Genomic DNA, 72089 nt, shown 5'->3' with positions numbered 1-72089 from the left:
AAAAATTTGATCTCTAAAATTAAATATGAAAAAATGTATAAACTGATTATTCAAAATGAACAAAACAGTACAACAAAATTAGCATATAATAAACTGAATTATAGAGTAAATATTTGTCCAAACATTTCTCTAGGACAGGAGTTGGCAAACTCTGACCCACTGGAAAAATCCAGTTCAATGCTTGGTTTTGATTTGTTCATCTCACTAGCTATGCATAGTTTGCACATTTCAAATGGTTAAAAGTTAAAAGAAGAACAATATATTGTGATGTAAAATTTTTATGAACTTTAAATTTCAGTGTCCATAAGTAAGGTTTTATTGTATTGTCCGTGACTGCATAGACTAGGTGGTCTCAGAGCCTACAATATTTTCTATCTAGATCTTTGCAGAAAAAAAAGTCATTCCCTACTCTAAGAAAAGGAGAACTTTTTAAGTGTCAATTATTAGCTATTATTGATGGGAAATAAACACTATCCATTCATAACATTCTTAATAATATCATCCCAACTTCCAGGCAAATAACTTACCAAAGGTTACAATGTAAGTAAACATACAAATACTTCTGCATGCACATGCATTCACAAAAGTATTAAGAAGAAAAATGCAGTAATCAAATTGTTTGTTTTTGTTGTGTTGATATTCAAATATGCACTGGATACACCTTAAGTTTGTTGGGGGTACTATCTCCCACAATTTCATTATTTTTAATAAAGAAACAATTGGTTCTATAGGAAGAAAAGCATATCCTGCTACAGCTGTATCAACTAGTCTTTTCTTTTGGCATGCAGCTGACATTGCATGTCAAGTTTGACATACTTGGCCAATGATGCAAAATATGACCACCATTGCCCTTGAACATAAGTTTGGAAGACTTTCCTTGAAAAAACTGTTTTGGGGGAGAAAGGGAGCTGGAAGATACAATTATGGTTCTTAATTTTATGATTCTGTAATATATTTAGTCTATTTAATTTAAAATTCTATCAGTTATTTGATTAAACACAAGTGTTCAATTTTCTAAAAGATATTTTATATAGAATTATGTAAATGCTTTAGATTTGTAATTTAAATTAAGTACTAATTACTACCCATGGTCAGTGTGAGGAAAATGCCTGAGATTTATATTCTGCTGAACTAAGAACAGTCCTTTTTCTAATCACTAATTCAAATAAATAATGCATCATATTTTAACATTTATAAATTATCTTAGTGAACAATGAATAATAATAATAATATTCCTATAATTCAAATGTGTTCTTAAGTAATTCTACCTAAATCTCCTACACCCTCAGGTCTAGAAATTCTTACCAGCAATAAAATAACTTTCAGCTGGTTAATTTAATGTTCTTGGTCTTAACTATCAGAACTTTTAAATTATCAATTTAATTTGTTACAATAAGAACATAATAAATTGTGAAACCTTCTTTGTTTTACTCTAAATGTTACAGTTAGCTTATACTACATGGACAAGCAGACAAATTACATGGTCTGACTTCTAGAAAAATTAAACAAAATGTATCTGCATATACAACCAGAGGCTGATATGCATCTGTCTAAATAAAAAGTCATAGCTTGATTAACATTCATTATGAAGAGTTACTAAGACTGAAGCATTCAGAAAGTCACATTCTCTATGCAAACATTAACAACCTGAAGAGCAAATTTAACTTTATCTGTAGTTCTTGGAAAGAACCACAACATACTTATTACATAGGTATTAAATAAAGCATTTCTCTGGTAGATCTAAATCACAGAACAGCGGATGAGACATGTTTTAAACAGTCTTTTACTTCTTTGACTGACTGAAAATGTCCATGTTGCTTAGGCTTACGGTGGAAGTTATATGACCATTGTGAAATATTAAATAAATTCTTTCCCTCTTGAAATGATACCATTTTACATGACAAACATACTTTAACATAAAAAGATGAGTAATGTTTATTCAAGTGACATTGAACTTACCACTAAATTCTGCTAATCACAGAGGGACCCTAAATATATGATTTCTCCTTAGACCTCCTCTTCCTCTCCACAGGAGACATCTCTGAAATGCACCAAGTCCTACTTGCCATTTATTTCTTCTTATTTTTGCCACAGATAGATTATCAAAAATAGATTGTTCACTAGAAAGAACACCTGCTAGTTGTTGCCAACTTGCATAGACATCTAAAAACATTACTTGTGGTTTTCTCTAAAAAGAAAAAAAGTTAAAGAATAAAAGCCCAAAAGCTCTGAAATAGTCTTCACAACATTCAGTTCTTTCAGATACTCTTGAATGAAATGCCATTGGAAATATAAGTTCCATTGACTCATTACCTTAAATTACTGTTCCGAAAGAGCAGTTCAAAGAATATTAGAAGTGTTTCCAACTCATTGCATTAAAGACAAAAAAAAAAGAAGTGCCCATATTTTTCTGTTAAAAAGAATCGCATCTATGGGACACTGGAAGCAGTTATTTAGATGCATGTTGCGAATCTCCCATCTCCCAAGTTTATGATGAATGTCAGTGAAGTTTGAGACTGGATAACACTAGTCCTACATCAAGGAGATTTATGGGGAGGATGCATTTAGTATTATTCATGAGCCACTTAACAAGCTTCAGCCAAGGATACAATATGGCCTTTGTTTATAGTCCCAGGAGGTCTTTAAAGGGCTTCAGAAAATTGAAGAGATTTTTTGATAAATGGTAAAGGATCTTGAGGTGGGCCTGAAAAGCTGTAAGTGTATTTTCCTGTTAACTTGAAGAGTCCTACATTTCATCCTAACTTCCCTGTTTTCTCAATAAAAACATTATCAGATATTCTGCTGGTATTTTATTTTGCTATTGTTCTGCTACATTAAATAACCAAGAGGGACACATTTTATAGAAAAATGTTCATTTCACTCTCTATTACAGGAAGTTGAAGCATCTTAACAGGCTATCCAGACTATTTGAACAGAAATGAAGCAACATATGTTTGAAACTGTCTTTTATATTATATTCTTTATGTTTATGATCCACATTCTTCTCAAAGAATCATTATTTATGGCAACTTATGTGTATAATAGTTTTAACTTAACCAATAACTTCTGTTCTGCAGCTAACTGAAAGACTTGGGAATAAGACAATTGCATTAGTGTTGCTTGGTTGAATTACATTAGGAAAAAAATTTCACCAGTCTTAGTGTGAGAGGGAGTAGTGAGATAACTAATAGAATGGTTCACTAAGGTCAATAGTTGATATATTTAAAAATAACGTTTTTAACATTTGGAATATCACTGGTTATCTGAGCAATTTACAACAACAACAACAAAAAAAGAATGCCTTCAGAATGTGACCCTGTCAATAAGCAAGAAATGAAGATACTTTTATTTCTATGATCGCATGAGACTTGACAATGATTTCATCTTACCTAATCCTTAAAAATGATTCCAGAAGTTAGTTTATTTAATCCATTTTATGGCCACCTTTGCATGAGGTCTTGGAGTGCTTGAGTTTACAGGCTTCAGTTCACAAAATGAACATACTATTGGAGATGGTAACCTCATCAAAACTGTGTGGTTTATAGACTTTGTTTTATATTTGATGCTCTTTATGCAGAGTGCTGTATGTCATATAAATTCATTCTCAAACCCATTGTCCCCTCAAATTTCAATTAAGGAGCTCTAGTCCCACTGTAAGTGGTAGGGCCTCAGGTTTCTTGTCCATTACTGTGCCTTATGTGACTCCAAGGTGGAAGTAACTAGCAGAATCATTTGGGTCAAGTCCATTATTTATTAGATGCAGACATGGACAAGTTATCTGTAAAAATCACACTGTTTGGGAGGTGACAGAAAACTTTTTTATAAGAGTTTGCTAATCTATCTCTTATCAACTACCAGAGATGCCTGAAATTGGTTTAATTCCCCTCTGACATAGTCAGAAAACGACTAAATTTGTGTTTCTGGAGAAAACACATTTTAAAGAAGGCATATCATCTCCTTTTTACTTGGAATTTAAACCATAGCAATATTATAGAAATTTAAATATGGTATGGCTGTTGGAAAAAATGTGAAGACATCCTCAACAGTCTACTAGCTAGACACTAAAAAGTGCACCATTTTTAATAATTTAACCTACACACACACAACATGTTAAGAAAATTTGTAGGTTAACACATAAAAGCTGGAACAGAGAGAGGGGGGAGAAAAAGGCTTACTCAAAAATTCTATTAATCCTCACTAACGTTCTGTTTGCCTCCCCTAGGCACTAATTCGTCAGGGGAATGCCAAAACACTAGATGTTATTACCTTGGGTTTCCTGAGTGGGGAGCTCCATTTTACTGTATGATATAGCAATGTTTATGTCATAAAGGCGAACAAATAAACAGAAGCTAATGTTTGCAAAGCCGTGTTCATGAAAAGTATCTTGTTTAGACCTCAAATCAGTCAGTGGTTGATCAAATAATTATCATGGTCTTCCTTAATTGTTGACATCACTTGCCACTAATACATGAAATAGAAATTTTGCTGGGGACTGCATTTTAAAATAAAAGATGATCTCCAGAAATGTACTCATTTATGAACTCATGTGACCAACCAGTGGCTGCCAGCCCTAGCTGATGCAGTGAAATGATGCTTTTCTTCAGTTTTTTTACTGGCATTTACCTCCCCATCCTCACATTTTTAACAACTGATTAATTCAAATCCTCACATAAATAACCTATGTTGTACAAAGCAAGAGTACTTAAAAGCAAAGGTGCTCACAGTTTGTTGATAAAGGAAACAAATTTCTTTTAAAAATCTCTTCAGACACTTACCTAATTCTGTCAAGACAGTGATTATAACACACAAATAAGACAGGGTTCACTGATAAGGGTAATGTGAATGGCTGCCAACAGAGGCACCAATAATAGGAATATATCCACCTGACATTGTGTCTTCATTCAAATTTAAACACACCCATATAATCACTTCCCTGACAGAATTAGAGGTCGTCTCCAAAGGTGAAAATTGTTTGGCCCTCTTTCTGTGCAAAACTTTAGCTCTTTCTTCATAAGAAACAAGTAATTTAGTTTCCAAGTTTAAAGTTTATGATTTTAAAGCAAAATTCTTTTTACTTATTTAAGTATCACATACACTCAGTTCCAAGATCTTGAAAACATTGTAGCTTTTCATATTGAAATTCATATAGAAACATACTAGGACATACTAGATTGTTAATGTGAATTGCCATTTATCCCTCTCCTGTCTCCAGAAGGTCCAGCTACTTCAAAAGTCATGCTCCAGCTTTAGGTTCAGGCTGCAAATAGGCTGCTGAGTGAGAGCCCTGGGAAAATGGATGGAGAAAAAAAGTGGAGCAATTATTCTGTCCACCTAAGAGAATGAAATGCCAGAACTTCTAACCATAGCAGTGTGTACACTCGTTCTTTCCTTCATTTGATATTTATTTAAGAGCAAAGCCTCCTGGACACGAAACAAGGCAAGAAAAAGAAAAACAAATCTTGGCTCCTGCCTTATATAAGAAACACCTGCATGCAAATGCCTCTGGTAATAATATAGTGCTTAGTATTTCCATACTTTACATAAATGAACATTTAACCTGTTCCTCACACCAGTAGTGTAGGTCTCATGATCTTCACTTCACATAGCAGAAATGGAGCATAGAGAGGATAAGTACTTTGAGCTCACATAGCCGATAAACAAGAGAGCCAATTGTCAGACCCAGACACAGGCTGATTCCAACATTCAGGTTCTTGCCCCTCAAACCACACTGCCACTCATTTAACCTACAACAGAAAGACAAGGGAGAAAGAGATACAGGGGAGGGATGGAGAGGCAGGTAAAGTAGTGGGGAAGAATTGGGTGGCAGATAAGGCAGGAAAAGCATTTAATTGGACGTAACCAAAGGAATATTTCAGAAGAAAAGAAGGCCATGAGCTGAGACTTTAAATTTGATTAATGCCCCATGTAAATAAGCAGAGTTCTCAACAATTTTTTAAAAAACTATTTTTATCATTTATTTTTCTCTATGTATTATATCAGCCCTTCTCTTTGTATCAGTTTTTCAGCACCTAGATATTATATTTCTCAGAAACAAAGACTCTTAATTATCTAAATTTAAATTTAATGAAATTTAATTAAAGGAGGTGTTTTACTCTTTTTTGTTATTTCTTTTCAGTTTGGTCAGAATTGCCTCACAGTCTCATGTTGTGATCTGCACTTCAATGGTCACAAAATCTGAACTTTTGCTTTGGAAATCTGGTAAGCACAGAAAATGGAAGGAAAAGATGCGTTTGATAAAGTATATTTCTATGAAATTCGATGTAGACCGAGTGAAGGGATGGTATTTGATAGAAAGCACTATTTTAAATTACAAATTGGGGCTGGAGGAATTTTACACTCATAGACATAAACAAACATGACTTCTCCTTCATTCTTTTACAAGAAATTTCTGTGATAACCAGAAGCCAACTATGTGGAGAGATGCTATATTGAATTGTAGGATAGTAAGAAAAGTCATGTGGCTAATATACTGTGAGGGGAGCAACTTCACAGCAGCTTTAACTGATAATTCCAATTTCTGTAGGCTCATTAGTGCACACAGTGCAGAATTGGTGAAACACTGTCCTAATCAGTACAGTTGTAGATTAGGCAATAGGCGTTAGGGTTTCCAGAAATTGGACCCCTGATAGCTCTTAGAACTAGAACCTATGTCTTATTTCACTGTCTTAAACCATTACAAAAAAGTAATAGCCACAGCATGTTTAATTTCACTTTTATTTAAGTATTTAAATTAAATACTTAAAATCACTTTTGGATTTTTATTAATATGTTTGATAACCTCTTGAGAAATTTCTAGCAAGGCAGCCAATAAGAACTTGATAATTACAAGGTTTGAAATTTGATGAAGTATTTTTGTGTGCTTTTAATTCAGGTGTTGCACAAGAAAAATATTAATAATTTATGTTCTAACTTGTCAGATTTGAATTAAAATAGTCTTATACATCCAAATTTTATGTGCTAGAACATGATTATGATTTTCTACTATTTATGGACTAAGTGAAATTTCAAGATTCAACCCAACAGTCACCTACTTTGAAATAATGAAAATAACATAAAAATCAACCAATTACATGACATGTGAAAGTTTAAGTATTCTGGTGACAGCCTGAAACAAGAATGGAAAGTGGCATACCATTAATCAGGTTATTTGATACGTTGTAAAAGGTTGAATTGGTAGAAAACAGATATTTCCACTATTTTCTTAAGACGGCAATGTCTACAGGTATTCTTCTGAAGCCTTCGTGCTGAAGACTCCTTTGTCTAAAGCATTTTTAAGAAAGTCTCCTGTGAGCCCTTTCCATTAATCATCAGCATAGTCTACATGGTAGTTTCCCAAAAGGGGTGAGGGAGAATCTTGTGTTAAGAAATCTTCAGAAATATATGACAAGAGCACCCCCAGCCCAGAGACGGGGTCATGTAGAGTGGAAATACGAGCTCCTAACCCTTGACCCCTTTGCCTCTTTATTTTGAGTCCTTGAACAATGCAAGGTTGGCAGGCACAAGCAGTGACAAGTCCTTCCCTCCTTTGTTAGGCTTGGGAAAAACTCAGGGCAACTCACTGTGACTCCTACCTAAGGGCTTGCCTGGTTTTTAATTAGAAAGAATTACAACTCACACCATATTTTTTCACATCATGGTTTTTAAAATATCCCAAGTAATAACACATTTTTCAAATTTCCACAGTCAAGTGAACTTGTTACAAAGCACTATTATTTTATGAACAGAATTTTTGCTTTGGTGGATCTGCTTGGATATTTAAAACTAGCTGTTTTGTTTCCTACAGTTAATGTCTTTCTGAAGTGATTTCACAAATGTTAGCAGCTCCAGATCCCTCAGGAAAGGCAAGAATAATATTATCCATAGATGTTTTTACAATCATGGGAAAATAACAACAAAAATATGATAACAATTTATCATAGAACTCCCCATTCAAATATGACCCACAGTAAAAAATTTAAAAAGAACTTTTTCTTAAAAACATATGTTATTCTAAATTAATACTAGAATAATCTTGCTCCTTTACATTTCATAGATTCTGAGAGTCTAAAAGCTTATGTTATTTGTTGCCCCAGTCAAATTAGTTGCCATGGGCTTTTACCCAAAGAAAATAAAAAATTTAACAAACAAAGAAGCTGTGGAGTAAATGTCACATTACTTTGGTTCCAACAATTCAAAGAAGAATAAGCAGAGTTAAGAGTCAACTTATATTCTGGTACATAACACCAGGGAAAAAAATCCAGATTTTAACTATTTCCAGAGAAATTCTTGTTCGTATGCCACAATCTCTTTTTTTAATTTTTCCCTACCACTTATCCTGTTCCCACACAAACAGAAATATTGAACTCAGTTTTACCATTTTCACATAGAGTTGTTTTACTGGTTAGTATATACATCCCATAATCTATCTAAAGTTTTTAAAATGTTACTTGAGTTTCTTCCAGAACTAATGCTAGTCAATCTATTGTCAAGGGCAATGAAAGTAGTTGCATATGTTTAATTTTAGGTCAGGTTCAAAGTGGAATATTTTAATTATGAATTTGATATTTTAACTATTACCTTAGCATTTAATGAGACTTTAAAGGACTTTACAGTAGCATTATTTGTCTGTTTGTTTAGCTACTCCCAAAATACTAAATCACTACTTCCTCAATTAGGAATATAGCAAAAAAATTAATTAAATATGATACTTTTCTTCTTTGGGGTGCTGGACTCCTGCCCCAGCCTTCTGGAAGAATGAAGAATGCATTATGAAGTTCCTCATTCATGAAAGACAAACCATGTCCATTGAAATATTTTTAAATGTTCTGTGTTAATTTTCATCTTGATTAGATATTAAACATTTTTTAAAATATATTTTTCAAAACCAGGTTGTGGAGTTTAAGCTGAAAACATCCAAATGTAGCACTCCCAAAGGCAGTTATAAATGTGGGCCTGAAACTAAAACAAAACTTAGAAGAGTAGACATGTTCACAAGCAAGATATTGTAAAGAAAATATAAGATGCTAAGAAATATGATTGTGACTAACATACTCATATTTTAGATATAATAATATTAAGGACAAGTCATTGTGTTTTCCAGATTTGAAAACATACAATAGCTCCTTTAATTTTAAAACATGTTCTCTATATTAATATGCTGTTTCCCTTATTATAATAAAAGTTTTTACAAATTAAAATACTTTCCTTAAGAAAACCTAAAAGATGTCAGTAATACTGTTTCAATTTTTAAAAGATCCATTCTCCAGTCGAATAATTTGAAATCAAAATTGCCTCCTATATTATTTGTGCTTTTTACCCCATCTCCTACTTTCCATTAGTGTCTTTTCTCCCTTTCCCAATTATTACTTCCTTTCCATTTGTCTTCAACTCTTCCACCCCCTCACTGGCCAAAGATAGATCCCCATCACCATTTATAAATCCTCTCACCTCTGATTTGAAGTCAAACAAACAAACAAAAACACAATTTATTTTCTCATTTCAGCTTCTACTTTTCTTTATAGCTAAAATGCTAGAATTTGCTGCCTGTGTTTCCACACACCAGTTCATTGCCACTCACAACAGGAAGGCTTCTGTCCCCACAAAGCCGTGCAAACTGGCATCACTAGCAATCCCCTGCTTCCAAATCAAATCTAAATCCAAAATTTTACTTCCCTGTGTAGCATTTGACACTGCCAATGACTTCCTCTTCTCTGAACTCCTCTGAGAACACACCCTCCTGAGCTGCTTCCTCCTCATTTTTTTATACTTTATATTTTGAAATCATTCTAAACAAACAGAAGTGTCAAAAATAGTACAAATAATTTTTTTACCCAGATTGAGTTATTTTTCATATTTTGCTACTTTTGTGTGTTCTCTCCTTTTCCCAATACATTATGAGAGGGAAGGAGGGAGGAAGAGAGAGAGATGCTGTTTTTTCCTGAAACTTTTGAGCATATAAATTGCATATTTCCTCTTTCAGCATCTCACTCTTACATGTATTTCTTAAGAACAAGAATATCCTCTTATCTATCCACAGTACACTTACCAAATTCAAGAAACTTTAATTTTGATATAAAATGGTATCTAATACAGTCCATTTTCCTAATGCCTGTTATAGCTTCTTTTCTGGTACATAATTTTTAGAAGAATTGCACAGTGCATTTATATGCCCCTCTTAGTCTACTTAATCTGGGCAAGTTCCTCAATCTTTCCTTGACTTGAAAGGCATGGAAATTTTTGAAGAACATAAGCCAATTATTTTATGGAGTGCTTTTCTCCTTGAGCTTTCTGATGTTTCCTCAACATTAAATTCAACTTGCTAACACTTTGGGCTGGTATACTGCATAGGAACTGTTATATACATTACAGACTATCAAAACTGGTGGACCGTGTTGTCATTTGCCTCTTATTAATTATATGAACTTGGATTACTTGGTTAAAGCTTTGCCTAGTGTTTCCAATGTGTATTTATTGTTTCTCCTTTGGAAATTATAGTTGAGTGTCATTATTCACAGTTGTTATATTCTATAAAGTTGCTGCAAATTGTGAGTGTTGTTCCCAGAGGAAATACTGGGTTAGATTCCTGTAAGCCTCTAGACATATAATTTTTATCAGTCAATTAATACATAACCCTGTAGTATCTAGTTTTTGTTGTTTACAGACACCTTATTTAATATATACTTTTAATTCATTAGCACAAAAAATTAAGAGCATGTAACTCATGACTAACAAAGCATATCTAACATGAGTTTTCTCTGTAAGGCACATCACGATGTTCTCACACTTCACACAGGAAATGGCATCATCACTATGATTTGGAGTCATTTTAAACAGCAAAATAACCAATAAATATCAAAATAACTAACAAAAAGCTCAAAAATGCAGAAAGCTCACCTCAAAAAAGATACTTGTTTACAGTATGAGAATTGAAATAAGAAGGCAGAGTTCTGCCTTGTTCAACCTCAGCTGAGAGCGTGCACATTGGGAGACTCAGGTTCTATACCCCTATATGCATTTCCGTGAACAACCAAGAAAGTGCTGTGAGGGTCAATTGTAATAAGTAGTTCGTGAAAAAATACTTAATATTATGTAAATATTCTTAACCTTATTTAATTTCCCTCAACCCAAAGTTTACCATCTGTTTACTTTTTCTTCAATTGATTTTTACATTGATGTTTATAAAATGGTGATTCCATCATTCTTTTTAGATTTATTAGTTTGTATATCTGTTATTATCAGTAGAGATTCACAGAATGAAATTTTATTTAATTAGTTCCAATACAGTACTACTGTTTGGGCCTATGAGAATTCCCTCATGTGGACTCCTAGATCCTTGTGATATTTCCACATTATTCATTTTATACTTATTTCTGGTATGACAGATATTTCAGGCTTATCTTAAATCTTCCCTTACCTCCACTGTCTTGGAATTAGCCATCTTTCCAAGAGACTCTGGCTTATTTCAGTGAGCAATGTTCAGTGGGAAATGAATCCTACTCTCTTCCTCCCCTTGATGCCCTTTCTCAGTCTCTTTCTAAACTAGTTTTCTGCTAGTTCTTATACTTAGGGGTCTTTAACTTTCTGCTCTAGACATCTCTATTTTCATCTAAATAATTTTATCACTCCCATGGCTATATCTCTCTTTTGAGTGTCAGATCTTCCCACTCAACTTCAAAGTGACTTTTGCTGCCCTGGTTACATTGGAATTAGTATAGTTACTTCCTGAAATATCATAGGTACTCAATTAAGTCATCCCAAATTCTGTTTTACTTTGAGCATATTCTACTTTTCACAGATGTTCTCCACACTTCAGTATATCTGACTATATGTAATATTTCATCATGTCAGAATGGGTTCCTATTGTGGTGCCTTTCATATTTCTAGAATTAGTTTTACTAGAAGAATTTAATATAGATTCTTTATCATAATCAACAAATGAGATTACTGTTTTCAGTGCAATGTAAAAAATAAATTCTTTGAGCCTCTTGATGAAATTATGTTAGGTTATGAGACATTGCACTTAATTTTTAAATTTTTATTGAATTTAAAAATTCAATAATTACAAGATAAAATACAAAATGTTGAGTTAAATTCAAATTTCTGACAAACAATAAGTAGTTCTTTAGAAAACTATGTACCAAATAAGCTGTAAAACTCCACTATTTATCTGAAATTCAAATTTAACTAGGTGTCTTATGTTTTTTATAGTTACATCTGGAAACCCTCATATTATCTGGAAATAAAGGTAAAACTGTGTTGAAAACTAATCAAATATTATTATAGAAAAAAAAAAGGAAAAATGATCCTATTTTTCTGACTGGTATACTTTAGATATTTCATGGGTGTGCCCCAAATGATAATTTAATGGGACTTAAACTTAAACGGTTTTTAAATATGTGTACAAATAAGTGTAAACACTACTGTAGCAATGTCCAACATTCTCAGTGGTGAGTTGCATGGTATGTGCCACAGGATGTAAAGCAGGTTATTATTTGTGGAGGAAGCAAGGTAATGGGTACAGTATGTCTTCAAGTCAACACCAATGCCACAAATCAGCACACTTACAGGGGAGGAGTTTCTTCCCAAGCATATAAGAAGGTCTAGAGAGAACAGAAAACACTTCTAGGTAAATGGTAAAACTATGCTGAAAGACAAAAGAGTGGAAAGTACAAACAATGAATGTAATTTAATTCCTTCAATACATAGCCCTAAATACTAATAATTGAAATTTTGCAATAAACATGTAAATAGTTGAGCTAGAAGTATAATCACTATTGTGGATTAATACTGTGATTTCAACATTAGTTCATTTGTTTTACTATTAGCATGGAGAGAAATAGTTAATTCAAGTGTGATTCAGATTTTAATGCTCATACTAGATTTGGACATTTCAGTACTATCTCATCAAATTCTATTTTTTACTGGATGTGTTTAAATTAAATTAAAAAGAATAGATTCCATCTTTAAAGGTGTCTAAGTGTTCAGTTTAAATGAGAAATATTCTGTTTCTAGTTCATTGAGCATGAAATATTTTCATTTTCTCTTGATAAATTGGTGAAACCCTATAACTTTATGCAGCTTGTACCAAAATAATAGGTAGAATATTTAAGGGTCATAATATTATATGATATTCAATTCCAGTTTATGAAAAATTACAAAGAATAAAAAAAATAAAAAATAAAATAAGACTACAGATGTTATTCTGTCCACATATATATCAAGTGAAAGTCATTATAGATAACAATTTGTTTAGATAGGGTTTCTCTATTGTCCTAATAGAAATTAATTTGTACCTTTGTAAAAAGTTTATTAATCATTTAGTTAACACCTGCTGCATGCATCATTAAAAACTGTATTCCCATTGTGAACACAAAGGCTAATAAGAGGCCAGGTCTGTTGAAGGGAAGCCATAGTCTTGTTTGGGTAAGTACTTCTACTCAATAAATTCAAATTCTGTATAATGGTGTTTAAAAAGATGTGCTTAGATTTCTTGTTTCAAGATATTCCTTGGTCTGGACAAACCTACAGCAAACAGAAGGTGGTGGGTAGAATTTGTCTCTTGGTTTCTTTATTAAAATGTAAGTGAAGAATTGAGCTTTTGTAAGCAGAGGAGACATGCTTGGCAATTTCAAAAGAGATTAATGGAAATCTGGATTCCATAAATCTTTTAAATGTTTTTCCAGTTTGAGGGATTGTGACACATGGCAACAATGTAAAAGATTGGTAGTGAGAAACCTTTCACATCTTTTTCTAGAATTTGAGTATTTAACTCACACTTTCCATAATAAAGTTCTTGATGGGAAATTACTAATCAATGAGCACAAAGTTTCAGTTAAGCAGATCTAGAGATCTGCTATATAGAATGTTACCTGTAGTTGATAGTAATGTATTGTACACTAAAAATTTTAGTAAGAGGGTTAATCTCACATTGTGTTCTTTCTACAATAAAATGAAATTAAAAGAAAAAAAAGAACAGAACTGTAAGATTAATCCATCACAGCTTTTTGTTGTTTGATGACACTGGAACATAAAGATATAAAAGGACACCCAAATGAATATCCTGAAAAAAATTTTTTAAGATACTAGAATAGAAAGAAATTTCTTTTTTTATATAAATTATGCCAAATATAGAATAGTCTAATTACCAATGTATTCATGCCACGTGGGGCCTCCAAGACTATTTTCCCTTCATCCCATCTCAGTAAACACTGGGGCATATCGTAGGATTACAGAAGTATGTCTGCTGTTATCACATATACCATTAGATCTTTTCCACAAAAATGCTGATGTGTCTCTTAGGTGATATGATTTTCATCTGCACAACTTGCCAGGTGTGGCTTAGTTTGTTTGGTCATCATGCCACAAAGCAAAAGGTTGCCAGTTCGATTCCCAGTCAGGGCAATGCCTGGATTGCAGACCAGTCCCAGTTGGGGCATATGTGAGAGGCAACCAGTATATGTTTTTCTCACACATCAATGTTCCTCTTCCTCTCTTCTCCTCTCTGTAAAATAAGTAAATAATTAGTCTTAAGGAAATCTTGTCAGGATCCAATAAATAACAATACTTGGCATATCTCTTCTAAATGTGTTCTAAAACATAGGATAAAAAGTAAACACAGCTGCAAGTAAAATAATTTGTTTTTAATTAATAAAAAAATGAACTTCATTTTTATCTTAATTCTCAAATCACAGAAGTTTAAATTTCAACATCTAGTGAGAAAATAACTGGAACTGTGATTCAAGTAACATTCTCAAGAAAATAAAATTTAATCTCCTGAGTTTAAAATATGCTCTAGCATTTTCAGCTAAAAAGAGCCAAAAAGAGAATGTCTCCCAGTAGGTAAGGAAGTGACAGGTGTGGTGTACAGATCTGGAACTGAATTTTGGCTGCATTCTTTCCTAGCCATGGGAGATGGATTATTTTCCATAGTGGAAATATACCCAATGAGAGTGGTTTGTTGTGAGAATTAGAGGAATAACAATCTGGTTTCTCACTGTGTAAGCATAAATTTCAGTTGAAGAACTTCTCAAACTTGGTTTCAGAAGGTCAACAGTGGCAGGAAGTACGCCCAAAGTTTTCCCTTTTTTAGTCATTGTCAGTATTAGAGAGGGGTTTTCATTGTAGCCATGTGGTTCATGTTGAATTTGACAAGTCATGTAGCAATTAAAAATTGGAATGCTTTGACAGCAGGGTGAGTGAGCATGAGGATCAGTTGCTGTGTTACTCCCTATGATAGGGAGAGCCTGGCAAATGACTAGGCTCCGGTCAGGGGGAATCTTCAGCATCAGTGCACAAGGCAGAGAAGACTGACAGGTCTCATCAAGACAGCACCTGGGGACAACAGATGCACTGACCAGTTCCACCACTTGCTGGTCTTTCCCTTGTGTCGTTTTCCTGTAACAACAAGATGGAAACTGAGTTTCTGCAATCTTGGAATGTAGATATCAGGATTGGTTCAGATTAAATGGGAGCTTGAATGGTGCCTTATGTAAAAAATATATGGTTGACATATACATATACTTTTTTGTGAAAAGATATCACATTGTTAAATCTATTGTATCAATGAGAAAAATTTAAGTGTTAGAAAATTACATAGTGTTCTAATTCCTGTTCATTTTTACTCAACTTTAAGCAATCATTAAGATCATTGTTTTATCAGTTTTTCTACTTCCAGTATAAATTAAATTTTATTTTTGCTTTCATCTAATGTGTGTTTTTGTCAATGATACCATAATATTTTGCTGGTGCTGAATGATTTTTCAGGGCCTTTGGAAAGCATAAGTCTAAAAACTTCAGGTTTAATATCACTGCTATTTATAAAAGAACTATTCCACAATTTGTATATATCCATGTACACGCGAATAAATTTGTTTCCAGTTAGCATTCAAAAAAATTTTAGGAGTAGTATGTTCTGAGTGTGTTTGAACCCATGGAATACAAAGCAAAGAAACCAACGTGGAAAGTTCAGAGAAAGAAAATAATAAACTCATGGGAAAAATGTAAATATTATTTACAATATTAAAATCTAGGTCATATATAAGACAAACTTTGATGACTTGAGGTTGAGTTGTATGCACTGTGAGAAACACTCAAATTTTTAACCTACATCTTTTTAACATTTTAGGCTTAATACAAAATATCTTTAAATTGCATTTCACTGAAATAGAATTTTAAATAAATATTGCATAGGCTAAATTGGTAATGTAATATTCTATTCTATTCTATTGTTTTGTTTCATTAATTTTTAAAATAGTAAGATGATGCCTAAGCAATCACCAATGATAACGAATGATGTGTGTTTGTGCATATGTTTTAGATAGCATCATGAGCAAATAGATATCTTTTCTTTCAAGCATACATCATTTCTTTTTATTGCTGAATAACATTTCATTGTATGGATATTCCACATTTTATTTAGCCATTCACATGTTGATAGTTGTTAGGCTATTATGAATAATGCTTCTATGAAAATCCGTATACAAGTTACTGTATATACTAATACTTTTATTTTTATTGGGTACATACTAGTTGTGAAATTCCTGATTGTATGATAACCCTATGTTTAACCTCTTGAAGAACTACCAAATTGTTTTCCAAAGTGACTGTACATTTTACATTTCTAATAGCAATGGACTAGGTTTCCAGTTTTCCAATTTCTTCACATTCTTGCCAAGACTTTTTAATGTCTGCCATTTTAATTAAAGCTACTTTCTTTGTAAATGATATATCTGGTTTTGATTTGACTCTAAAAATGATAAATGAAGCTAAGTGTATTTTTCGTGCTTACAACCAATTCACATATCTTCTTTGCAAAAATGTATATTGAAATGTTTGACCTACTTTTTTAATTGGGTTATCTTCTTATAATTGAGTTGTAAGAGTTCTTTATATATCCTTTATAAAATTCCTTTATCACCTGTATGACTTTCAAATATTTTTTTCCAGTCTGCGGGTTGTTTTTTTACTTTCTTGATGATATCATTTGAAGCATAAAATTATTTTATTTTGATGAAGTCCAGTTTATTACTAAAAATTATTACTTTACCCAAGATAATGAAGACTAACTTCTGAATTTTCTTCTAAAAGTTTTATAGTTTTAGCTCTTACATTTAAGTATGAAGTCAATCATTTCTTCAAGGAACCCTGGACCTTGGTTTCCTTCAATGATGAAAGATATTTAGAGACCACGCACTGGGTGCCAGGGGTACAGATTGTTACAGAGTTTTTATAAGTTGTTTTCCAGTAGACAAAGCCATAAAGTAAGTATGTAAGTAAATAAATAAATGTGAATTTGAATTAATAATGATATTTCAAATTTAAGATTATATAAATTTTCTTAGTTTCTATTATTTTAACTTTATCTGCTTTCTATACCTCAAAACTATTGGTACCCCTGATATTAAAATAATTATTTATTTTATTTTTAAATATACCTATAATATTTTCAAAATTAAAATATGTATATTATGACTATTGAATAAAGTTGAAGTTTTTTTTATATCTTTGTAACATAATACACTTGAAGCAATTTACTTTTCTCTCTGCAGTTATTCCTCCAACTGATATAAAGTTAAGTTTACTTGTTTCAGTTGCTTTCCAATTTTTAGGAAATTTTTACATTGAAATTTGTGTTTCAATCATGTTAAACAGTTACACAGCACTATAACAAAGTGCACAACAGAGATCATGTTTCCATCCCTGTCCTAGTCATTTTTGTTTGTGTGCTAATTGTCATTGAGTCAGTTCCAACTCATGTCGATCCTATTAATGAGTGATACTCATAATGTCCTGTCCTCAAGAGCCATGCTCAGCCCCTATGGACTAATGACTATGACTTCTTTTATGAAGTCAATTCATCTCACATTGGATCATCCTCTTTTCATGCCACCTTCTGTTTTTCCAAGCATTCTTGTCTTTTCCAAAGTACATTGTCTTCTCATGATGTGCCTGAATCAGGACAGCTTCAATTTTGTCATTTTGTTTCCAGTCATGTTTCAGGCTGAATTTACTCTAGGACCCACTTGTTTATCTTTCCGGCAGCCCAGGGTATCTGGAGAGCTCTCCTTCAACGTAGTACTTCAAATGAGTCGTTTTTTTTCTAGCAGCCTTCTTCATTGTCTAACATTCACATAATGATTAGAAATATGAGGGTGTGGATGATTTTAGCCTCGGTATCTGATGACTCATCTTTGTTCTTGGTGCTCTTTCCTGATGCTTTCACAACTACCAAGTATTAGTTAGCCTTCACTTGATTTCTTGGCTACAGTTTCTATTTGAATCGATGACTGAACCAAGGTAAGCAGAATCTTTAACAATTGCAGTGTCTTCATTGTCAGTGTTAGAGCTGTGTATTTCTTCTGTAGTTATGGTTTTTAATCTTCTTGGTGTTCAAATGCAGTCCTGTTTTGGCACTTTCTTCTTGCATTTTCATCATAAATTCTAGAAATCATTGCTGCTTTCTGTCAGTGAAAGAGTGTTATCTGCATATTTTAAGTTATTTCTTCAACCATTTTTCACTTCTCCTTCCTCTGAGTCTATCCCCCCAGTTTTTCATATGATATGTTCTACATACAGATTAAACAAATAGGAAAATAAAATGCAGCCTTGCCTGGCACATTTGCTGATAGGAAACCATTTTGTCTCTCCATAATCTGTCCTGGCAGTGGCTGCCTGTTCCCATACAGTATTAGGACAATCAAGTGCTGAGGTATGCCTACTTCATATAGCTTTTCATGATCCACACAATCTAAGACTTCACTGTAGTCTCTACAACTTAGACTAACCTCCTTCTAAAATTCTTTGGAGCACTACATTTTCCAATGTATGTATGCAATTAGATCTTGAGTGCCTCTTCCTTTTGTGAATTCAGTTTAAACAGCCAACATTTCTTGCTCATATACAGTAGAAGCATTCATTGCATGACTTCAATTATTAATTTACTTGTGTACTTTTATAAATACTAGATTCCTTGGATTTCTCTTTCTTAAATATTTGAATGTATACTGAATATTTTCAGTATAAGCCATGTTCTGTTTTCAATATTTGTTGACATATCTGTTGCTTAGCTCCCCCTAAAAGTAACAATTGATATAAGTTTTGTGATTATTTTTTTATTATATACTTGTGAAAATATGAGCAAGTAATACATATAAACATTCATATTTCTACTACTTTCTTAGATAAAAGTTCATTTTTTGCTTATTTTACCCAACAATAGACTTTTCATAAAACCCTCTATCAGCAGAGAGATACTCTTCCTTCACTGTAATTGTAGTGTTCTCCAGTATTAATTGATATCTGGGTTATCATTCCTTGGTAAAATAAATAGTATCAATATAAGTAGCTTTTTACAATAATCATTTTGCATTTTTTCCAGTATATCTTCTAAAAATATATTTAGAAATGAACTTGCTGACTATAACACATATGGTGGCCCCACCCTGCTGAGCTCTGTATCCTCCATGAAGAATCTGGGAAAAACTGAGTTGCATGGCTCTAGAACAGTGGTCAGTTTTCCCTGGTATGTCAAACCAGAGCAGAACCCTCCTTTCACATGGCCAAATATTGGTCTGTTTGGGATTGATAAACTGTGCTGGCCTCACCCTGGTGACTCCTCAAAACTTCACTCAAACAAAAGTATGTGAACACCCAGTGGGTGTATATCACTAGACTTCGTATACCCAGGGGCATTTGTTGAGTGGTCTCAGACCCAGCACTGGCACCAACTTTTAACTAGTATGAATCTGGAAAATACCACTTGCTCATACATGGTGACTCATTGAGAACATACCTCATGCAACTTGAGTACCACCAGAGACTCTTTTGGTGATTGAACCTAACAAGCAACTGAAAGGTGGGAACAGACAGAGGAGGATCTTGGGGTGCATTGGCACTATTGCTGACATGCCCCCAGGCCCAGTGCAGATAAAAGCTGGGTTTGGTGTGCAGCTTGTTCCTTCTATATGCACCCAGAACCAGCAGAGGCAGCCACAAAGTATATCACTTGTAGCTCCAAAAAGTGTCTGACACAACACACTCAGTGGTCAGCTTCAGACAACATCAAAACAGGATCCAATAAGCATATCCAAAAGATTTTTGGAAGGCACCAAACCCTACTGAGGCAAATTTGGCTTCATGTGCTCAGCTCCTGAATAGCAACTCACACACCATTATCGAGATTAATTCTCACAGCCAGCCAGCCTGAGGGGCAATCCGGTTTATGAACAGGTCAATAGCAATCAAGACTCAATTATGACAGGAGAGCCCACATCACCCACAAAAGGGACATTCCTGGAGCACTTAACTCAGGTAACCAAGAAGACTATACTACTGGACCCTACAGGTTTCTTACTATATAAAGCCACCCCATGAGAACTGGGAGTCATAACAGATCTATCAAATATATAGAAACAAACACAAAAATGCAGCAAAAATGTAAAGGCAAGGAAACATATCCCAAATAAAAGAATAAGAGAAAGCTCCAGAAAAAAAACCCAAAAAACTAAATGAAATGGAGGCAAGTAATTTATTAAATACAGAGTTCAAATCAATGGTTATAAAGATGCTCAAAAACATGAAAAGAAAACTTAGAAACCATAAAAAAGAACCAGTCATAAATAAAGACTACAATAACTGAAATGAAGAATACATTGTAAAGAAAAACAGTAGGTTGGATGAAGCAAAGGATCAAATCAGCAAATTGGAAGACAAAATAAACAATGAGTGCCCATTCAGAGCAGCAAAAAGAAAAAGAATTATTAAAAATGAGGACAGTTTAAGGGAAATTTGAGACAACATGAAGCATAACAATACCCACATCATAGGAGTACCAGAAGGAGGAGAGAGACAGCAAAGGACTGAGAACCTATTTGTAGAAATAATGACTGAAAACTTCTCTAATTTGGTGAAGAAAAAAAAGCCACACAAGTGCAGGGAGTCTCAATCAAGATGAACCCAAAGAGGCCCCCACCAAGAAACATCATAATTAAAATGGCAAAAGTTAAAGACAAAGAGATTCTTAATACTAGTGAAAGAAAAACAGTTAGTTATCTACAAAGAAACTCCCATAAGACTACCAGCTGATTTCTTAACAGAAACCTTTAAGGCTAAAACAATTGGCAGAAAATATTGAAAGTGACAAAAAGTAAAGACCTACAATCAAGACTACTGTACCCAGCCAAGGTATCATTTAAAATTGAAGGAGAAATAAAGAGCTTCCCAGACAAGAAAAAGCTAAAGGAGTTAGCTCTTTGGGACTTCCTGGAGAAAAAGAAGAGGAGAAAGAGAAGGAGGAGGAGGAGGAGGAGGAGGAGGAGGAGGAGGAGAAGAAGAAGAAGAAGAAGAAGAAGAAGAAGAGGAGGAGGAGGAGGAAGAGGGAGAAGAAGAAGAAGAAGAGGAAGAGGAAGAAGAAGAAAAAGAAGCCAAAGGAGGGGGCAGGAGAGGAAGAGAAAAGAAGAAGGAGGAGGAATAGGGGGACAGGGAGAGACAGGGAAAGGGAAAGAGGAAGAGGAAGGAGAAGAAAAAGAAGATAATGAAGAGGAAGAGGAGGAAGAGGAGGAAAAAACAAATGAACAAAAAATGGCAATAAATACATGCCCATTAATAACCACTTTAAAGGATTAAACAGTCCAATCAAGGGACATAGGATAGCCAAATAAATAATAAAACAAGGTCCATATATATGCTGTATACAAGAGACCCACCTAGAATGAAAGACACACAGACTAAAAATAAAAAGATGAAAAAATTTTTATCTACATGGAAAGGAAAAAGAGCTGCTTTAGCAATACTTATAGCTGACAAATTATAATTTAAAACAAGGTTATACTAAGAGATAAAAAAGGACACTACATAATGTTAAAGGGAGCAATCAAACATGAGGATATAACCCTTAGAAACATATAGGAACACAACATAAGAACACCTAAATAGATAAAGCAAATCTTGATGGACATCAAGGAAGAGATTGACAGTAATAAAGTCACAGTAAAGGATTTTAACACCCCATTGACATCAATTGATACATCTTCCAGAGAGAAAATCAACAAGAAAATGGCAGACTTAAATGACACACTAAATCAGATACATTTAATTGATATCTTAGGAGCTTTTCACCCAAAAGCAACATGATATACATTGTTTTGAAGTGCATATGGAACATTTTCTAAGATAAACCACATATTAGGCAACAAAACAGGTCTCAATAAATTTGAGAAAATTGAAATCATAACAAGCATCTTCTCTGACCATAATGGTATGAAACTAGAAATCAATCACAAGGGTTAAACTGAAACAGACAAAAAGACATGGAGACTAAATCTATATGTTACTAAACAATGAAAAGGTTTAAAATAAGATCAAAGAAAAAATCAAAAGATAACTTGAAATAAATGAAAATGAGACTACAACAACCCATAATATATATGGGACACAGTGAAAGCAATCAAAAAGGAAAAATTCATAGCATTACAGGCCTACCTCAATAAACAAGAAAAATCTCAAATAACAATCTAACTTTACACTTAAGTGAGCTAGACAGTGAACAGCAAACAAAGCCCAAAGTGAGTAGAAGAAAAAGAAATAATAAATATCAGAGCAGAAATAACGGGAAAAAAAAATCAATAAAACCAAAAGTTGGTTCTTTGAAAAGGTAAACAAGATTGAAAGAACTTTAACCAAACTCATCAAGAAAAATGGAGAGAGGACCCAAGTAAATAAGATCAGAAATGAAAGAGGAGAAGTAACAACTGACACCACAGAAATACATAAGATTATAGGAAAATATTACTAAAAACTATATGAAACTATATGCCAAAATATTAGACAATCTGGACAAAATGAATAAATTTCTAGAAACATACAATCTTCCAAAAATGAATCGGGAAGAATTAGAGAATCTGGACAGAAAAATTACAATGCATGAAATTAAAGAAGTAATTTTAAAATTCCTAAAAAAACAGAAGTCCTGTACCAGACACTCAGAGAAGAACTAAGACCTATCTGTCTCAAGCTATTCAAAAAATTTTTGAGAGGAGGGAAGACTCCTAAATTCATTTAACAAGGCCAACCTTGTCCTAATTCCAAAATCAGATAAAGACACATCAAAAAATAAAAATTACAGGCCATGTCCATAGTCCTTTCTCCTTTTTGCTCAATCCCTCCACCCCTTACTCACCCACCACTAGCTGTCATCTTAATTGCTGAGGGGAGGGGGTATAAGGGAACTAATAGGTAATGGAAAAAAATACAATAAAGGTTTACAATAGCCAAGTACTGGAAACAGCCTAAGTGCCCATCTGTAGATGAGTGAATTAAAATACTGTGGTACATTTACACAATGGAATGTTTTGCAGCAGAAAGAAAGAAGGAACTCCTGCCATTTGCAACAACATGGATGGAACTAGAGAGAATTATGCTTAGTGAAATAAGCCAGGCAATGAAAGAAAAATACCATATGCTATCACCTGATACAGGAGACTAATGAACAACACAAACAAATAAACAAAATTGAACAAGGAACAGAATAACTGTTATCAGAGGGGAAAGGGGGAGTGAGCGAAGGGGGGTAAGAAGGGGAAGGGTTTAGTAAAGGAACTAGTATAAATAACCCATGGACATAGACAACAGGGTGGGGAGTGACTGTGGGAGAAGGGGTGGGCTGGGTGGGGTGGGAGCAATGGGGGAAAAATGGGACAACTGTAATAAAAAAACAATAAAATTAAAATTACAAAAAGATTAAATTTAAAAAATAAACAGAAGCAATGAAAAAAAGAATAGTATAGACCAATATCATTGATAAACAAAGATGTTAAAATCCTCAACCAAATATTAACAAACAAGACTCGGCAATATATTAAAAAGATCATGCACCATAATCAAGTGGGATATATTTAACATTTTGGGGATGCAATTTGTTACAATATCCATAAATCAATATATGTGATCTACTACATAAACAAATAGAAAGATAAAAAAGATCATATCAATAGATGTAGAGAAGGCTTTAGGTAAAATCCAGCATCCATTTATGATAAAAACTCTCAGTGAAGTGGGAGTTGTAGGAACATACCTCAACATAATAAAGGCCATATATGACAAATCCACAACCAACATCATACTTAATGTGTAACTGGAAGTCCTAACCACAGTAAACAAACAAGCAAAAATAAAATAAAAGGCATCCAAATTGAAAAGGTGAAAATAAAACTGTCATTATTTGCAGATGATACAATACTGTAATAAGAGAACCCTAAATATTTCACCAAATAAACTACTAGAACTAATAAATGAATTCAGCAACATAGCAGGATACAAAAAGAATATCCAGAAATCAGTTGTATTTTTATATATCATTAAAAACTATCAAAAAGGAAAACTAAGAACACAATCCCATTTACAATGACATCAAACATAAAATAAAGTACAATACCTAAAAAAAAAAAATTAACCAAAGATATAAAATACCTGCACTTGGAAAATTATAAGACACTGAAAAAAGAAATTGGAGAAGATATAAATAATTTGGAAGCATATACCATGTCCATGGATAGGATGAATTAACATCATTAAAATAACCATTGTACTCAAAGCAATCTACAGATTCTATGCAATTCCTATCAAGATACCAATGGTGTATTTCACAAAATTTGAATAAATATTCCAAAAAATTTTATGTTACCACAAAAGACTCTGAATAACCACAGCACTCTTGAGAAGAACAAAGTTGGAGGAATCACACTACCCGATATCAGACTATACTACAAGGCCACAGTAATCAAAATGAAATGATACTGGCATAAAAACAGACATATAGATCAATGGAACAATACAGAAAGCCCAAAAACAAACCCACATCTTTATGGTCAAATAATATTATAAAAAGCAGGCAAGAACATAAAATGGGATAAAGGTGGTCTGTTCAATAAATGGGATTGGGAAAACAGTTTTATAGATAGAAAACAGACTGACAGCTGTTAGAGGGGAGAGATGTTGTGGGGCTGGGTAAAAAAAGTGAAGGGTTTAAGAAAAAAACTCATTGACACAGACAATAGTATGGTGATTACCAGAGGAAAAGTGAGGTGAAGGGAAGGGGAAGAGGGTATAGGGGAAATAAATAGTTATGGAAGGAAACTTGACTTGGGATGCTGAACAAACAATACAATATACAGATAATGTATTATAGAATTGTACACCTGAAACCAGTATAGTTTTATTAACCAATGTCACCCCAATAAATTCAATGAAAAATTTTATAAATATACTAAGTGAATTAATTAGCACTGATAGAAAAACAAACATTAAATTTAATCAATTAATTCAGAGCACTTATGCAACACCTATCAAATATTAAATCTTAAAGAATAATAACCATCAATACATTTTTAAAGTTAGAGTATAGTTGTTAAAGTATACTTTGGAATAAAGAGGTTAAATACATTTTAAAACACTTAAGGTTTTTTGTTTTATATCTTGAACAATTGAGAAATTTTGATTTGTAAATGAGAGATTGTTCAATAGCTTTTACTGCAGGATTATTTACAAATAAGACATAAAGGTGAAAATATAAAGAATGGAAATGCAAGTTCAGTGAAAAAGAAAAAAAAAGACATAAAGGCAACAACTCTCATTAAACAAACCAACCCAAACATTTATAGAGTTCAGAGCTCTCTGAGTTTACAGCCATAAATCAAGATAGCACACCAACTGGTAAAACTAGTAAAACAAATATATTAACACTTGGTTAATTCTATATCATCATGTTACTGGCCAATACAGACAGCAGTAGGACCATGGTAGTGCTTTAGAATTAAAACTATATTATATCTTTCAAAATAAAAGGTGAATCTGAATATTAAGAATACATTATAACATAACATAATACAAAGTAGTCACTCTTAAAAACCCAAATAATTTTTACTCAAACCACAATCTAGTATAAATGTTAACTCTTCTTTTATTTAACAAATACTTATTTGAATATTACCATATACCAGACATTAATTTAGGTGCTCAGAATATGAACAACACACAAAAGAGAGATTCTAGAAAGAAAGGCAATAAACTATAGCTATATAATAACAAATCAGTCAACTATATATTATGTTAGAAATTAATAAGTGCTAAAAATATAATAGTGGCAAGTGGGATTTGGATTGCAGTTTTGAAGCTTACTATTTTAAATATGGTTGTCATGCTAGGCCTCATTGAGAATGAGACATTTGAGCATCCTTGAAAGAGGAACAAGTGTTAACCATGTGGCTGTCTGTGTCAGGAGCTTCACAGGCAAAGGGAACAGCTGGTGCTTAGGCCTGAAGGCAGCAGCATTAGTGGTGTACTTGAGGAATAGCTGGAAGGCCAATGTGAATGTAATGGAATAAGAGGAAAGGGAGATGAGATCATAGAAATAAGAGAAGGTAGATTCTTTAAGGACCTGTAAGCCATGGTTGAGTACTTAGCCATTTGTGATGAGTGAAATAGAGAGACATTAGAAAGTTTTAAACAGAGGGATGACAGGATCTGAGGTAAGTTTTAACAATCACTCTGGAATGTGTTAATACAATGTGGAATTGGGTAAGGAAAAAGACCAAAGCTAGAACAACTAAGAAACTATATAATATCCAAGAGAAAGATGGTGGTAATTGGCACCAATGAAGGAGTTCTGAAGGAGGTAAAACTCTTTGGTTCTAGATAAAGTTTAATATAGAGGCAATAGTATACCCTATTGAACTGGGGGTAACAAGAATTAAAGATGATCACACAGCAAAAGAAACCATAAATAACATGAAAGGGGAGTCCATAGAATGGGAGGACATATTTGCCAATGATACATCTGATAAGGGGTTAATTTCTAAAATATATAAAAACTTATATTATGCAACACCAAGAAGAAAACCAGTCCAATTAAAAAATGGGCAAAAGACCTAAATAAACACTTCTCCAAAGAGGACATACTGCTCCTGGCTAATGTGGCTCTTTGGTTGGAGTGTTGTCCCATAAACCAAAAAGTTGTGGGTTTAACTCCCAGTCAGGGCGCATGCCTTAGTTTCAAGTTCGGTCTCTGGTCAGGGCACATATGAGAGATGACCTATGGACATGCAGATTGCCAATAGACATGACATATGAAAAATGCTCAGTGTTACTAATCATCAGAGAAATGCAAATTAAAACCACAATGAGATACCACCTCACACCTGTCAGAATGGTATCACCAATAAGTCCACAAACAAGGGCTGGCAAGGATGTGGAGAAAAGGAAACTCTCATGCAATGTTGGTGGGAATGCAGACTGGTGCAGCCACTGTGGAAAACAGTATAGAATTACCTCAAAAAATTAAAAATAGAACTGCCTTTTCACTCAGTGGGTCCACTTCTTGGGACACATTGTATATCTGAAGAATCCTGAACAATTTGAAAGGATATTTGCACCTCTATGTTCATTGCAGCATTATTAACAATAACGAAGATCTGGAAACAGCCCAAGTGTCCATCAGTAGATGAGTGGATAAAAAAAGTTGTTAAACATTTACTCAGTGGAATACTACTCAGCTGAAAACAGAAGATGGAAATCTTACCCTTTGTGGTAGCATGGGTGGACCCAGAGGATATTATATTAAGTGAAATAAGCTAGCCAGAGAAAGACGAGCACCATGTGATTTAACTTATATGTGGAATCTAATGAACAAAATAAACTGATGAACAAAATAGAAACAGACACATGGATACATGGAACAGACTGACAGCTGTCAGAGGAGAGGAGGAGGGGGACTGAATGAAAGAAGGTGAAGGGATTAAGGGGATAAAAACATATATACATATATATATATAGTTAAAGATGTGTCTATATTATAGATATAACACAGTGTTATATATCTATAACTGTTATATATCTATAACATAGACAGATAACAATGTGGTGATAGGGAGAGAGAAATGAGAACAAGGGATAGGGGGAGGTTGGCAAAGTTGGGGAGTGGGGACAGAAAGCAACTTTGCTTTGGGTGATGGGCACACAATGCAGTGTGCAGATGGTGTTTTGTTGATTTGTACACTTGGAATCTGTATGGTTTTGTGAACCAAGTCACCCCAATAAATTCAATTTTTAAAAAGTTAAAAAAAAAAAAGATTCCCTGAAAAGTTGTTGTTAGATCAACTCGAAAGAATGAATTTGCCACAAATGAGATGAGAATGGCTACATATAGGTAGAGAAATGTACACCTAACTTTCATGTTAAAATAATGCATAGGTACTGAGATTAAATTTTAAATTAAAATTTCTTTTAAATCAGAGGCTATGTCTCTCAGCTTTTGAACCTATAAAAAGCTTTGTATAGGACGTTGCACACAGAAGAGGTAGTATGAATATTTGTTGAATGAATTAAATGTACTTAGCCCTTCCAAATTTTTCACCATAGTGGTGTGTGAAATATATAAACATAGCTTCTCTCAAATTCATTGTTTAACACCTTGTTTATCCTCCTTTATAAGCAAAGAAACAATTTTAATGGGTAAAATAGCCAAATTGATAATATTTATAACAAGTAATCTTTTTAATATGTTTTAAAGTATAGAATGTGTGTATGAATGTATACAATAAGTTTCAACATTTCCATCAATAGTTTTATCATTGGCAGATATAATTTATTTAAGCATATATTTTTTTAGTGCATTTAAGCAAAACCTAAGTAGGCTTGAAATGTATCTTTAGGTTTCATAGACATCAATCGTACACAAAATTTCCATATTGTTTTCTTTCTGAATCAAAATGTACATGCCAATTTAGTAACTACAAATATATGTAAAATAACAGAAAGAGAGCCACATACATCTTATTCCATGTCTCTTAATAAAATCTTATATTCACACAGTACTTCTTAGATTTCTTTCTCATGTCATTCTACATTACCATTTTAATAAGTGACCATTAAATTTATAAAGAATTTGGATTTCCCAGTGAGAATAATATCAGAGCACAATTTGTAGATAATGTTGTAGTACAAATAATTAATGTTCAGATATTTATACATTTATATTTTCTATATTATAGTACCTAAAGCTAACATTCCTTGAAAAAGAAATGCAGGATTTGGTCTCTGGAAAGTTTATTATAGTATTGACTGATAAAGAAAGAGTTAAATCAAACTTTGAATATATGTTCATCATAAAATAATCTCTTGATATATTAGTGGGTCAATAGTTCAGCCAAGAAAGGGACTCTAACTTGAGCAGACACTAATTAAAAGAATCAATTCTTATCCTACTACATATGTCCAATCATATTAACACATTTCTAGATTTCTTACTCAGTGGACTAGTCAAGATTAAAGGATTTGCTAATATGAAGGAACAGAGTATGCTTCCAAACTGACTGAACAGATTTGTGAACAAATTAGTTCACTTAAAATTGACAGTGAAAGATTGATTTTGCACAGAATGAGTTACCTAAGGTATTCATCATTTCCTCTGCCTCTGCACACAAGACAGAGATCCGTTTCCTTCACTTTCTGATTATAATAGGGCTGCTTACTGAGCACCTTTATTTTATAGCCCTGATTGCAGCCTGTCATTCTTTTTAATTCAGACATATTTTACCCTCTTAGGCAGACCTTCAGAAATAACTTTCTTAAAAGCCTCAGTAAAATGACTCATTACATGTCGCTCAATTCAACCATACTATAAATTATAATACAGGGAAAAGTTCTAATTGTACAAAAGATCCAATTACTCATAAGGCTATTTGACTCATTATTCAAATGCAGAGGCGAGAAAGAAATCCAGATGCAGAAACACTTTTTCAATGTTAAAGGCCAATACTCTACAATGTTGACAAAATCTAAGTTTTATATGGTATACATTTAGTATACATTAGTAAATATTCAGGAGATAAATATTTTATAAAAATATTAGAAATTACATGTAGAAAATGGAACCAGAAACACTAAAAGTGTTAAGAATTCATTTTTAAGTATAAAAAGCAAAATGTTGTGAAAGAAGAAAAAAAAATTGGACCCAGTAAGGATGGCAACAAACATTATTTTGAAAAAATAAGAATTAAATTGAAACAAAATCCAAAGAGAAGTGTATGAACTCATACTAATTTATTTACAAAAATGTAGCATTCAGATGTCAAAAACATAAATTGTGGTAAAGTGACATAGTTACTGGACAGAATTTTAAGACTTGTTTATCAATTAAAAGATATGGTGAGAGAGTGGAGGAAGAGAGATCTACATAAAATATTGGAGGTTAAAGAGGTAACTTAGTGTATGACAATCCCCATTCATTCAAATATGGTGCTATGGTGGAGAAATTAGAGGCAAATAATTTCAATCTTGAATATCTGGGATACCTGTGGGGAATAAAATGCACAAAAAAGTTGGTTAGATATAATTCTATATTCACTAGTTATATGTGAATTTAATATTACCTCTATTTTGCAGGTGAAATGGAACTCAGACACAGGATTCAATTTTCCACAAAGTATCATAGTCAATCAACCCTGGTATCATATTATCTGCTTTGAGATAAAATGTTCATTTGTACATAATGAGGTCTGTGTGTGTGTGTGTGTTTTCAAGCTCACTGGATTGGTGTTATACCCTCTAAAATGGTCTCACTATTTCTATTCTTGCTTCCACAGATATTCTTTACCTTAATGCCAGAATAACCTTGCAAAACATAAATTTGATCATATGTTACTGCATGCTCAAAAGCCCCCGGTGCCTTCTAGTGTCACTGAGTAAAGCCCAAAGTGTTCTCAATTGATTATAGGGCCTTAGGTAATTTGGTCCCCTGTAAATATCTTGACTTCAGTAACTAACACTCTTTCTTTCCTCACTTCTTTAATACTGGCCTTCTTGCTATAGTTAGAGATACCAAGCAGGATCTACTTGGGACTTTCTCTCTTGCTCTCCTTTTAACAAAGTTGATTTTTGTCCATAAACCTTCATGATTGCTCACTGACTTCAGGCACTGCTCAAATATTACAAAGGCCAGAATAACAATCATTGTCTTCTATCCCCATATCTGACTGTTGTTATACTATATAAACTCCTCCAGGATAAGAAGTCATGCTTTGTATCACAGGTTTTCTATTAATTGGGACTCCAAGCTATAACTGACAAAGACTCATTTCAAACTGCTTAAGTAAAAAAACAAAAAACAAAAAAACACATTTTTGAAGCCTAATGGGTGTTAAAGTGGGGTGTCTTAAGAGCAACAAGACCACATCCTTTCTCCTTGGATCATTTCCAATGGAAAGGAAGTTTCTTCTGGTAGCTTTGCTGTGTCTTCTGAGAAACACTTGATCATATTTTTTATAAGCCTGATTCCCTTTATATTCGCCATATATTTAATAATCTTTTTTCTGTATTAAAGGTGAAGGATAATGGGACTTTTAAGAAAGTCATCCTAAGATCTGTGGATATACTTCTGGGAAAAAAATCAATTCATAAGCTTGTGATAAATCAAACATATAATTCCAATGGGAAATATTCATTTAATAAGTCTCCAGTTGCTGTTAAATATTGATCATAAAGGTTAGAGAAGGAACTAACCCATTAACCTCATCTCAAATTAGGTAATGAAGTTTTGATTGGATGTTATCCCTGCCAATTATTTTTACCTTAATGGTTTATAAGAGAGGGTAAATATCCTTCTCCCTTTAAAGTAGAAACCCAGGTTGCTTGCAAAATATATGCATCTGTGTTGGGCAACAAGGGGTAGCCAGTTATGCTTGGAAATGCTGAAAAATAGGAACTCTCAGAGAACACACTGAACCTAGAGTATAATATTTTAGTGTTGTATATTATTTTGAACAGGCAATATTTTGCAACCAGTAACATGTTCATTGACCTCTTAGAACAATGATGCCCTGAATTTTCTACCTCACTGATTATTTTTAAAGAAACAAAAAATTAAATATAGCCTAGAAACAGGCATCATCTGAGACTTTGCAAAGCAACTATTACAGCTTCTTGCAATTTTCATGTGTCACTCCCTTTCTCATTGACTCATATGGGTTTGAGCCCATCTAGAAACTCGTCACTGTGACATGGAGGAGGATATGCTAATCAGCTAAACCATTCAGGTCCCACCCAGAAATCATGGGTGGGTTGATCCTACCCAGACAGTGTGTAGCAGGGTGAGGGGGGCAGAAAGAAAAGTGCTTTCTCCAGTGGACAATTACATTGCTTTTAGCCAAAAAAAGGAGAATACATAAATGTTTATTGCAGATTTCATTGTGAATTTTCCAGATAGGTGTGTATAATTTTATTTGTGTGCAAAATTATAGCTAGAGAGACAGAAATATATATGCAAAACAGAAGAGTTTCAGTTCAGGCAGCATTATGCTAGCTATGGTTGTACTCAATAAAAGGGCATTTTAAATTGAGGGTGTAAAGGGGTTCCACCAAGGAGAGATGGCTCAAAGTTAACTTTCATATATATGATTGCTAAAATTTCATAATGAGAATTTAGTCATAAATTACTTGTATAGTAAAAGCAATTTTTAATTAGAAAACAACCCATATTCCTTATGACAGAAAGTTTATCACTTTACTTAATGAACAGTCTCCTTGAACAAGGCAGGCAATATTGACAGAATGTCATTACATAAATACCTTATGAACTCTGCTATTGATAGAAATAACTGGCTTCACATATAGTTCTTAGTTATTTAAGTTATATTTATTTTTATGATAAGCCAATTGGATCTATTTTTAGTAGATTACCATGTGTCTTGTGGAATTTAGCATGTAGGAAATAAAATTAAATATTATGTACTTGTCTGTTTTTTCATACACTAGAAAATTTGTCACTTTGCTCTCTTACATTATATTTACTTATGTATTTTTACATGAGGAAATAATGTGGGTCATGTCTGTCAGAGCTTCACAGTTATTTATAAGCATAGGGCTTTGCAGAGCACTGAAAATTGCTCAAATTGTCCTTGTTGTAGTATCTCTTACTAAAATAAATCTGTATAGACCACAATGGCCCACTGTAAAATCTCTGTAATTTTCCCTTTGCTTTTTGATTTGTTGACAAAAAAAATAAAATATGTGTGGATTCGTTGTACCTAATGACAATAATTAAATATATGTAAACATTATTTATTTGTCAAAAATTTTTTGGGTACAATTAGCCACTGTGCAAGCAATATAGATACAAAGCTGAATGAGAGTCATTGCTTCAAGAATTACAGGGATTTCCCTGGCCTGGTGTCTCAACTGGTTGGAGCATTGCCAACACATCAAAAGGTTGTGGATTCAATCCCTGGTCAGAGCACAAACAGGAGGCAACAAATCAATTTTTTTCTCTCATGTAAATGTTTCTCTTTCTCTCTCTCCCTCCCTTCCTCTCTCTCTAAAATCAATAAATATATTCTCAGGTGATGATTTAAAAAGTATTACAGGGACTACTGAAAACCACTGATGAGTAAAGAATCCTATTGAAATGGTTCATTTACTAACCGAGTCAGCCTTAGGTGGAGGTAAGGGTGAGTAGGGGAATCAAGCAAAGCTTCACATAGCAATGGCTGCTTGGCAGAATGATGGGGTTTAGGAAATGTTACCCCAAACTATGGCACCTTTACAGATTGTGTATTTGAAGCTGAAGGAGTTTGAGAAAATGGCAGAAGCAGGAAAGCCACTCTGATTTTTTTTCCCTGAAACAGGTCATAAACCCTTCAAGAGAGAGGAAAATGAGCATCCTTATCTTGGAAGACAAAAGGATGCAGAAATGAATCCTGACAAACAAGCCTGCTAAGTTTCCCCAGTTTATAACCCTTACTCATACTCCTTAACCTATCGTATTTCTACCACAGTCAACTCTTCCTCAAATTTAGGATAAATATACTTAGTCTTAACTGTCCCTTCAGGTCTTTATTTCCATATGAAGGTCCTCATGTTATGTAAAACTTATATTAAATAAATTTGTATCTTTTTCTCCTGTTAATCTGCCTTGTTTAGTCTAATTTTCAGATCCTAAAAGGAAACCTAAAAGGATCAAGAAAAACATTTTTCTCCCTAAACAAATAGAATGAGAGTACATCCTAGATTTTGTAAACAGTAAAGGTCATCAAATAGTTATAAAACAGCATAGTAGAATTTGGAAATTGTCAAAAAGGAGTTATTGCCAAGTAGTTGAGTCAAAATTTCCTATGTCATTGTAAAGACTTTTTTACAGATACTGTGATAACATTAAATGGGGGGAAGAATGATAAAATGCATTTTAAACAGAAAACTAGTCTAGGAGCTATATGAAACTAAGGGGGTAAGGATTAAGGAAGGAGCAGTTAAGCCACTATATTAACCCAAATGACAAATAATGTCTTGAACTAAGTGGTCCTGGCATATTCAGGAGATTTTAAAGATAAATTATATGTGGAACTGTGAGAGGAAGAGGGATCAAGGATGGGCTTCAGAGAGTCTGTAAACCTCCCCCTAGAAACAAAAATGCATGTTTCTGGGGGGAATAATGTATAATTTCCATCAGATCTCTAAGTGAGTTCATAACTAAAACAAGGTTTAAACTACCACACTGTGCTAGTACCATGCTCACATTTTATTTAAAGACTCAAATTATTTCACAACTGTCTTTTTAAGGTAAGGTTGCCAGAGTGAGCTAATAAAAATGTAGAAGGAGATACAGTATTTAGTAAATACAAATTTATGTTTAACTGGGCATCATATATTTTATTGGGTATCTCTACCAAAAGACAGTCCATCTGTGAAATAACTTTTCTCCAGGATGATATGCTGTATTCCTCATTATCTGAGTATAAAAGTCCTTCAATTCAAATTCCATTAATTAATTTATTCATTCAACAAATATTAATTGGCTGCCTACTCTGTTCATACTGAGTACACATTAACGAATAAACAGATTATAAGTCCTTTCTCTGGGGAGCTTACAATGTAATTGGGAAGATGAATTTTTTTGAAAAGTAGATTAAAAAATTAATAAATAATTATAACTAATAAGTGCTAGAAGATAAGCAGAGAGCAGTGATAGAGAACAAGGTGACATTTCCTTCAGAGGGGAAGGAAGCCAGCCCACATAAAGGGCTCTGAGGAACCTGTTGCAGCCGAGAGAAACTTTGGTGGAAGGACTGGAGGTAAGAAAGAATTATGGTGTTTGTAAAAAAAAAAAAAAAAAAAATGATTGCATGTAGTGGTCAAGGGGATAATAGAAGCAGAGTCATTTTGCAGGGCCCATTGCAATATAAAATTGTGGCTCATTGTTCAAAAAGCAGGAAAACTTGCCATTATATATCTTCATAGAGAAGATCTTTTCCTTTGTTCATCTGTCTCTTTTGATTTGTTATGATGTTTTTTATGTTATTTAATAACATTGTAACTTAAAATTTTTAAGTTAAAGTGTTAAATCATTAGCATAAATTTATCCATTTATTTTTTTATTGGACAATGCCCACTTTTAAATGCAAATATAAAAGCATTTACTTGTAGGCAGAATCACCAAAATTATACAATTTGTATTTCATAGCTCGTACTCACATATGTATTTCATTCTTACAAGAACAGCGTAAATGCTCCTCAAAACTAATTCAAATATATTTATTAACCTTCTTGATATACAAACACCTTTTTTCAACATTCTTTACCTTCAGCTTTTACTAATGGATAAGGACTAAATGGAAAGAAACTATGGCCTGTCCTATCTTTCCCTTCCCATTTATATCATCCCTTTCAGTGTAAGTGATTAGCTAATACAGGAGAGTTAAGAGTGAAAAAAGGTATGATTGGGTTCCTTGGTGCTTTGTGTTTCTTCGAGTGCTGTTGTGTTTATTTGTTTGTTTGTTTTTCTCTTTTGAACTGTAAGTAAGGTCTGGTTCAAGAAAAAAATGATGGCCTCTGGGATGGTGTGAACATCCTCCAGTTATTCAGTTGTCAACACAACACACTTATCTTGTATTCACTGTGAGCCTCACTAAACCCCCACATAATTGTGAGCTCAGTGGAATTTTATGCTTATAGAGCATAGGAAATGAAGGCATCAATGAACCATGGGCTCATATATTGCACATGTTTCTTTTGTTTGTGAGCATACTTTATTGTCTCATCAGACTTCACAGCACATATACGCAAAGATAAAATTAAGAATTTAAGAATAATGATGACAGAGCATTAAACCAGTATGAAGTCCTGTGTGTCACAGGTGCATGAAGCAGCCTTACATGGGAAGAGATGAAGTTGGGCAAGTGGGCAGTAACCAGACTGTGCAATCCATGTCGTGCAATCTGTATTTTATTTTGTGTCTAATTTTTCCATAGCTCTCCACACCCCTAACACCTCCTTCTCCTTGTGGAAAACCTACACAAGTTTTAAATTTAACATTCTCTGTCTTAAATATTTTCATTATGCCAATATAATTTATTACTTTCAACTAAAGAAGACTTCAACTTAAGAAAAACAATCAAAACTCAATTTTTCCTTTATTTCAATATCCATTGCTAGATCTGTCACAAATAATAACAATAACAATGACAACAACAACAACAATAATAAAATAACAACAATAGTAACATATTATGAATCAGCAACGAAAGCCAAATATTTGATGTGGTAGTTAGCAGTGAAAAACGTTTAGGGGCACACATAATGAATCTTCAAGAACTTGTTCACAGTTGAATTTTGCCATTTTTCAGGACTGCAGGCTGTGGGGTGATGCCCTCTTTTTCTGTTTTCTGACACCCGTTAATGCATTTCCTTACTTCCATGACTGACATACATCATGCACTGCTCATTGATTTGTAATGTTGGGTGAGCATGTCCAATGAACTTTAAAAAGAAACCTTAAACCTTCATTTTATTCTAACCTTATTTTGCTTTGCACTATATTCCCCTCTGTCACTTGCTGCATCAGAACTAGTTAAAAGAAAGAAGGAAGGGACAGAAGAAAGAAAACAAAGCAAACTTATAGACAGAGGGCATTCACACTGCCAGTTTCATTTCACAGATTAAGTAAAACTCCTGAAAATACCTTTGATAATGTTTTTGCTTGTTTTAAAATTTTATCCTCATAATACATGCACTACTGAATCGCATTATAATTCTGCTCTAGTCTTTTCTCTTCCTGCAGGTTGCCAAGAAGTGTGTTGTCGTTAAAGGTTCGTGAGGCACCTGTACAATGCACTGGGTAGCTTGGAATCCTTCAGGGTCACAGCTTTTGGCAACCATATAAATGCTCAAAACTATATAGGTTTTGTCCAAATTAAGCCAGTTGATCACAAGCATTTATCATAATGGACATAGAAAATGCCTAAATGTATCACCTTCTAGATTACTCTGAAAATTTCAATCTTTTTTTGTAAAATAGCCCATTAATGTACCAGAACACATTATATTTGCTGAAATAAGTAGTTTTATTTTGAAATATTTCTATTTCTACCCTTGTTTCAGCTTCTCTGTCATAATTACATTATTGGTGTATGTATTTTCATCTGTGGTTATTTTTTTAAATAATTTATTTGTTTGTTTATTTATTTTATTTTTAGAGAGAGGGGAAAGGAGAAAGACAGGGAGAGAAACATCACTGTGTGGTTGCCTCTCACTTGTGCCCCCAACTGGGGACTGACATGCAACCTAGTAATGTGCCCTGACTGTCTGTGGTTATTTTTGGTGTTTCTCTTCTATGATAGAACAACAATTTATCAACATATTATGTCATCACATGATTACTTAATTGAATAGAATATTTCAGTAACTGATATTTAAAGTGAGAAAGACAAGTCTGGAATGGTTTATCAAAGTCAGTGAAGGATAAAGAATAGATATTGAGACATTTTCAAAAAAGAATCAAGGCTACTTGGTGACTAACTTGTTAGGGAAAGAAAATAAAATATAAATCAGAAATTTTGCTGACATTTTGAGCCATGGTGGATAGGACAGTTTCAGGAAATAAGAACAAGTATTAGATGTTTTGTTTCAAGTCTTCTAGCAAATTTAGGGTTAGCTGCTGGGTGTCCAGATTTGAAGACTGATAAATAAATATACCTATGTCACTGCCCAAAACTCGAAGTGATCTTTAAATAATAAAATGTGTTTACCAGCATTGCTGGTGGGATTGCTCTCATTACTTTGTTTTAATCCCAAATGAATCTCTTCCCTGAATCTCAAGAAAAAATGATATCCACAACTCCATTTACTTTCTGGAAAGAAACAGTTAATGGGCTCTATGAAATGAAATGTCCTGTGTTGATTTTAATACTATTAAGATTTAAGGTAGTTTTAACCTCATAAGTGAATGAAGTTTGAGGTCAGTCTTGAAGTGAAAATGTAAAGAGACTATTACAGGCCAAGAATTGAGTATAAAACCCATAAGCAAATTTTAGAATTCTAGATTTTTTTTAAAAGTACACATTAGACATATGTACCTTTGTTGACTCTTTTTAAAAGAAATAAAGACAATTTTTTTTACTTCAGAAGATTCAAATCTCTTCTTCAACTACAACTAACCTCAACTAACCTTGTGACCTGGTTACTTAAGGGCAATTTAATATATTATTAGAAATGTAACTAATATGTCACTTAAATAGGTTCATGTTAGGACATAGGATGACAGGTTCTTTCTCCTCCTATGTATGTTTTCCAACAACCACAAGTTTTCTATAATTTCTCTTAGGAATCCGTAATTATTTTCAAGTGTCTATACTTATAATAAGAGGTTGTCATTTCTAGATGTGATAGCTATGATGTTTTTGGAACTGTTGAATGTAACAAAGACAAATATGTAAATAGAACCATCCTGTGGACAAGCCAAGGAAAGGACTCATGCTATAATGGCCATGAGAGGGCTAGAGATCAACTAATGATGAGGATTAACTATTAGGTCTGGAGAGCAAGTTCTTGAAAAAGGGACACAGGTCCTACTTTCTGTTCTTTCTCTTTTTGCAGACCTAACCAAGAACAATACAAGTAGCCCCTAAATTTAAGAGGTGTCAGGATCTTCTTACACTGATTGGTCGAGAGTTCATCATCACAAAGAAAGACCTATTGAAGTTCTTCCTTAGGCTTCCAAATTCTAATCATCTCATTGCTACAATTGATTCCTCAATACACTGGGTTGAGCATCTGTATTGTGGGTATTTATTATATTGAATTGTTTTGAGTGTGTGGTGTGGATTTAGAAAGTATGTTTGTACTGATTAATTTCTCAAATCTTTAAAAATAAAGTCATCTCATGTTGGGATCCTACTCTATGTATATTTGCAATCAAATTGCACTTTTCTGCTACTATTAAATATTGCTATTTTAATTGTCCAGTAAACATTATTAGAAAATGTTAATATCATATGTAGGTATAACTTTTTTAAACAATAGAATATACTGACTTTTATACTAAAAAATTATATATATATATATATATATATATATATATATATATGGCAGGAAAATGTAAACAGAGAAAAGCACAAAGTTGAAGAGCACTTAAGCTTTCAAAATATATTTATGTCTATTATTAATTTTATCTCCACATTATCCTCACGAATAAGGCAAGATAAGCAGTATTTTCCAGTTAACTGCTGTAGAAAATGAAAGAGTGAAGTGAAATTCCTGTAGTTCATGGTATATCCAAGGCTCCCCCAGACCCTGTGTTATTCCAAGTCCAGAACTCTCTCTATGCCATACTGTGGATCATGGGGAGGGAAAGAGAGCAGATATCCCCCAGAAATGCAAGTGTACTTGCATGACCAGTCCTGAGCTCTGCTATGTGCAACGCCAGCCAATCCCATGTATGAATTCTCCCAAGCTATACCTTCAATGGCAGATTTATTAGCAGCATTGAAAGCTGCTCGGGAAGCTGCTCCAGTCAGTGACCATGGAGGCTGACAGCTCCAGCTGAGTGGCTCTGGGCCCTACCCAATTAGACAAAAACCTCTGAGTTCAGGAAGGGTGTAGAGGGAGAGTATTTAGTCCTTCCTTTTCTCTTCTTTACATCTTAAGAGGGTGCATTATTTTGCAGGCCAGGTAATGAATCAGTAGTGCATTGAGATTAGCATGACTCATTCACCTATCAGATGAAAGGTATGGAACTTTCATCTGCAGTATGTATTACAGTCAAGGGCTCGTGTCTCTATGTTTGTGTATAAATACATTCATCTTCCATTTGCTTTCTGTTCAGAGACATTGTAGGAAAATCTGCTTTAATAAATGGGTTTATAAAGTGCTTTTTAATTCTTATATAGTTAATTATCCATGTAAAAAGTTTTCCAAATAACAAACAGCTAATACCAAATGATAATGTGTGATGCTATTTGGTGTTTATATGAGTAACAGATTTTAACTAGACCACTTCCCTGCTGATTAAATACCTGTCTTTAAAACTTATATTTAGAGTTAAGATATTTATACCATATGGTTTAGGAAGGATTAGCCCTTTGTTTTCTTGAACTTTATTGAAAGCATCATTATTTAAATGTAATGTAAATTTATGAATGGAAAACATTTATATTAAATATTCTCAGTGACAACAGAAAAGAGAATGACTGTATTCAGAACAGTAGGAAATAGAGACAAATAGAACAGATAAAGGAAAGTATTTCATAACACGGGCCAAGGACATATGGAATACATTAACAAAAACAAGATAGGTAACATGTACCACATGTTCATGAGCTGATATGTTCAACAGGCTCTTAAATGAGCTTTGAAACAATGACGGACTAGAGAACAGCATGGGCTTTGCAGAGCTGGACAAGCAGAATACAAATAGGACACTGCTTAAGCAGGACTAGATAATGAAGTCATGGAATCTGAAAATCACTTTTCCAAAGAATGGAAAAACATCATGAATGAGTTTTTTGTTTATTATTCATTTAAATATTACAAAGTAACAATGCACACTATTTTTCAAGAAAAATAACACTTCACATTGAGTCATTTATTTACGCAATCATTTATTCACTTTTGTTCACTATCAGATGTCACCACCCAATGCCTGTATCTATCCTGGCTGAGATCTATTCAGTCTTATCCTCACTGCCAAACCACAGCGACCAACTCTATTTCTACTCAACTGATGGTCAGGTGTGGTGCACACACCAATTAACTCTTCAATGTTCCATCTGTTTTCTTCCAGCTTTCCCACTGTACATATTTACCCCTTATGAAGTCTTTGGCGTCTGACTTAGGAAAAAGAACATCCAGAGGTATTCATTCCTTTTAAAACACAGGAAGAGTGACAAGGACAATGGTCTTAAAGATTTTGAGAGGATTGACTTGGGGAGACAAAGAGACAAGATAATAAATTGACATAAGGGTAGACTTTCTTGATGCCAAACTAGTTTTTTTTGTTGTTGATATTATGATGAAATAACTATGCACTAATGTGTTGTTGCATATTGAGGGGTTTTACTCCCAAATTAATTATTGGATGTTATAAAGAGTTTGATAGATTATATGTGCCTTTTCCCAAGATCTTGGTAGATCAGTCACTAGTGTGGAAAATGTCACAACAACCCAGAAGGCAGTCAGGAATATTTGATATCACACTGGAGATCTGGTTGGATTATTGAATAAAATTTCACAGTCAGCATGAGACTGAGCTCTTCATATGTAATGCCCATCCTTATATTGTAAACCATTTATCTTGTCTTTTTTACTAGTATTCCAATGTTGAAGAAAAGTTAAAATTAAAATATTACTCTGTGTATGCTTATGCCTTATGTACCAAAATTTAGAGTGATGGATGATGGTAAACCTGTTATCACAAATCTGATTTAGATTAGATATTACAAAGGGATTAATTTTTCCACCATTTTAAAAGTTACATTTCCCTGCACTTTCCTTTCACAAATTTATCACAGTTTCAGTGTAGGAAGCTTCTCAGCAATTAGAGTGAGAATTTAGAAGTTTGTCTTCAGTTTTTGAGCAGAAAAATGTAAACATGTTCTTCATAAATAATTCCTAACTGTTCCATACAAGGTTTTTACCAACAGACATACTGAATTTACTGATCCCTTCAACCCAAGTTGTTTTTCTGTTAAATGTGCAACTCTTCAGAACTGTTTGTGTGACATGTAGTTCAAAGACTAAGTGGTCATATTGCAAAAAGCTATGTGATTATTAAAGTAAAATAATTCTCATTCTTTTGTCTCCACCTCCTGTATCCAATAGTTGAAAGGGAGTCAAATCTTCCCAAAATGATTGTGCGCTGTCACAAAATGAGGCATTTTAATTTAAATAATAAATAAGCTCCATGGTTACCTTTTGCTGTGTTCCATGTTAAATATTAGCACCTGACCTGGTTGCCAGCATTATTGCAACACCATTTAAGTGTAGAGTATGAGATTGTACTTGATTTATTAAAGTAATGAATTAGTTTTATTATAGGTGATTAAATGTATTTTACTTTTTAAAGCACAAGAACTAGAAAAGAAGAGGGTCGTTACAGTCTGAAAATAACTAGAAAGATAAGTTCATTAACTTGCCTACACTTGCGCATCATAAAAACCTTGTTAAAAATTACTCCCTAGCCTGCTGTATTAGCTTCTTTATGAGGTAATTTCTCCATACAGTAATAAGATTTTTCTTTTACTCTCCAGTGCATATTAAACCCACTAATCTTCTTTTATAAACTATAGTTTCAGCCACTTTCTCAATTTACTCACTTTAAAGATACACTCCTATTAATATTAAAGGTAGCAAATGCAGATATGAACTTTGCAAAACATTCTTTTGGATTTATGACACAATCTTTTAACAGTGTACTGAAATAGCACAAAAGGGAAAAAGCCATAAATGTCAGTGATGTCTCATGACAAACTAAACAATCTTGGTTCCCATAGAATTAATTTCCCACCCCATTCATTATGTGAATGAACTATAGACATATTTTCTGCTGTCAGCAAATAAAAATAAAATAGATTTCATTCATTGAAAGAAATAAAGTAAAATTTTGCACAGGAACCACACAGATATCAATGATCTGATTGATATGGATTATTGGTGTTCTGGGGAAAAGACAACTGGTAGGCATTCCTACCAGAGGGATCAACCTTGATCTCCAAAGATCAAGGTTTGCATTCTGTATCCAAAATCAGATGCATAAAGTCAGACTGAAAATTAAGTCTTTCAAATGTTGAATTCCAGTTCTTTTAGTTATGTCCTTTGTTTCTAAATTCTTCTAAAATATCCAATATTTTAGACAGTTTATTTATCAATGGCATAAGAAATTAAATTAATACTGGGCTTCAACCGCCCTCAATGGTAATGCATCTTGGAAATAATAAATTAACAAAATTGTTAGAGAAATCTATTTTAAAAGAGAATGTAATCATAATTTCCCTATTGTCCTATGGTTGGATTTATTTTGTTCATTGAAAACAAAAGTTTTATTTTTTTTCTGGGGAAAAACATTTGATATATATGAGAAAGACAAAATTGCTGATATATAATATTTTTGGCAGATTGACAAAAACTGAAAAAGTACCTCAGTAAAAAAAAAAAAAATAAGGAATCAAAATTGAAGTATTGAAGAGTCTATAGAAACAAGGAATATAATGATAATGAATGGACCAATAAATATATAGAAAATGTTTACAGAGAAAATGGTGCAGGGATTAAGAAGCATAATTGTTTGGTACAAAATAGGCAGGGGTAAGTTAAGAATAATATAGGAAAGGGTGAAGCCAAAGAACTTATATGCTTGACCTATGGACATTAACTAAGGGGGGTGGGATTGCTGGAGAGAAGGTGGGTACTGGGCAGAGGGAAGCAAAGGGGAAAAAAATTGGGACTACTGTAACAACATAATCAATAAAATATACTTTTAAAAAAAGAAGAAGAAAGTTTTCGCCTTGGCTGATGTGACTTAGTGGATTGAGAATGGGCCCGCAAACAGAAGAGGTGCTGGTTCGATTACCAGTCAAGGCACATGCCTGGGTTGCAGTCCAGGTCCCCAGTTGGGGGCATGTGAGAGGCAACCACACATTGATGTTTCTCTCCCTCTTTTTCTCCTTCCCTTCCCCCCTCTCTAAAAATAAATAAATAAAACCTTTTAAAAAAAAAACAAGGAATATAATAATGAATGGACAAATAAATATATAGAAAATGTTCAGCCTTTCTACTAAACATAAAAGTTAGAACTTTAAGTGGAAAATAACATTGCTTCTCAAATTAAATTGACAAAAGTTAAAAATAATGGAAATAACTGCAATTGTCCAGAGTTTAGGGAAAATAAAACTTTTCTATATTGCTTGTGAGTGCATAAAATTAATACAATCTTTTGAGTAACTTTTAGCAACATGTAACAAAATTTTAAACCTGCATAATATAGACCCAAAATGCCTAAGGATTTATTTAGATACATATAGAACATGGTGGTCAGAGAGAAGAAAGTTGGCAACAACATAATGCATCAATACTTTAGTAATTATGATCTATTTAAAAATATAGAACATAACCAGCCATTGTTTTATTTGTTCTTGAAAGATGTCCATGACATATCGAGTAGAAAAATATATTAACAAACAGCACACATCATATGGTGTGGGTTTTTTAAATAGATATGTGTAACCCTGGCCAGGAGGCTCAATTGGTTGGAGCATCATCCCAGACACCAGAAGTATGTTTGTTTGATTGCCAGTCAGGGCACATACCTAAGGTTGTGAGTTCAGTCCCTGTTTGGGGCATATACCAAAAGCAACCGATGAATGTTTCTCTGTCATATTGATGTCTCTCTCTTCCCACCCCCTTTCTCTCTGTTTATCTCCCTCAAAAAAAAAAATTAATAAACGTATCTTCAGGTGAGAATTTTTTTAAAAAGTTAACAATAGCTGTCCCTGTGAAATAGAGTAATAAATAGTAAATAGCCTGTGATAAAGTTTTTATCATTCTATTATTCTTTTTTTTAACCTATCAAACACTGAAAAAATAAATACTAAGAAGCTAACTTGACTCTTCTGTAGAATTTATGGTTATTGCCACAAAAAATTAAAGCCTGGTTGTATATTGAAGTTTTATATGTGACACAAATTATTCTAGTACATGTAAATATATATAAAAGATAGAATAATTGTAACCAAACAAAAAAATGGAGGTTGTGCTGCCTGACACCACAAAAGTTGAATTTGTGAGGCAGGTGCTGTCACAAAAAGAAAGAGGTTTTATTCAGGTGCTGTGTGATCTGGGATAATGAAGGATTCCTGTCTCGAAGCCCATCTTCTCAGCAAGATCAAAATAAAAGTCAGTGTCCAGAATTCCAGCTCCAATTTAAAGTACAGTCCTATGGAGCCTGCAGGTGGCTGCTAAGTGGTTATAGTCTCCATCCAGGTAATTTAGCTTGTTTCTGGCTACTATTCATTTCAGGTTTCCAACCAGAGCCTGTATGTGGAGCCCACATGATCATGGGCCATGCCGCTGCCAAAGCCCCATGGTTGCATATCCTAGGTGAGAGCACCAACGCACCAGCTAGTTCATCACCAGGTAGGCAAGAGAGAGCCAGAGGGACTCCCTCCAGGAGGCTATGTGTCATGTGGCTTCTAAGGCCACATGGCCCATGGAGAGAACAGGCAAGTCCTCCATGTGAGTTTAGGCCATGAGCAAGCTAGCTACAAGCAAGAGAGAGAGAAAGAGCTTCTTTGTTCCCCAGGACTATATAAGCTAGAATAGAAGTCATTTCTAAGAGAATTAAAAATGAAAAGTACACCGAAAGAAAATTCAGCAGTTGTGTGTGGTAAGAATTATAGAAACCTTGAGCTGTAACAGTGTGGATATAAAATATAAATCAGTTAGTGCGGAGAGTTTTAGACCTTTGATCTATTTCTGGCATCTTGTGGCTTTCACATAGTAGGTCATTTGCTGAATGGGTAAATAAGTGATGATAAGTGGGCTGGCTAATCTGATTTCAAAGATTTAAACACTGAAAGAAGAAAAGAATCCCCCTTGCATCTTCTTTTTAAGAGAAATCTAACATTGTTTCATCACAGTCACTGTTCTTATGCCTAGCTTTAATAAAAATATATTTTAATAGTCTCAGAACCCATTACATTTGGGACTCATAAGCTGTTTTCACCCGCAGCCTTTACGTGGACTTTAACTAAGCCTTTTCTGATTAAAGAAGGACAGAACAGGTTGGCGTCATTAACAAGAACTGTTCCTCCCTTCTGAGTACATATGTTGCTCCTAATGACAGATGGGAGCATTGGCTGGTTACGCAGACTGCAAAAACTGAGGATTATAGGGCACAAGGGACACTAAAATAATTTTTTTGAAAAACAGTGCTGGTATTGTAGACAAGTGTGGAAGGAGTTTCTTTACTCGCTTGTCACTAACCCCTGGACAAGGGAATTGGAGGCGGGGGGCTTTGTGGCAGGTTTTTTGACTGACGCACAATATAAGCAGCCTATAATTATGGGCTTAGCCTTATTTGTCTAAGATATTAAAGTTACCCTTTTCAGTTATGTTTTATTCTGGCATTTTGGAAAGATACATAATGCCAAACAGAATATTTATAACAGAACTTTTAAGGTTTATTCTCATCTATTTTTGCCCTCAAAGGTCATTTCATAAAAGAGATCAAAAGGCAGTTTCTTCCCAGTCAGCTCAATGGGTGGCCAGGAACAGATGAAGTTCTAAGAGAGTCTAGAAAAAGTATAAATCTAAAACTTGTTTCACAGAGTTCTCCATGCATCATCAACATTATTATGCCACATAATTGCAAATATGAAGTAGTTTACTTATAACTGGTATAAAAAAAAACCATAAATGTGATCTTGAAACAAGCTTGCCAAATAGGCTTCCTGAGAATATCTAAATCCTCAGGAACCCTGATATTATTTGGTGTTTAAACTTTAACCACAGAATAGATTGTATCTTTTCAATTGCTAAAATTTTGCTGTTCGGAAAATATGAACTTTTGGGTTGTTTAGTTTTCCAGACAAGCATTGATTTAAGTAGCTAAAAGTTTGGATTTGAAGTGTGTTTCCCCAAATTTTGTTTTTTACATCTTATTACTCTTGTAGGGCCATTCAGTCAGCACTACTGTGTGTCATCTGTGTACAGAGCACTATGCTAGACCTTTGGCATAAAAACATGAAAAGACATGCTAACTTTAAGGAATAAAGTCCACAAAGAGAATCACACATGTTTTAAAAACAAGTAAAATATCTTCTGTATATAAAGAATGCTATTAAAAAGAGATACATCCAAAGCACAGTGATAGCTCAAAAGATGAGCAAGCTGCCAAGTAGTGCAGAGAGGGCTTACATTAAGTCTCAAGAAGGGAACAGAAGTTTATGGTAGGGTTTCAGAAGGAGGAAGAGGAAGAGAATCATTTGAAGGGATAGGCAACAGTATGTGCACAAATAAAAAGAGAACTGCAAGAAGTGGGTATAAATAGATTGAGGGTATGAGAAAGGAAACACGTAAGATGAGGATAAACAAGTATGTAGAAGTCAAGTCACAGACAATTCTTACTGTATATAAAGAGTCATCAAACTAAGAAGAGAAGTGATAAGAGTTATACTAAAGAAAAATAGCTAGGAATGTATTGAAGGACAATGGGAAAGAAACATAAGACTGAGAGAATGAGTATGAATGTTTCAGTATTTCAGGAAAGAGATGATGAAGTTATCAGCTGAGACAACATGAAGAGGAAGGAACAGATTTGAAAGAATGGTGGATGAAGAAGCAAACAGACTTAGCAAATTTATAATTAGTAAATAGTGGTTAGGATAATCTCCAGATTGAGTGAGTGGATGGGCTTTAGTGCCAATAATTACGGCTGAAAATACAGAAGGGGCAGATAAGGTAAAGAAATCATAACACTGCTAGAATCAGCTTTGTTGGGTATAATGATGCATTATGTCAGTAACAGACCACCAGGACAGGGTATATGGGAATTTTGTATACATATGGCTGAAATAGAAAAATCCACATTATGTTGCAAGGATATGGGAAAGTGGAAATATCAGTGTGGTAGAGTCAATGCTCACCAGTGATGCCCATGACTGAGTCCCCAAGACCTGTGAATATGTTATGAATGACTATGTTACATGGGAAAAGATACTTTGCTGATGTGGTTGAGGTTAAGAACTTTGAGGTGGCGAGATCCCAGAGAATCCAATCTACTCACAGAAGTCTGAAAAGGTAAGAGGGAGGTAAGAGAGTGGGTAAGAAGGATGTATTATAAGAAGAAGTCCACATGCTATTGCTGACTTTAAAGGTAAAGAGAAGAGGTGATGAGCCAAAGAATGCAGATGGCTTCTCAGAATTGGGAACACTTCTCAGCTGACAGCCTGCAAAGAAACTGGGACCTCAGGTCTATATTGGCAATGAATTGAATTTTGTCAACAACCTGAATGAGCAAGTAACAGATTCTCCCCTACAGCCACCAGAAAGGAACACAGCCTGCCAACACTTCTATTTTAATCTGGTGGAATGGAATCAATGACAGACTTCTGACCCACAGAACTTCTGTTGTTTTAATACACTGTTTGTGATAGTTTTGTTATGGCAGCAACAGAAAACCAGTACACCAGGTCAGAACATACAAAGAGGAGGGCAAGTTATGGGAGGAGGGACTGAGGTAGAAGTTGTAAAGTTTTGAGTGACAAAGCAAAACTGCAAAAACATTTTTCTTGTTCATTATGAATAGCAAAATAGAATTTTTTTCAGGTATTTCATTGAGGAATACTTAGGTTTGTCCTCCTAAGGCACTTATTTCCTTTAATATCACTTGGAAAATTTTGTTAATATAAAATATTAGACTAATATAGCACTGATTACAAATATTTTACTTATTTATATCTACTTTATTACCAGTAGGCAGAGTAATAAAAATATGTATAACAGAATAAAATTTAGCATGTTGCCAGAAATTTTTTTGCTTCCAAAAAAAGGAAAGCAACTAGAAGTAACAACTTAAAAGAGAATTTGTCATGAGGATTTGAGGATGGCTCAGAGAATTTAAGGACAGGAATGTAGTGCAGCCTCAGGACCATCTGGACATAAACCAAATGTGGTTGGCACATTCCCTCGGCATTTCTTAACTGTGGGCTTGCGTAGCATCCATTCTATACCGCTCTCTCACAATTGACTGCCTCCCTTTTTTCTTGGTCCACAAGATGGCACAGGTCATCATCAAATGCATTAAATTTTAATGTTATTAGAATTCCTTGAAGAGAGATAGACTTTCTTCCCTCCAAGCCCAAACCAAAGCAAAGAGACTCATTTGGCCCAGGTTAGGTCAGGGCTCAATCATCTGTGACCAAGAGTGAGGTTATGTCAGGTTAAGTAGATCCATGAGGCTGTGGAGAAAGGGAAATTCCCACCTACAGATACAATTTAGACAGTTCCAGATCTGACCATTATAAATAAAGAGCGTAAAACAGAAAATAAAGACAGAAAAGTAAAATAAAGCGAGTGTTAAACTTGATACATGAAAATATTGATCAGAGATCCTGGGCAGTTGATTAAGGGAGCTGCATTTTTATCTTTAAGCTTAATAACTGTCAAATTAAAGGTGGAGACATAATAAGTGACAAAATTCACCTTTTTTATGAGATAAAACTATCCAGTAGCTAAGGAAAAGCAAACCCTATTGGGCGTTTATGTTTGGGAGAAATATTCCAGAATGAATTCTTTATGTGATATAATAGAAATCGCCTAAAATATATTAAGCAACAAAACTGAAAACTGACATGCAGCTGTTTCTAATGGACCCTCCACTATAGTCATTGTCACAGAATTCAGCATTTTCTGCTGACTAGCCACCTATTAGTTGATTGAACATAGGCATTAAATATATCTATTAACTTGAATTATTGTTTTTTGTTTTAAAAATAAAATAATACAGACCACAGAGTTTAACAAACCTCCTCTTAATGTTCATTATGAAAGTTGAAAATATAAATATCAAACTAAGATAACATATGATTATATGGATTCAATTTGTCTGAAAGCCAGTTCTAGGTGGTGGGGTGAGAGGATTGGCGAATACTTTTATTTGCAGGGTTCATCAATTTCTATGGTGTAAATATTTTTATATCTGACAGTTTCAAGTGAGCAATGTGATACCAGTGACCGTGGAGTTGGAGAGATGTGCACCAGCACACAATTATATAGTATTTCCACCATACAGATGCAATACACATAAATATACTCAAGAAATAGGTAATAGTAAAATGTAACTAATCAGGAAGTGGTGAATTTTTAACATTTGCTACCCAATTTATTAGCAAATTTATATCATTTAAATTTTAACAATGGCTATATTTAACAACTGGTTCTTAAATTTCCTGAAAATGTAGCAATCAACTCTTGCAAACTAGTAAGAGCTGGCTCTAAAATGAACAGCAATTGTTTTCTAAAATGTTAAATCAATTAATTAAGAAATGCAATATGTACCACAATTTATTATAATGTAATGGCAATCATCAACTAATGCTGAGAGTATTTTTTTAAAACAAGCTGTTTTACTCCATATAGGAGTAAACATCTGCTTTATTGTACTAAGCAACTCCTCAGCGCTGCCTTTCAGTTTACTTGTGACAGTTATGAGCAGTGCACCAGTTTGCTTTTGTTCCAATAGTCTATAAACCCATTGAATTTGGTCCAGTCCAGATGTACTTTGAGATTCACTTACTTTCTAGATTTGATTTTGTAATTATTTCAGCTTTCAATAATAAAATCTATTTTACTATTTACTATAATATAGTTATCTTATTATAGGTATAAATTTTCCAATTTCCTAACTCCTTTGTCCACTACTAAATGACTATTTAAGATAGAATTTTTGGAAAATATGAAATCTCTAAGGAATGTGGCTGTTTTCTATTACTTAACATACAATATTGAAGATACTATATTTAATACTACAGTGTTTTCTTAGATATTAGAGTCTTGAATTTCTTAAACACATTAAAAGTAAACCAATGGGATAAAATATGAAGATGAAACAAATTTTTAAGACAAAAAGACATAAAATCGACAGATACGAGAACTCTATAAAATATTCAAATTAACCCTCACCCCTGTGGCTCAGTTTTTTTTGGCGTCATTGGGTCCCTGGTTGGGGTGCATGCTGGAGGCAATGGGTCAATGTTTTTCTCTTGCATTGATGATTCTCTCCCTCCTTTCTCCCACCCTTCCCCTCTTTCTAGAATCAATAATAGAAAAAAAAATTATTTATTCAAATTAAATCCTGTTACATGTATATACAAAACTATTAGGCAGTGTATAAAGTTGTGGAGGTTTAGCATCTAGTTCAGAAATAGAAAAGCAGGAGGAAAAAATGCTATACCAGAATCAAAAATGAAATGACAAAACTAAAACATATGTGAAATTTTCTGAAAATTAGTCATGTACCTGATTATAAATTTGAGATAATGAGAGCCCAGAAGGAAATAATATTTTGCACAGGTATAAACAGCTAGTTTCCAAAGAATTATGTTCACTTACAATTGATGTAGTTTGATGACATATAAATAGGATCAAGAAAGATGAGGGGAATCCAATGGATGGTACAAGCATCTAGAGTCTGAGCAGATACTGAGACACACAGTCATGAAATTCTTGATGAGTTTCCCCCCTCTGTTTTATTATGATCAAGAAACAAGGAATTGGGCATTTGATCTTAAATGAAAAAGAAATAATGTGATCCTAAAAAAGAGAAAGATAAGAAACGTATGCTAAGTGGGTTAAGTGTGGAAAAGAGAGAGTATGATAGAAAAAGCTTTTGTATAAAATTTTCAGTTGCTAGAGATGTCATCATAACAACGACTTTGTAATGACCTCATTTCTCTTATGTTTTACCCATGTTATAAAATATAAAGTTATTCATACTAGTTTGGAGATTATACACACACACACACATATATATACACACATATACATATTATATGGTTATACATATATAACCATTACAATTGAGAGTGAAAAATCTGAACCCTGGCTGCTGTGGCTCAGTGGATTGAGCGTCAGCCTGCAAGCCAAGTGTCGCTGGTTCGACTCCCAGTCAGGGCACATTACCAGGTTGCACATCAGGTCCCTAGTTGGGGGCGCAAGTGAGAGGCAACCACACAGTGATGTTTCTCTCTCTCTCTTTCTCCTGTCCCCTCTCTCTAAAAATAAAATAAATAAAGAAACAAATAAATAATAAATTATTTTTTAAAAAAGAGTTAAAAATCTGGAAGAAGACTAGAATACTGCTTATGTGCAAATTCCAGCTCTATCATTTACCAGTTATATAAAGCCAGGCAATATATTTAAACTCTTAATACATCAGTTTCCCCGACTATATAAAAGGGATAATAACTAACTCACAGGATAAAAGTAAAAAGTTATTAAACTAATATACTACTTAATAAACTAATGTACAGAAATACATTGAAACAGTGCTCAATGTTCATGGTCATGTAATCATCATGATCATAATCATTATCATTATTGTTATATTATTATAAAAAAACTCATAAGTTCACATATACAAACCACTGAAAATGTTGAGAAGGTGTCAGCTAAAAATGTTCTAAAATTGAAGCTTATAATAATTGTTTAGATAGTCCCTGTAGGAAAAGTGCTATGTTAGGAACTATCTATCAACATAAAGAATTGGTAGAGTGACCCCCACAAGACAGATGCAGAAGATAAATCTTACAGCTGGATCTAATAGGCCAAGCTCCTGGCACTGCTTCCACATCTTAACCTCGTCTGACCTGGGAGAAAACCAATCTGGGCAAGATACCCCCATAGCTTTGGGGAAACTACCCCTAGATGGAGAAGTTTAATTGAAAATTCCAAAACTTCCTAAAATTCCAAGATGGGATCATGACATCCTTGCCCAAAGAACCTAGAGCTGTTTTCTGCCACCTAAGGGATATTTATCTTGTTACTATGCTTTCTTAGCTTTTTTCAAAGGAGAAGCAATGAAGCTATTCAAAGCACTGTCACTTTTTATATTCTTACTTTAAGTTCTGTGTGGGAAGACTACACTGAAAGGAAAAAAGTTTCATAGCCTTCAAATTCTAGTCACATTCAAAACAGAGTTTTATGGGTTTTGTATATATATGTGTACAAGTTTGTACGTGTGTGTGTGGGATGTGTTTGCATGTATGTTTTGAATGGTATGTGTATGCACCCACATCTATAAGTAAGAAAATATCTATGAACAAATGTCTGGATCCAGATCCACAAAGAATAACAGCATAGCACTCACGGCACCTTCCAGTGTGTGCTAGCCAGTTCACAGGTGTTTGTGATGGGAAACATGACTTATCAAAGCTCCCACACAAATTTTGCTAAGTGAATGGGTCTGAACCATGATAATAAAAGGTATGATCATCTTTAAACTTGAGAATAATCCTGGAAAGTAATTTGAAGCATTTTGGAAAGAATATTATTGGATAAGTTAGATAGCATGAAAATTAGGCCATTAAAGAAAGAAAAATCCATAGGAGCATGCCCAGAAAGAGAAGCTTAACTGAGAGTGATAGTGTACTGTTTAGTACAAGGTAAGAGTAGTGATGGTTTTACTAATAAGTTATTTATATAGACTTAGAATAGTAATTCATGAAATAAATGTGTGCTCATATTCTCTTAGTTAAACTTTCACAGAGAAAAAATAATCACATACCACACATACCCAATGCCACATAAAATTAAACAGTGCTATGTACTTCTTAATAGGACTAAATATAATTGCCCAAAAGAGACATAGTTTTCCTTGTGATTATATTATTGTGTTATCTTTTCTAAATGCATTAAATATCCTTGTCCCCAAAAAGAAATCCTGCTTCTGGTCTTTTATCTAAAGAAACATAGAGCTTGTTGGGTTTAAAGGTAAGTTTTCAACTCAGTGTCCAATTTTACAGTTCTGATCAGCTCAGTTCAGTAAACAGGTTTTCATCTGTTTGCTTTGATTATAGGAGCAGATCAAGCACACTTCCTTATTTACCAAAGAAATAGCAACATGTACCCCTCTTGTCACTGGACTTAATAACATCCAAAAAGCTCATCAAACTTCAGGACCCATGTGCTTGGGTGAGTAGTACCACTGCCATCTGGGTCAAAAATGACCTTCCTCTGAGATAAACAAGCAGGAATTACATCAAGGCCATTTTAGTTAAAAGTGTTTCCTTTACTATTTTACTAGCAAAACTGCCACCTACTTTGAAACTTGAGTTTTATGACCTCACACTTATTTACCAGTTTGTAATCTGAAGCCTTGGAGGTCTGGTACCTAGCGCCATTGGTGGTGGTAATTAAAGAAAACAAAATATGTTGCTCACTATCAGATTATAGTAAATATATTTTTTAATTATATGTTTTTTCCATGCTCCTAAAATCATTACTACAGTTTGTTTTTTGAGAAGTCATATGTCCTCTTATGACATATAAATATTTTTACCATAAAGTAAAGAGATATTTTATAACCACAGATTTTAAAAATTAAGAAGGAAAAAATGTTAGACAACAAATAAAGTTAAGTAATTTAAAACTATTATCTATACCATTAATTAGTATATCATGACTACTACTAACCTATTCTATTTTTTAAAGCCAAAGTCAGAAAATTCTAGACAGTCACAATTTAAGAACTACTAAATATATTTATTTGTTCCTTTATTTCATTAAAGAAGATTGGAAAGTATTATGTCATAATTAATGTAGATCTTATATAAAGCTTTACAACATTGTTTTATAATCTCAATTTGAAATGCTTGTAAATATAATTGTGATTTGCAAGTTTATTGAAGTCTCACTTATTTGTACATTCAAGTTTCAGTGTATAGTGGATATTTAAATAATACTTCAGAAGCCTAATTAATTGAAATTAACAAGAATCCCAGGTTTGTGGCTTTATTCATTTTTTTTTTCTTGTCTACTCATCAAGTGCTATGTTAGGTACTATGCTAAGCTATGAACATATTATAGGAAACAGTCTAACATCTAAAAAATTATGTCAAGCAAATGACTACAGCAATTGACTAAATAATTTACTTCCAAAATTTAAAATATGAAATTAAACCTAAATAATTTTGTAAACTATTTGGTACGACTACTTGCAAAAAAAAAAATGTGGTCTGTCTTCCATCTACCCCATTTACTGTTCTGTAATTTGCTTATACTTGTCTACTGTCTGCACATCTGGATTGATTTCTCTTGACATGGGTAGACTTACACTGATTCCTCCACCCACCCTTGTCTAGTTTCTCTTATAATCAAAAGCATATAATTCAAGGTGTCTGTCAGGATTTAAGGGGGCAGTTTGTAACCTATAAGTAGACAGAGGTCACTGGGCTATGCTTTTTTCAAAACTCTATTGCTATAATATGGCACTAATTGGAAAATATATGGATAATGATGATTAGATGATGATAGATAGATAGATAGACAAATAGATACAGACAAACACACATAAAACTTTATGGTTGTAGTCCCCAACTTCCAAAATAAAAGAACTGCTTTTAAGAAACCAGGCCATATTGTGTTCTTCAGCATGACAACACCAGGAGCCCAGAAGGAGAAAAAAAAAAAAACAAAAAACAGTGGGAGTAAAGCACATTGGACATGCCAATAAATGAATGATAAATTATTAAAGCATGATTGGAAATATTGCCATTTTTCATAGCTGTCACTTTAAGTATAAAAGCATCAGCACATTAAACTAGTTACTGCTTTTTCATAATTGAGACTTTAGCTTCTAGCTGTGCCCTGCAGCTTTTCATTAATCACTGGGACTGAAGTTCAAGCTCAGTGACAGCTTAGAAGGCATTAAACGGGCAAAGTATTTTCCAGGTACAGTTAGGAAAGGCCTTTTAGTCCTATAATCCACAGCTAATTGTTTTTCAAAGTCTCTAAACACAACCTACTCCTGGTGTTCCTTAGTGACAGAATTAGCTGCCAACTGGTTTTCTTTTTATCTTTCCAGCCTTTCTCTTACTAAAATCTATTGAGAGGCCAATTGTTAGCTGCATAAAACAGGTGCAGAATGGCTGTGATATGTAAAACTGTAACTAATACTTAACCAAGGAAACATTTATTAGATTGCCTCTAAAATAATACTTCCTGAATACTTATTCTAATCATACGATTTAATTTGTCATAAAAGAAACAAGATGGCATGAAATTTTGCACACAGGCCAAGTTCACTTCTCTAATGGGAAAAAAATTAGGTTTTTTAAAACAAATGCAATTGAATCTTTACCCAACATGAAATAAGAATGTGGCTTCCCACATGTTACACTTGAACACCAAGATTCTCAGCATAAGCTCTTCTGTTGCTTTGATTCATCATTTTTTTTCCTTTTTTTGCAAATGTTATACATCAGGTTTTAATGGATGTGCCAAAACATTCTTTTTTTGTGTAACAAATTATCAGGAGCATTGAGGTTCATTAATTATGTCATCTAATTGGATTGAGGCAGGTGCAAAATACCTCAGATGAAGTGGTCACTGGCAGGAAGGCCTAAGTGCAAGTTTTTCTATTAGAAACCAGCATGTCTCCAGACTCTTGGAATTACTTTGTACTTATTGATTAATGGCCATAATTTATTACAGTGCAGAAGATCTTGCATTGAGTTAAATGTGTGATTAATCAATTTTCCATCAAATTATGAACAGCAGACCAGTTGCCAGCAAGAAAATACCAAGTGCATTTTCCCAGGGTGTAAATATATCAGGACTTCAGCTAATAACTGTCTATCACTTGCTTAATATTTCCTGTCACACTGATAAATGTCATCTCCACAAATGGGCCACAGGTAGTAATGATGGAAAGACCACCAAACATGTTTTATAGCTGCCCTTCTTATATAATGAAATACTCTTTGAATTCATCTCAAAACAATGTATTAATGCAAAATTCATTTCAGCCTTCAGCTTGAAATACATCATGGTTAAGTCAACAATATTATATTAAATTGATAACTGATATTGAGGAAAGAAAACCTTAGGCAAGAGAGAGATGAATTTTTGACTTCCTTTGCACAGGAGCTCGTTTTTATTTTCATGTCAAAAATTCAGTCATGTGACTAATTGTTGTCAATTCTAATCTGTTTTTGAAGCACAGCACATTTATGTAGTGGAAACATTACAAAGAACTGCTGATGGAAAAGAAAACCACACTTTGTTTCAAATATTAATTTCTCAGGTTAAATAACTAGTATTATGAAGGCTTACTAAATTAATTGTCTGTTTTTAGCAAGTGTACTTTCAACTTCATAGTAAACTAGGTGGATACTACTTCCTAAAAAATAAGTACAAAAGGCAAATGAAAGAGGTGAAATAACAAAGCAGTACCTATATCAATCAAATTTTAGGAAACTAAACTTGTATTAAAACCTACTATAGAACAAAAACCCAATAGAATATTAAAAGATTTAACTGGAATAAATAAATGTAAACATCACAGAGATAAGTTGCTGAGCCATCCCAGTCCAGAAGTTGTAGAACAATACAAATAACAACTGTAAAGTAAGCTAGACCAGTGCTTGAGTATTGTAATTGTCTTCAAAATGCTACAGCAAAAGGACCTCAAATATCATCTTTAATCCTTCTCCAAGAGCAGGAGGTAGAGCCTAGGGTGTGAGGCTTGCTGTATGGATTCAGTCTATTGGTAGTTCTCCAGACCCTGAACTCCGTGAGGTGTGGACCTTAACATTAGATCATTCCATCTTTCTATATCAGGACTTGAACACTTGGTCAGACTTACTGGTAAGAGTGCATGCAGTGTATACCCGTAAGGTGCATTCTGACATTTTAGGCTTTTTGTGTTGAAGTTGGGGAGATAGAATGTATTCTACTCTACCTTATCTGAAATTAGAACATTTTGTCTTAAGCCCACCTCTAAATACAGTGCAACTTTCCTTATCTCCAAATACTGGTTCTGTTAGAGCGGGAGTGAGACATCTGCATAAAGCTTTGCAAACCACTTTCTCCATTGTCATGGTTTCTTTAGCTGAGTAGATCACAACATCTCCAAACACTTTTTTTCTCCAAAACTAGTCACATCTTATTAAAATTATATTCCTTAGTTTCTAGACTACACATGCAAGTGAAATATGAACTAAAAGCTCTATTTAACACCATTCTCATTAATATATTTACTGTTTAATTTGGCAAGTATAGTCTTGGAAATAGTTTCTCAGCCCATCCTTTAATGCCATACAAGTCATTCATTTTAGCTGATTCTTTACTCCCAATTTCCTCCTCCTGTGTTATATAGAATTTATTGCATATTTTATGCTAAGTGTTAAAATTCTGTAATTCCTTAAGCTCAAGTCTCAATTATTTTAACACCTATTAAATCTCTTCAGCTAGAAGGGATCAAACTTCTCCTTAGAAGAAGGGGTATTAAGGCTTTCCACATGCCTAGCAAAAGCATATATTACACAGATCTTTCCTTAGTCCTGTGGAATTTTATGTTTGAATCTTATTCTGACACCAGTCTTAATACTCTTTGTTGGTCACAGCATATTTTTAAGGTAGACCTCACTCAGCAAAGAGGGAAGCTTCTGCTGTAGGGAAGGGGATGGCATAGAAGAACACATGAGTGGAAAAACTGAAACCCCTATACGTTGTTAGTGGGGATGTAAAGAAGTGTAGCAGCTGTGGAAAGTTTTATGGTGCTTTTTCAAAAAAAATTAAATGCAGAAATTGCTATATGATCCAGCAGTTTCACTTCTGGTTATAAACCCAAAAGAAGTAAAAATAGAGACTCATATATTTATACACACTTTTTAAATATCAGCATTATTTACAATAGCCAAAAAGTGGAAACAACCAAAAGTGTCCATTGATGAATACATGCAAAAACAAAATGTGGTATTTATATACAGTGGAATATTATTATTCAGCCTTTAAAGAGAAGAGAATTCTGACACAGGCTACAACATTGTTGTGCCTTAAAGACATTATGCTAGGTGAAATAAACTAGTCACAAAATGACCAGAATTGTATGATTCCACTTATGTGAGGTTCTTAGAGAATAAAATTCATACAGACAGTAGAGTGGTAACTGCCAGGGGTTAAGGAAAGGAGAAAATGGGGAATTATTGTTTAGGTATAGAGCTGTAGTTTTGCAAGATGAAAAGAGTTATGGAGATAAATGAGTTAATGCCACTGAACTACAACTTAAAATTGCTAAAATAGTAAATTTATGTCATGTAAATATTAGTACAATTTTTTTAAATGGAAAAAGGAACGTATGAATCTAAAGACAGGGCAAGTGGGAAAAAGGACAATTCAGAAGTGGCCTTGCTACTTTGGGCTTGAACACTCCTCTGATAGGGTATAGACCCTGGAAAGTATGGTCAGTCTTTTTTTTTTAATATAATAATACAAAATATGACTCATGTACATGTGGAAAGAGTAGTGAAATTCAATTATTCAATTATGCTACATGTCATCACTAGGTAAATATTTGCCTCTCAACAAAGCCAAACAGGAAAGCACTATGCAGCAAACAGTGAAGTCTTTTAATTCCTGTGCACCACTGTGTACCAGTGACTGCAGGTTTGAAACCCAGTTTACAAATATCTACTGCTACCACAGCAATGGAGAGAGAAAATGCCCTGTCTAGAGGAGTAAAACATTACTTATAGTATGGAGTGAATGTCTGTGTCCCTCCAAATTTCATATTTTGAAACACTATACCCAATGAGATGGTGTTAAGAGGTGGGACATTTGTGAGGTAATTAGAATTATATGAGGTTATAAAGGTGGAGTCCACATGAATGGGATTAGTGAAGTCCGCATGGTAAGAACTCCTTAAGGAAGTTATGAGAGAGCTAGCTTCCTTCTCTCTGTGCTTTGGCCGCCTGAGGACAGAGTAAGAAGACAGCCACTTATGAACCAGGAAGCCAGCTCACACCAGAAACAAACTATTCATGATCTTGGACTTACCAGCCTCTGGTACTGAGAAATAACTTCTGTTGTTTATAAGCCACCTAATCTATAGTATATTGTTATAGCATTCCAAACAGAGTAAGAAAACCTGCCTCCAAATGATTTGGCAGTATTGAAATAAAGGTTAAGAGTTGTTGCCAGTTATTCCAATTTTTTAATAAAAGTAAAAATTCAGTTTCAATGTTTAAATATTATATAATAATATGAAAAAAATTGCAATACTGTGCATGTTTTTTAGCCCACTGAAAAATTCAACCTTTGAATCATCAGTCTGTCCTTTCTGCTTCAATGGATTAGAAAATCCCACAATTATTACTTTTTTAAACCATAGTGATTAGAAGCTATTTCTCCCACCTCTGCATTCATGGATATATTATTCATACATTTAATAGATGTCATCTTTCTTTAAATTTTCTGTGTGTGTGTATGTATATTTTTGACTACTATAATCCAAGCTACTTGAGAAAGGAATACAATTATTAATTCTTATATATATTCATGACATTTAGTAAAATATCTCACAATTATCTTCTAAATAAATACTTGCTAAATGTATAAGTGTATGAGTCAATAAGTAGTGCAATTTTCAATTTTTAAATTTATTTACATGCAAAGCTTATGTCTTTTTCTTTGTATCTCTCCCTCTCTTCTATGTACTATTAAGATATATTCATTCTTTTAACCTAATTAACTGTTAAGTGCCATAAATTCTACATATTAACTAATTTAATCCTCATACAGAGTCTATGATATGGATGCTATTATTACCTCTAATTACAAATAAAAAAAATGGAGAGGTAAAGTAGCTTACCTATAGTCACACAGAGTAGGTGATAACACCAGACCTGCATCCTAGGCAGTAGCCTCTTCACCACATCATGCTTATTCCATTAAAGGCAACAGCTTTGAGGATTTAATATCTAAAATACATTAATAATTTATACAACTCCAACAAACAAATAATCCACTAAAAACTGGGCAGAGGACCTGAACAGACACTTTTCCTCAGAAGACATACAAATGGTCAACAGATATATGAAAAGATGCTCAACCTCATTAGCTCTTAGGGGACTAGGAATCAAAACTACACCTCACATCTGTTAGAATGGGTATTATCAACCAGAGAAGTGATAACAAGTGTTGGAGTGACTGAGGAGGGGAAAAAAACTTCATTCACCACTGGTGGAATGTTAACTGGTTCAGTCACTATGGAAAACAGTATGGAATTCCCTCAAAAAATTAACAATAAAGTTATATGACTTAGAAACGCTTCTTCTGGGTATCTACCCAAAAAGCTTGAAAACACTTGTTCACAAAGATATATGCCCCCTATGTTTATTGCAGCATTATTTACACTGGCCAAGACATGGAGACAGCTGAAGTATCCTTTGCTAGATGATTAGATGAAGGACATAGAATACTACTCAGCCATGAAAAAGATGAACTAATGCCATTTGTGACATGTAAATGGATCTAGAGAATATCATGCTAAGCAAAATAAGTCAGATAGAAAAAGTTAAGACTTCCGGCCAAGATAGAGGCTTAGATGGACACGCTAGGTCTTCCTCTACAACTATAGAGGAATACAACTACTTCAAAACAAAGGATAACTAGAAATTCCAGAAAATAAAACTACACGGAAGCCCAACATATGAAGTTATAAACCAGCGGTGCCATTTGGGCAGGTAAGAGTTAAAGAAGGCAAAGCTGTTTGCGGAGCGGCGGGCGGGGCGGCGAAAAATCCGGGAGGCAATCAAGCCCCTGGCGTGCGCGACTCCAGGCGCTGGGGAGAGCAGCCGCAGCATCGCCTTGAACAGTGAGGCCCAGGGGGGCGGGAGGACGGATCCCTGTCTCCTGGCTGAATAACTGTGTGAATCCATCTTGGACCCCCGCCCCCACAGAAAGCACCACAGGGCTGCGAAATAGGTCGCGGACAGGCAGGCGCCGGCAGGTCGCTGATTTGTGACGCGTACACAGGCACCGCCCCCGACAGCCAGCCCAGGAAAACAAAACGCATCTGTCAAAATGTGGCAGACAAATATAGAGATCCCGGTGGCACAACTCACCAGACAGCAGATAGAGAACCTGACAGATGAACAGATAAGAAACCTGTCAGAGGCTCAGTTCTGGGCCATTGTTATCAGGTGGCTTACAGAATTCACAAAAGAGCAGGAAAAAGATATGAAAGAAGCAAAAAACTTTCATAACGAAAGGAACAAAACCACATACGAGACAGATGGTGAGGAATCCAGAGTTCATTTCAACAAACTGGAATATGGAGAAGGAACAAGCAGTCAACCAATGCAGCGAGAGGAAATGGCAAGCAACAATGAGAGGATCAGAAACCTCTGGGACAGCTATAAAAGGCCCAACATAAGAATCATTGGTTTGCCAGAGAATGAGGAAGATGAACTAGAACTTGAAAAATTGAGTGAAAATATAATAAAGGAGAACTTCCCAGACTTGGGGAAGGGAATAGACATGCAGGTCCAGGAAGCAAGGAGAGTTCCCAAGAGACTGGACCCAGGGAGAACCACTCCAAGACACATTATAATCAAAATGTCAAAAATTAAGGATAAAGAGAGAATCTTAAAAGCAGCAAGAGAGAAGAAAAGAATTATGTACAAAGGGGTCCCAATTAGACTATCAGCTGACTTCTCAAGGGAAACACTACAGGCAAGAAGGGACTGGCAAGAAATATTCAAAGTAATGAAAATCCAAAACCTACAACCACAAATACTCTATCCAGCGAAATTGTCATTCAGAATAGAAGGACAGAGAAAGTGTTTCCAGGACAAAATAAAACTGAAAGAGTTCATTAGATCCAAACCACTGTTATATGAGATGTTAAAGGGACTGGTTTAAAAAACAGAAGCTAGGGAGATGAAACAAAGGCAAACGAAACAGGCAACGAGAGTGGAAAAGGAACTGTGGGTAAGGGAAGCATAGTGGGGGGAGGTCAACAGGGAGGGGGAGTGGGGAGAGGGAGGGAGACGATATAGGAATTGGGGATCATGGTAGGAGGGAATGGAATAGACGGAGAGAGATTGGGAGGAACTGTATGCACAACTAATGGACATAATCTAAAAGGGGGGGACAACTGGAGGGAGGGGGGCCACCGGGTGGAGGGGAGCAGAGGGAAGGGAAATTGGCACAAATGTAATATTTTAATCAATAAAACACATTAAATCTGAAAAAAAAAAAAAGAATGAAAACAAAAAAAAAAAAAAAAGAAAAAGTTAAGAACCATATGATTTCATTCCTATGTGGGACATAAAACAGAGCAACAAATGAACAAGAAAATAAAACAAAAATTCATAGATACAGACAACAGTATGATGGTTAACAGAGGGAAGGGGGTGGGAGTTGTAAAGGGTAAAGGGGATCAAATACATGGTGACTGAAGGAGACTTGACTTTGGGTGGTGGGCACACAATACAATATACAGATCATGTAGCATAAAATATTATATTTGAAGCCCATGTAATTTTATTATGCCACCCCAATAAATGCAATTTAAAAACAAAAGTAATAAAAACTAAAAGAAAGCAGAGAGTAGAGGAGACTACAATTTTATTTAACTTATTTAATTAAAGTATAATTAACAAATAAAATTGTAAAAAAAATATGTTTTTAAATGCCTGGAAAGAAATTGCTGACAAGGATTCTTTCTGGGCCTGGAATAAAGATAAAGTCTTTCACAGGTATCACTCTTTTCTACTAAAATGTTGTTTTGGCTTTTTGCTTTTGTTTTTATTTTAATTTTTTTCTAATCCTTTAAAATAGAAGAGATGAAATTGCACTTGCCATATCATGGTCAAATTGAAACCATACATTGGTCACCAGTACAACAGTAAAAATCAAGGAAAACCTTCTGTGGGAATCAATTGGTTATATTAAGAATTTATAATAGAGTAGTATATATTTTATTATTATTTGTAAAGTATGTTCTACACATCCTTCATGTCAATAAAACTACAAGAAAATTATATAGATATAGTATATATGTGTATATTTTGTCCTGAAGAGCTAGTTGGTATATATTGAAGACACTGTAGATATCTTTGAGATCTAGCTAAGGGGAAGTTGATTTGGAAATACATTATCTTTGGCTCAGAGAGACATATTTATAAGGTTTGCAGTTTCTTCCATGTATAGATAAGTTACTGCTAGTCATACACATTTAGGAAAGGCTTCTGTAAGTATTTCACATTTTACTTGCTGACTTAATATAATGATATAAAAGTCCAGGTCAGAGATTATATTGTAATCTGAACATATACCATGGTGCCCAGCACAGAGAGTTCATGGGTTGTGGCCATGACAACAGAGCCAGCAGTTAGTCTGTGGGAAATTCCTCCAGTTACAAGCCATGAATATTATTAGCAGAGAATTAAAATATGCTTGACACCTAGTAAAATGTAAGTCTTTCATGTAAGTAACATGCACAATATTTGAGGGTTTACAATAATAAAAACTTCATACTTAAAAATATATATATATGTATTTAACTTAAAAAAGAACTGTTTAAATTGGGAGAGGGTGCTGTATATATAAAGACCTCTGCAGACTCTTTTTTTTTTTTTTTTTTTCATGGAAATGGCAGATTTGATAAAGCTAGCCTTCAACGTTTTTACTGCAATTTGGAAATGTTTTGAAATATATGAAAAAAAAAACTAAAAAATTGTAATTATCTAATTTGGGCTTACATGGACATTACCCTCTTTAAATTTATTTTGTAAAAAGGAAAGGTCAGGTAAAAATAAATAAATTAAAAGATAGGTCAATAGAAGTTGATTGCTAAATTTTTCATCTTCACTAGAGGATATGTAGGATATGTTTTCATTGGTTTTGAGAGAGAGAGAGAGAGAGAAACATCAATGTGGGAGAGAAACATCAATCTGTTGTTTCCTGTATGTGCCCCTACTGGGGATGGAACCCGCAACCTAGATATGTGCCTTGACTGGGGATCAAACTTGTGACCTTTTGGTGTAGAGAATGACATTTCAACCAACAGAGCCACGAACCTGGGGCTTGATTGCTAATTTTAACAAGACTTATCAGATCATAGCAAAAGCAGTAATTCATTAAGAAGTGATACAATTGAGATAGATAAATTTCAACTACAGTAAAAAACTATTGTACTCAAGGAAACTATTAGACTGATTGCTAGTCATTAGGAAATTTATAATGTTCTTTATAAAAAACACTGGCCTAAGACCTGATAAACGTGGGTTCTAGCTCCAACTTAGCTTTAACTAATTTTGGCACTGAATTATTTGTGGTTCCTCAGTGGTGAAAAGAAAACAAAAAAGGAAAGGAAAGAAGAGGATAGTAGAGGAGAGGAGAGGGGAGAGGAGAGGAGAGGAGGCAAGGAAAGAAAAGAAGAAAAGACATCAGTTGAGCTATGAGTCAATTACCTGACTGAATCTTAAGTTCTCCCTCATTCTCTTTGTCAATCAATGAAGTCTGATATTTGTCATAAAGAATAAATTACCATCTTTTACCTAGAGGTTATACAATATCTACTATTTAAACTTTAATAGTTCTTCAAATGCAGCATGGGCTAAATGCACTATTTTAAATTTATTTTATACTGAGAAGAACTCTTGCTCTTCCCAAATATGTCCAACTCAATTCCATGCCCATGCCACCTCACCACCCAAAAACACGTCCTTATGTTCCACTATAGCATTGCTTCAGTAGCACAACATGTTCAAGTTGGACAAACAGATTGGAAATTCAGTGTTCATTTCCCAGACTGTGGTGGCTGTGGTCAAGCATTAGAGGATTATTATTTCTTATTTATACATTTTGGGACACCAAGGAAAAAGAACTGCTTGGATATGTTCCACACTAGAGAGTACTCAGGCTAAAGGCATTTACATATTTTATCCATGACTTGGTTGATGAAACAGGGATCTTTTTTACTCATTTCAAGCATAAAATCCTGGAAGGAAGTGCTGCAATTTATCCTTTGGAAAATTTTATCGAAATTCAAGGAAATCTAAATAATTTGGAAAAGAAATCAGGAAAATTTGGAATAATCTTGAAAGATATACATTGTGTGGTACAGCTTTAAATAAATTAAATTATTTAAATGTCAACTAAAAATGTATTGTGTACAGTTGTGAAAAATTTTGAGGGCCATATTTAGACTGGAGCTGCAAATTGAAGAAGAGACAGCTTAATTTCAACCTAGCTTTTTCTCTTCAAAAAGTCATCATAAACATGGCTACACTTGGAAATATACAAAGGAATAGTTTCAAACCCATACAGAATTTTATCCTTCAAATTAATAATTTTAAAACAGTAAAAAAATAGAAGTATTCCTTGTAGGAATTTGGATTCCAAATTTTTCTATACGTTGAATATTACTGTAGAAATATAATTGGCTGTTGTAACTTGGAGATAATTCTGAAGAAAGCAGTGACACTGTTGAAAGAATTTGAATTATATGACTATGGAAACAAATCTTGATATTAAAATTGTTCAAAATGAACAATAGAATGCTTGAGGAATAACAATGTAAGGCTCTTGGTGTTTGTAAAATATATCTAAGATTTTTTTGAAACTATGAAAAGAAAAAATTTGTTTTAAAAATGGAGTTTGATTCTAACAATCTATTTGGAGCACCTATGTGTGATCTTTTCTGTAAGTGCATGGGGCAGTGTAAAAAGACTAATTGCCCAGGTGGAAAAGTAGCACCCCTTGATTCTCTACTTCTCCTTCCAGCACTAAAGCTACCTTCGGGCTTTTCTATCTCTACTCTCCTCTTAAATGAAAGTGGTTTGCAGAGAGATTGCCCTTCATTGACTCATTTTATCTTTCAGTCAACACCTTAGAAACCTAACTAATAGAGCAACAGACACTGGTTAAGGGTTTTGGTGGGTGAATAGCCCTCCTGGAGATAAGGTTATGTGGAGGAAGGAAAGGCGTGTTTTTCAGAAAAAAGGAATGTACCCAAGATGTTGCCCCTCATATTAGTCCGCTTTTGTGTGCATGCCAAAGGTCACCCACCCCTGACCTAGCATAACTCTTGGGTTTGGTATGAAATGATGAAAGAAAGTTTAAAGAAGTTTCTTAAATTCCAAACTCCATGAGGGGCTTTCATCTGTAGTGCTCCAGGGTTGGTAGGAAGGGTGAAAAGTGAATGACTTGAAAATAGTCATGTCTCTTTAATTAAAAGTTTCTGGCAAAGGCTCTCAGCAACACTATCCTATATTTTTCAGAACTATTGTTCCTGTGCTTTTGCATAAGTATGTTTGGGTAGTTTCCAAAATCAGGAGCTAGCTGTGAAGAGAAATAAGGAGAGGTATGACTAAATGAAGGAGAAAATAAAATCTACACAACTAAAATTTGATTGTGTAAATTTCATTAATCATTATTTCAGAAATCTAAGACTGCTCTGTGAGTGTACATGGAAAACCTAGTTTTGGGTCCCTGACATACACTATTAAAATCTGTCTCACAGTCAAGAAGAAGGAGTTGGTTTATACTCATGGAAATGGTACTATTGATACTCAAGGGATGTGGAGAGCACTTTGCTCTAGGTGTATGCTGTTTTTCTTGGTTAACATACACTGAAATTATTTTTCCATCCTCCAATGTGATTATGCACTATAAACTCTTTAGTATTAAGCAACTAAACTATGTCCAATTGAAAGATGGAAAATGGGCAGACATAGCTCTTATAGGATATACATATTTATCAAAAGGCTTTGAAAGAATAATAAAAATGTTGAAACTACAAGTTAATACTGCCCTAGGATGGCTGAATATTACCTGCCATCCATCTGAGTGAAAAATTGCTGAAGCATACGATTGAGCAGTATAAATAAGTATCAGATCAATGTCACTTTGGAGAGCTACACACATATATTCACTCTGATTGAGGAGACAAGGATACAATAATTCAGCAAAACAATTTTTAAAAACTTATTTTCATCAAAACACAGGTTAATAGTGGTATCTGTATAATAGAATACACTTTACTTTCTGTGCTTAGTACCCCACTACCCTTAGCAAAATGGCAGCCTCTTCTCACTCTTCCTACAAAGTATGAATGGAAACTCCATTCCTGTATTTGCCATGACCTCTAATCCAGCCCTTTCAAAAACATTGTAATTTTGCCTTTACCTTTGAGCCTGTAAAATGTTTTAAAGTGAGAAAGTAGAAACAATCAGGGGGGAGGGGGGATTGAGGTGAAGAAAACATTAGATTATGAAAACAAAGTGCTTTCTTTCTTTAAATAGTGCCTTCCTTCCTTCCTTGCTTCCTTCTTTCCTTTCCATAAAGGTGGAAATTTGGGACTGTCTTATCCACTGCCATATTCTGAATGCTCAGAAGAGTGTCCAGCAGACAGTAGGTGTTCAGAGAACGTGTGCTGAGTGGATGAATGGTGTTTTTTTCTGTACATACCATTCATGGATACCTTTCTTAGTATGACTTCTTGAAGGTAGAAAATCCATTGACAGTAATAACTGAAAAACAGTCTTTTTCCCTACCCAGGAAGAAATCCTCTTAACAGAGCACATAAATTTAAGAGGAATACCCGTGAAGAGGTAAGAGACAAAAGTAGTATTCTCTCCACATCCATATTTCTCTACTGACTTGGTAAATGCAAACCAACCCAAAAATTAATAAATTAACAATGTTGCTATTTTTATTAAACTGCTATCTACAAAAATTATTAAACATCTAGCATGTGTATAGAACTGTACTGTGAGCCATATACAATGAGGAATAATGAATAATGAATAAGGCATGGACCTTATATTCAAATGAGTGTCTGGTAAGAGAAAAGGATCCATAAACAAATAATTATGATACAGTGTACAAAGTACAATAATAGAAGTATTTAACCCTGTTTGGAAGAGCTGGCAAGCAGAACAGATTTCTAAAAGGATATTGTCACAGACATTACAGAAGATATTTTGATGTGTGAATGTTAAAGAGGAGCTTCCTTAGTGGACATGACAGAAAGGTAATTTAAAACACAGAGAGCAACTTGAGCAGTAATGTGAAGGCAAGAAGCTAGCTAACACATTAGGGAAACCACAACTCACTTCTTTGAGGTGAACAGCAGTAGGAGTTGAGCCTGGAGAGATAAACAGAAATAAATTTAAAAGTTAATGGACAGCACTTAGAAGGATTTAAATAAATATAAGGGTATAATATGATCAAATCTGCATTTTAGAAAGATAACTCTAACTCCAGTGGACAATGGGTTTAAATAGAGTGTGACTAAGGAATGGAACATAGAAAAAGAAACAAGTTTATGGTCTTGGGAGCAGGGAGGACATAGCTCAGGTATCCATGAATACTTAGGTATACATTAAACTTCAGGAGAAATTTCTGAGTTAAAAATACAAATTGAGGAATATTTGGTATATATATGATCATTAGATTCATGATATGTGAAAAAGTTATAATAATAAAAAGGTATATAGCCAAGAGGAACACAAAGAAAAAGAGAGAAATAAACACATAGAGAAGGAAATAAAGAAGTAATAGGCATCGAGTTATGAGAAGAACCAGGAGATAAATTACTTATATTATGAATATATTCAGCTTCCTTGTTTCTATAGTTTGAAATGTTCAGAAACTAAGCAAACATTTTATATAGTTAAATATTTCAATAGTTCAGGATAGAAGTGCAGAAAAAAAAAAAAAACTCTTTTTTAGAAGGCATTAGTATCCTTCCCATCAGGTCTGGCTGCCCATTGGCTCCTGACTTTAGCTATAAGCAAAGCATTTTAAAATATCACTTGATATTTGTATAGTGGTTTGGTATATATAAAGTATTTTTCAGGTACTCAGCTTATAATTAATTCTCATAACCTATAAGGTAGAAATTATTTTCAAGTGGAGAAAACCAAAATTCAAAGCCTCAATAACCAATACAATAGAAGTTCCCAAGTATTCTGATTGAGTCTCCTATTGCTTCTACTAGTATTATTCTGAGTCATAGGAGTAAAGTCTTTCATTTATACCAAACAACTTGGCCTTCTCTGAAAAACTTAGCTGATTTCATGTTGGCAACTCTATGAGCTCCCTAGATTGTATCTCTAGAGTTTAACCTTGTAGCATAGACAATGACTTCTCAGCCAAGAAGACACTTTGGCAATAGCACAAAGACGTTTAAGAAAATGTGTGGAAGAATCACCATGGTATACTATGGCCCTTTAAAATTTCAAAGAATTTAACTAAAGTGTCAGCTTAACTCAGAAGTCTTAGTTAACTAGAACAAAGTGGGCATCTTGACTGGGTGTCACTATGAAAGCTCATGAGAATTTATGGCCATCAACTTGCAATGTATGGAGAAAGAAGGAGATCATTTTTATCTTCCACCGAAGAGAAAAAAAGCCATGTTTCTGGTGCTGTTTGTCCTGTCCCACTTTCAAATTACTGTACATTGAAGACTGGCCAAAGAAGTACTCCCATAATGGAACCTACAGTTTCTGAACTCACTCATCCCTATGGGACTCTACCTGGCAAACTCCAGTATTCCCTGCTATGTCTAGGTATGGAGAGAATGATGAGTACAAGCAGCTGAACCAGGCCACTGCTGCCAACGACCTACCCAAACCTTCACTCATGTCATTCAAATTTAGTTAGGATTCTTTTATAATTAACCAAACAACTCATTTGTGCCACTATGTAGTTGTTACATATGTTCCTTTTTTTATGAAATCTAGAAATTATATATCACTTTAACAAAACAAATATAAGAATCTTGTTGATATTATGAAAAAAGAGTCTGTGCGTAAAGATACAGATAAAATGTGTGATTTAAAAAATATATTTTTCGCATCAATTTTTAGCATTTTCTTCTAAAATTAACTTTAAGTCTTCAAATTTCAGAATGCGTGTAAAACTCCTTTTGTATAGAACAACAAATCAGATTCACTTAATAAAGTAAATTCAGTAGTTGTATGTCTCTTACTAACATTTACAAAGACATCTTTTTACAGAAAGCTGTTAGGTAAGAAAATTCACTGTAAAACGGGAAATACTCAATTAAACCCTGGTGAGTATAAATTATTATTCACGGTTCTGTCTAAACAGAAAAAAAAAAAAATCCTTGGGATGGCTTTTTGAAAAGTTTCAGTTAAAATTATTAGACATGATTACAAATGAAATATTTGAGCCAAATCTTCAAATACAAGTCATTTAATGGATTTTATTGGAAGAAACTTCTGCTATTATTTTAAATCTTTCTATAATTACACATGAAAAATTTGTACTTAGCCAGAAAATTTTTACCTTCTCCCTAATCCACAACCTTAATAGACATATTTCTGCTAGCAATTATTTCTTTCCATTTTTTCTATCTGTATTAATTTCCCAAAGCTTAAAATTATTGTAGAGGATGAAATAAAAGACACTACCAATATCCATTGATCTAAAAATGACCTAATACTTTTTGACTAATTTTCCTAGGCTCTGTATTAATTATTGTGTGCATTCATGGTAGTGGCTCTAGACAGAATGCCTGGTAGAGTCCACAGCAAGATAAGACAGTTAGCACATCCATTAATTTTTCTCATTTTTATACTTCAGCTTTAGTGGTTAAATATTATTTTGATTAAGATGCTTTATGCGTTGGTCAGAGATGTTTCTATATGACAGTGTTGATTGGCTTTCTTCTTGGTATGAAATATAATTATATAAAAATCAAGCCTGTGTAAGGAAACCAAACATGGTTTTATCATATGGTCGTGGACATTACAAAGTCTGTGAAATATACAAATAATTTGATCAATTCCATTTAAAATACATTTATGAGAAACGGGAACCCTACTGCACTGTTGGTGGGAATGCAGACTGGTGCAGCCACTATGGAGAACAGTATGGAATTACCTCAAAAGATTAAAAATGGAACTGCCTTTTGAACCAATGACTCCACTACTAGGATTATACCCGAAGAATCTTGAAACCCCAATTCAAAAGAACTTATGCACCCCTATGTTCATTGCAGCACTGTTTACAATAGCTAAGTGCTGGAAACAACCTAAGTGCCCATCTGTAGATGAGTGGATCAAAAAACTGTGGTACATTTACACAATGGAATACTATGTAGCAGAAAGAAAGAAGGAACTCCTGCCATTTGCAACAACATGGATGGAACTAGAGAGAATTATGCTTCGTGAAATAAGCCAGGCAAAGAAAGAAAAATACCATATGATATCACCTAATACAGGAAACTAAAGAACAACACA

Source organism: Furipterus horrens, unplaced genomic scaffold (genome assembly GCF_987537825.1).
Source record: "Furipterus horrens unplaced genomic scaffold, mFurHor1.1.pri manual_scaffold_1, whole genome shotgun sequence".
Classification (NCBI taxonomy): domain Eukaryota; kingdom Metazoa; phylum Chordata; class Mammalia; order Chiroptera; family Furipteridae; genus Furipterus; species Furipterus horrens.
This window is presented reverse-complemented; position numbering follows the sequence as displayed.